The following is a 72,089-nucleotide window of genomic DNA, read 5'->3' as shown; positions in this document are numbered from 1 at the left end:
CGAAGTTTCCTAAAGAGCTTCTTGGGCGTTTGTGGATTAACAGATAGCACCTCGAAAAACTCAAAGGGCTGTTTCGCGGGAACTTTGAAGGTTTCCATGAAGCAAGCATCATTGTCGGTTGCACCCAAACCTTCAGCTTGAAAGATTTGCTCATAGAGCCGCTTTTCTCTTGCAAAGAGAATTCGAATGCATATTTTTGCCACTTGTATCCACCTTTGGATCTTTGGTTCTAGTACATCCCATTCTAGTCCTTGAACATCACCAATATTAAACTTGTCGATCCAAATCCGGCAGAAAGTAGCAGCAAGGGCAGGTTTACGAACACTCACAAAGACTTGTATACATTCACGTAGATATCCAGCAGTGATCATCCTTTCAGCAGTACTACGGAGATTGTAGATCACTTCCAAAGGGATCAGATCAATCTCATGGATACTATTTATCGATCGATAACTAGTTCTACATGAAAATTCATCTTCATATTCATATTCTAGGTAGCCTTCATCAGTGGATTCGCGAGCAGTTAAGAAACCAGCACTACTTTCAGTAACACAACTCCAGCGAGTAGAAGAATTCGGAGTGATAAGTGTGTCGGTTTCAGCTCGATTGGTGTGAGAGATCAGTATGTCATGAATTCATCTTCGAGCTGAGCAGTTCTAAAATCAGTAGCACTACTTTCAGTTACAGAACTCGAGCGATTTGAAGAATTTGGATCGAGGCTTGTAAGTGCGTCAAAGTCTATTTCAACACTTGGATTGGTGTGAGTAGTGATCATCATGAGTATGTTACGAAATTCATCTTTGAGCTGATCCATGACAATCTTAAGATTATTTAGCTTCGAATTCTATGGTGCTGTTGTTCTTCTCCACCAATTCCATTGATTCTACTTAGAGCTGGAAGGCTAAAAATCTAAGAAAAAAATGTAGAAATCTATTTTGTCTGAATCTGAGTTCTTGAATTCTTATGAAGATATATTATTATTATTATATGAAATTATGATGTTGCAAGGAAGCTGTGGTCTTTTGTTTGAATCTTAATTCTTGAAGTCCTTGAAGACCTCTTTGTGAGCGTTTTTATCATAAGAAAACTAGAAAAAAAAAGAGACGTTGACAATAGAACAAGGGGATAAATCCATAGTTTTTAAACTCGGTATCTTGTCTCGTCTCGTTCAGCTCCGATACCGAGTCATCTAGGATGAGTTTACCGATTCATTTGAGACATCTCGTGAGACAAATCAAAATTGAACATGAGTCGTAAATCTCGGTCAAAAAATGACTTTGTGAGTTGGTCTCATTTAGCTCTGATACCAAGTTAACTCGGGCGATATGTCTCGGTCTCGGACGAGTTTAAAAACTATGGATAAATCTGAGGGTAAATTACACTTTGACCCCTCTTTGTTTGGCATAATTACATGCACCCCCTAAGATTTTGACAATTGCACTTACCTCTCCTTTCACACCCAGACACGGTTTTTTTTTTTTTTTGAGAAATTTACCAAAATGTAAAATTTTAAATTAAAGTTTTCAGAATGCTATTTTACTATATCACACATCTCATTTTATTTTATTTAAGAAAAAAAGTTAATTAGGAAATTATAAAAATGTCTCTGTCTAAGCATTCACAAGGAAACCCATTTTTTCACAAGGATATTGTTATTTATAAAAAATAATAACAATTTGAAAATGGTAAAGTGGTCTTTAAAAGAGTAGAAAAATCTTTTTTTAATTGTTTGGTTGATGACAAGTAGATGGAAGGGAGGTTAGTGAACCCATTAGATAATTATAAGGAAGGTAAGTGCCATTGTCGAAAGGTTAAGGGTTGACATAGAATTATGCCAAACCATAGACATAGAATTATGCCAAACCATAAGGGGTGAAAAGTGTAGTTTGCCCAAAATTTAATCCTGCATTTAGTAAGAGTTATAATTAAAATTCTGGAAGAAAAAAAAAAAAAAAAAAAACTTAAGAAGCTAGCGGTTTTTACGTTTAGCTTCCCCATTTTGTTAAGGGGGTATAAACACAAAATGATTGATAAATGATATCGTGAGACTACAATAAGTAGTATAATGACCAAGAAAAAATTCTTTTGGATTATTAGAATGTAAAATGCATAAAGAAGCATCAAATGGTTCGAATTTCCATATGAAACTATTGAAATGTATTAAACAACTCAGAACAATCATTCATTAAAAATAACCAAGTCATCTTTAAATAGTCGTCTTCAAAAATAATAAAATTTTTAAAACCTAAATAAGAAGTATTGTGGACTGGACTCTTTACACTTTACATTAAGTAAACAAGACACTAAATGGTGTTCACTAAACTGACACGCTCTCAATGAAATGTGAAGTCTTTATTTAAAGTAAGAAATAGACTTTGTAAAACACGAGGAGATGGATGACCAAGCAAACAGTACCACTGAAAGACGCTAGAAGATGAAAGAAGAGCTGTTAGGACTAAAGCACTATCGAGAAGATAGAGACCATCTACTTCACGTTTGCAACCAACATCTTCTTCATCTTTTGATCTTGAAACACATAGTGAGAAGGGGAAAATGTTACTGAACAATCCAATTTCTTTGTAAGTTGACTCATAGAAAGGAGACTAAATGAAAATTTAAGAACATAAAATACTAAGGATAAACAAAGACTAGGGTTGGCTTGTGAAATTCCTAACCCAATAACTTTTGAAAATGACCCATCAGTTCATTTAACGTTTTGACAAGAAGATAGAAAAAGAGATGATAGAAGATTACCTGTTGTTGTCTATTTTACGCACGCTAGTATACATATCGAAACAAGTAATAAAGTGATGAGAAAGTATCGTTCCCACAAAGACTAAATATCAATTTATTGCTAATTACTAATCTATCTCACTCTAATTTTATCCAAACAAAAGTAAAAAAATAAGATTTAAAAATAAATAAAGAAAAAGACACAGATAATAAATTTGAAGTTTAAAATTAATAAGTGATGAAATCTAGGTTTATAATTTCCTCCAAACAATCCACTTGATTAAATTCTCCTTCCTTCTATGATAAATTAATCTACAATGATTTTCACCCAAGAGCACTAAATTCTCTACAAGCCTCTGTCGATGGTCATGTAAAAATACCCTTCTAGATTAACTCCCTATATGTCTATGAGAATTAAATCAAGAAGAATTCACTAAGAATAAGCTCTCATAAGGGATGCACACGCAACATGAGTATATATTTATCTCAAATTAGCATATGTTATTCTATCTAAGTCATGAACACAAAACAACTCTGTCGATATTATTAAGGTTCATCGATTCAATTCAATCAATAGCCAGTTAATTAAATCGCATTAAACATAGGATAGAATAAACAATCACATGTAGAAATAATCAAAGAAAAAAGATAGAAAATCAATCAAACATCATGAATGGGTTCTATTATTACCCTAGAATGGGAATTAGTTCATCATTGCAAATAAAACGCAATCACAAAAGTATTCAACCATTCTTAGAGATTACAAAATTAATAGAAGAGATAAATTTTAAGAAGATTAAACTCAAAAGTCAATCTCCAATTCTTGTCCTTCTTCTCCACTTTGTGCCTCCCAGAAAACCCAAAACTTCTGTCCCCCCAAAAAGGCACAATCTTTCCTATTTATAGGTATAGAATCATTAGGGTTTAAGAGTTCCAAAATTCGCCTCTAATTCAGCCCTAAAAATCAACGAGTAATGCTGAAAACGTAAGCGGGCCATGGCCTCAAAACATGTTATGTCGCGGCTTGTATTTTTTTATTTATGTTGTGCAATTCTTGAATTCACGTTGCGGCCTCGTTTTCTATCAAGTTGCGGCTTGAAGACTTTTTAACTTGTATGCTTAGCTTCCTTCTTCCGAGAGTGAACTAATTTGGAACTAGAATTTCTCCTAAATGATAGTAAATATCCTAAGGTTTCATAATGCTCCTGAGTTGCAAAATAAGTATAAAAATCAAATAAAAACACAGAATCACCCAAAAGTATAAAATAAACTAAACTTAAATAAAAACAACTAAAAGACTCTAAAATTAACAAAATATTATACCTAGAAGTAGTTAATTTACAGGTATAAAACTTACTCATCACCTATCATATGATCTGATGCATTAGAATCAATGATCTAAGAGCTCGTAGATGATAACAAATAAGTAGATACCTTACTTGTTTGAGCTAAAGTAGCAGTACCTGATGAGTTGGAAACTAGTTTGTCATACCCTTCTTAAGAAAGGACCATGGATTCCTTCTCAATACTCTGATCATATGAAATAGTAGGTTACACAACATCCTGAGTTGAAGATAATGATGCTTGAGGGACAACTGATCTCCTATGAAGATCCCAACAAAAGTCAATAGTGTATCCATCCTTACAATAATGGGTACACTTTCAGGTTTCATGACTTCCAAGGACTCCCCCTGAATCTCTACTAACACCTCTACTTCCATGACCAATGCCACACCCTCCAACACTACCTCAATGATCACAACCACTACAATCTCCAAGAATAGCTAAAATAGAGTAATCAATTGTAGGTTTTCCACTATCTGATATAGTGGCTCTTTTTAGCCTGGAGAAAACATCTGTCAAGGAAGGATGATCAGGGCTTCCTAAAATCAGTGACTCCACTGCATTATACTCTGATCGGAGGGATGAAAGAAGATGAATAACATTTATATCCTCTCTTTACTTCTACATTTGAAGCATATCACTGAAAATGAGTTGATATCGATTCAGTTCGTCATGCATACGCATTAATGAAGCGAAGGTCTGATCTAGAATTTATCATCTTGTTGTTAGGAGAAATACTACTGAGTAATCTCATAAATTTTGGTTATATTATTGGATTTCGAATTATGGTTATATTATTAGATCCCGAATACAAGTACCTCACTCATTCCCAAATCTCATTCGTAGTATCCAAAACTATAAAGTTAACATTGATCTGCGACTCCATACTGTTCCATAATAAAGTAGTAATTTGAGCATCTTCTTGTTCCCATACCTTAATGGTTTTTTCATCAAGAGAATCAGACTTCCCTTTGGTTAGAGGAGATTTTATACCTTTTCCCTCAAAAATATCTCAACATCCTTCGACCAATGTACATAGTTACTTCCATTTAAGCGAATAGATGTCATTTGAGATCCATCCAAATAAATAGATATACCTAAGATAGTCTTCTACTCCATGATGAAACAATTGATTGCCCAAGAATCAATAAAATTGCTCTATAATTTTCGGCGCTTCCCCCACAATGTTCTATCTTCAAAAAATCTCCTTGACACGAATTCCTTATAATCAAGATCTGCGAAAAACTTCCAAAAAAAAAAAAAAAAAATAGAGCATAATTTATTCTAGTAAAGTCACAGGGTTCTAAAACTCCTCTAGATAAAATCTTTAGGCTCCAAAATTCTTTCCAAATAAAATTGTAGATCTATAATACCTCTTAAGATGAAGTCGTGGGGTACCTTGGAGGCTAGAAACACAATTTGAAACCTAATCATCACACCGTATCACAATCAACCTCTAATAACTAATAAAAATCCCTTGATTTATGATCTCATTTGGGATATTTTCCGACTACAAAGACAAAATTCTCCAAACAGAGGATTTTAGCCATCACGAGGATAATGGGGCACAAATCAAATTAGAATAATCTAGTTTATATCAATAGAGAAAAGAAAAAGAAAAAAGAAATGTGGAAGAAGATGAGAGAACCAAAATCTAATCACTAGAAAAGCTCTAATAACATGTAGAAGATCGGATTATGGTTTAGAGAAGAAAATAATGGAAAAAGTGGGAGGAGTCGAACTTGACTCTCTCACTATGAACCGTGTTATGTATATAAACTATAAAATAAATGAAATTATACATGTGCCCTTATGACACATATATAAAATACCGATATATCTAACAAAGTCTTTGAAGTCCTTTGTGTGAGAGATGACTTGGCTCGCATGTAAATTTTTCCTCTATCAGCTTGTTGGACTTTTTCAGCTAAGTGCTCCCAAACATTGCAACAAACAAACTAGGAAATTCACCTCCTTAAAATTATTAATCAAAATGACGATTTCATTGCTTTGAAATGAACAAGCAATATGATTCATCACTTAAAAAAAGTCAAGCAAGAGATGTGTTGCTTCGTAATGAAGTAAGCAATAAGAAAATTGTTTCTTTGTAACAAAAAATATTGTGTTTTCACTATGAATTTTTTTCCTAGAAAAAAATAGCGACATGGATATTGGTGATTGATGAGTAAAACTAGATATCTGTGCTTACAAAATCAATAAATAACTTAACTTTTCAGAATCCTAATAAAGATCTTCGAGTTTCACTGCCATTCATTGTATCTTCCCCATTTGTTCACTGGAGTGCTATTGTTATAGTCGTTGAAAATCTAAGGTTAAGGCAAGAGATGGATCATCATGTAAGAGGGGACATTTAATTGAAAAATAGTGTTTCGGTAGTTTACAATTTTTATTTTTTTTGTTGTAAAATCAGAGGCATTCAGTTGAAAAAGGTTAAGGCTTTTAGTTTACATTATATATGGTTAATTACAGATGAAGCTTTTGAAATTCGATATGTGCTTAGAAAAATATGTTAAATTTATACTTAATGATGAAAACAATACATTTCAAATTGAATAATTTAAAAGATAATCCATATTACTAAGCTTACGAGAAGCAGCAACAGGAAAAGATATCCTTGTTTGCTGTATTTCCTAGCTTTCCATCATTGGACTGTGAATCATTTAAGATGATTAGATCAAGAATATAGCATCTATATCTTTAATTGCTATGTTTTTGGAATGGTATTTCATGTGGTTTACGATTTGGTAAATTGTAGATTTTAGGCTCTACGATTTGGTGTCATCCATGCAACACTGACCAGAAAGCTATCCCTCAAAGAGGGTGATAATGCGGTAAAAAGATTGTTCCCCACTATGACCAAGTATTCGATGTTGTAGAAGCAGCAAATGTTGAAGGGAATGAACATGTTGATGTTTGATGTTCACTTGCTTTTTCACCTCAATATCTGTTGTTCCTTCTTTGCTCAAGTTGATGTTATAACCCAATTATGTTTTGGACTTGTCGTAGCTGAAACTTTTTTACATGCTTATCAAGAGGTCTTATTGTAATTTATGTATGCTTACTTTTGCCATATATGGAGGCATTTGTAAGTTAAAAAATAGTAGTGCTTTCGAAGGAAAGGAAGGGGATTTCCATAGTACTATCCTTAATATAAAATCTCCGTTGTTCCATTTTATTCCACTTTCAAGGATTGCAGTGGAATTTTCATTGAAGATCTTGAATCAAGATTATTACAGTTTCAAATGTTGCAAAATCACATTTTGTTTAAAGGTGCCAGCTTCCAAAGTTGGCAAGGTTTGTGAGAGTTGATACCACATGCACTCTCTAATTACCGACCACTAACTCTCTTGTCTATCAAATAAAAACTAATCATTCTTATTGTTTGACGTTGCAGGACAGGCATCTTGCTTGCAACTCATGTTGCATGATTCCTCCGAAAAAGCTTCCAAAGGAATCCGAGTGAAGTCTTTTGGTGTCAGACAATTGCATTATATACAGCAAAATCAACAAAAAAAAATAAAAAAATTTCATGGCATGCAAAAAAGAAGAACATGATTCAATTGTTGTACAAGTCAATGAAGTTTCTTTTCACCACACATGAAGGACCATGATCTAAAATAATTAATATTGATGTTACGCAAAAAGTAATAAGTAGAATATGAAAGCTTGTAATTCAGAGGTCATAGCAAACCGAATGAAACACATACACTAAATATGGTTTGATTTTCAATGAATGTAAAATAATTTTTGTTCTGATGAACCAAAACTAAATTAGCCAGGAGACCCGTCACTGCTTTGGGAAATGGTGTCCCTTGAAATTTATTTCATTCCAAGTATGGGTTCCGACAAATGAACACAACACTAAAAAGTAGTTTTAGAACTAAATATTCATACACTTGTACATGGAATAACTATAATTCACATAATGATGTGGAGTCTACATGGCTAACCAAGTGGTCCTCAAGCTCATAGAGAAATATCGAACTGGATCTTACACCTCTACCCATGTTTGAGATGTTCAAAACTAGTAGTCCTGATTTAAGAACTGAATCAAACTGTCGAGTTTTATGCAAATCCCAGTAAGGTATGTGCTAGATGTAATGTCCTTTGATGATGAACAAGTAGTGTCAGGACCTAGAAACCACTCTAAAGTTCAGATCAGTTGAAACCTTGCAGACTGATCTATTATTTATACAATTTGAGATTTCAAATCCAATTCTTTAATGGGATGAGCTAGAAAAATTAGAAATAAAATAATTTTGATTGAGGTCTCTTTATATCAAAGAATAAATAGATGAAACCATTTTACAGAACATAAATTCTTGTGCTTAACCAAACCTATACAAGTACTAACAGATTGATCAGAGATGATATTCAAACAAACCAAATTTAAAATTAGATTATCAGTGAGATTGTTAATGTGCCAAAATTCAGATAAGACACTGTTAGAGAAGGGGAAACTTGTCATAAGAACCATGTTTCCAATCTTTCTCAATGTCTCAAGTCATCTAGATTTTACATCCGTGTTCAATACTGAAATCAACGAGTAATCTTACTACTTTTATAAGAAAACCTACAAAATTTAGCGAGAAAATTGAGCATAGAAATATGAAGAAATGCTATTTTAGAACAAATCATGTATGAACAAATCAAAACAATTTGCTTAAAAATGAGATTATGTGGGCACAATACCCTGGCTACTTTGAGATCTCTACCTGATCATCCCAATGACTTGATCGTCACAAACCCACCATAGAAAGTTGTTAGGGATAGATTTTAATTAGGTCTTTGTTAAAGAAGAATTCTGAGGATACCAAGCCATTTATGACGAGTACAACCTTTTGTAAGGAAGATGAGAGATAAAGTAAGTCGAAACAATACCAAGCCATTTATGAAGCTTAGGATGATCATGGATTGTGTTCACAACTGAATGGAAAAAGGATCAAGAATCTAGTAATTGTGCACGGAATGCAATTTATGATTGATGTTTTTTTTCAATTATTGATTGTAATATTTTATATTGATTAAATCGTGCCCCTTCAAAGAAATCCAAGACAGCGATCTGAAGATCGTGGACCGAATACTTTGGTTTCTTGGTAACCATGGGCCACCTTGACCGGAGTAGAAAAGATTGATAAGCAGGAATCAGCTTCCCCATTATAGATATCTGAAGTTCTTTTCGAAGCTGAGGATCGGGTACTAACCATGTAGCCTGAACTCGATTAACTTTTTTAAACATTGAATTAAAGATCTTAAATCTCTTCCTTATCGTCATCATCCTCCCTCTCATCATGAAACCCCCTCCCCCATGTAGTCCTTCATCCCTTAAGCAGTATAGAATCCTGACCCATGTCGATGTCATGTAGTCAATCATCCCTTGCCTGAATTTCAATGTTAGCTTCGTCAAGCATTCATGTCCGATGATTTCATGGAGCTTGGGATGTCCTTTGATCTTCTGAATAATGAAGTGTACATTGTTCATGAGGAAAATGTGAGACAGAGAAGCATCTTTGTAGTACTTAGACCTTTCCTCCAACTTGAATTGCAGGATCACAATGATCCAAATTAGATGAAGGGAAAATGGTGATTGATCCTCTGATTCAGCGAAATCGATCTCTGGGGCTATCGGATTAACAGATATCCATGAACACATTGATGGGTTTGAAACAATCAACTCGTTCATGGTTTCCTTGTAATCAGATATCAAAAGGATGTAATTCAACACATACCTTGTCAAGGGTTGAATTATCTCTCCAAGTGGAGTCCTTGTACTATTCTGCACCGCACACTCGAATTCTACCAATATCCTTCTTGCAGCCTCAGCGAGCCTTGATAGTACCTCATCAGCCTGAAGTCGAATAGATTCCAATGAATTTGATCCGAATAGTACATCCACATCAGAGAGAAGGTTAGTGAGTGCGTAATGGAGATCTAGTATCATGAACAGCTCCATGGGCGATCTCCGTCTAGTACTTATAGCCCTGGGAAAATTGAAGAGCTGGATGGCAGGGCCTTTAACGGTTTCCATTAAGCAAGCATCTTTGGCGACAGTGCCAAGACCCTCACCTTCAAAGATTTGCTCACACAACCGCTTCTCTCTTGCAAATTGAATCCCAACACATACTTTTGCCCCTTGTATCCACCATTGAACATCGCCTAAGCCAAGCCTCTCAATCTCAAGGCGGCGGAAGGTACCAACGACAATAGGTTTACGAACACTCTCATAAACTTGTACACACTCACTTAGATATCCAGCACTAATCATCCTTTCAGCTATACTACGGAGATTATATATTGCTTCTGATGGATCATTTTCATCAATACTGTTAGATGATCGATAACTAATACTACTCCATTCTCCAAGTTCTTCGCCGTTAAACGAAATTTCATCTTCTAGGTAGCCCTCGTCAATTGATTGGTCACGAGTAGTTTTGAAATCAGCACTACTTTCAGTTATACAACTTGAGCGAGTTGAAGAATTTGGATTGATGGGAGTGAATACTATGTTATCGTGGAATTCAGTTCTGAAATTTGCAGTAGTTTTAGTTAAAGAACTCGAGGGAGTTGAAGAGTTGGAATGGATCACAAGCATGTCGGTTTCAATTTGATTGGTGTAAGCGATCAGAATGTTACGGAATTCATCTTGTAGCTGAGCCATGGCAATCTGTATCTCAAAACTGTTGATCTTCCTAGGATCAGTACAGGATTGCATTGATTGTTAGATCTCATCGACAACACGAAAGTATTGATCTGCTTTGTGTCGATCACCATCAAATACTGTACGTCCTAACTTGGACTAAAAACAATATATTATTATTATTATTATTATTCATTTGTCTCAATCTGATTTCTTTAATTCATTTGAAGACCTCTATGTGAGGAGCGGATCTTCTGTGACATATATTTTGGCCAGTAGTACATGTAGGTTGGAGTATATTTTAGAGATGCCCATGTGTTTTCAAACTGATGACATGCTCCATTAACCTAGGTCTTCTCTTAAATGAGCTAAACTCCAAAAGCCATGATTTTTTCAACCTCGAAATGTCAACAACACACGATAAGTTGAAGATGATGGATTTTCAGCCAGAATTTCTGATAAGAGGTTGAAGGTTACATAGACTTAGTTAAATTTCTTTTTACCAACATTTTATGTTGACAAGAAATCAACCAAACAAAATGAATGATTTTGCACTTTCGAAGCATTTACATGTTAAACATCTAAAATACAAATAATTTGCAAATGCAAATGATTTGCTGCATACCAAGCAGGATTGTGGAGTCTGATTTACTGCGTAATTGGACAAAATATTTTGGCATTAAATAATTACATTATCTAAAATATGCTGCCAAATCCATGAGTTTCGTTTTTCGTAGCATCCTGAAAGGAAGAATCTTATAAATATGTTTTATATGTCGACGAGGTTCATTCATCACAAATGGAGGACCATGATTTCAAATATTTCTTATTGAAGTTGTTCAAGAGAGCTCAATTTTATTTTATTTTTCTAAAATCTTATGTTCTAACTTATCTCATCTTTACTGATTTATGTAGTTTCTATCTGGTTAAATTATTGGTGAAATTTTTTGATCAACATGCATGTAAAATCCCGAGTTTTCAATTCGTATCTCGAGAAAAAATAAACAGTAGAATTTTAAGAAAATCTTAAAAATGGGACTTAGGGGTAAAACATTAGAATGTTTTTTATCAATTTTAATGGAATCTGACATCATCATTAGATTCAAAATGATTGAAAAACATACTTTAGCATGTAAGTACGCTCAAATGCAAGTCCAAATATAAAAGTTACAAAATCCTCGATTATCGAGTCGGACCAAGTTAAAATAGTGACCTTTTGCTAGAGCAAGAATTATTAAGATTCGAATACACCATTGGGTTCGTAACGAAAACTTATTGAACATGGACTATTTATTTGTCATTTTTAGAGGTCAGGAAGTCGAATTATCATAAAAAACGAAAATGACGTCAATTTTAGGGGTCACCTCAGGTCAAAAATATAAATTTTTGTTAGAGGTAGAATTTATAGAAATTGACTGCACCATTAGATCCGAAACGAAAAATTAAACGAAATAGAGTATTCCTTCGTTATTTTTGGAGTCCGGATGGTCAAATTATCATCAAACGAAACAATAGTCGAAATACCAATTTCGTCCCAAAATTTATATAATTAAAATTTTTAATTTGTTTTTATTCATTGTCTTCTCCAACCCATCTACAACAGCCAACGAAATTTAAATTTATTATTATTTTTTTTTTAACTTCAACTTCAAATTCATGATAAACGGTTCGTCGTCGATAACCGACGCAGAAAGGAGAAACGTCTGCAACCGTGTTCTCTACAAAACCCACCCAACCTCTTTCCATTTCACCCCGTATCCTTAAAAATCAGCCGTATTTATATACAAGGATTTCGAAATTTTGACCTCGAATTTCGTCTATTTCGGGATCAAATCGTCCTCCGTCGCAGAAGGGAGAAAGGACGACGGTGTCGAGATCTTCTAAACCACCGGGCCAGATCCAAAAATCAACCGTCTCGAAGTTCAGTCAGTCTCAATTTTTATGCCGTTCGCCTCGATTTCCACGCACGTGCTTCGATCATCTCGCACAGAGATTGTAAGGCACTCTCAATTTCTATTAGTAATCGTAGATTGTGAAAATTTCATTTAGGATTTTATTAAAAATTTGTAGTGAATTTTCAAAAATATAGAATTCAACTAGTTATTTCAAATTCACGCCAAAACTTGCATATTTGATATGTCTAATTGTACTTTATAACAAATTATACATGGGTAAGATACTTCAACGGATTATTTCCATCAATTGGGTCCTGTGCACTGCTCGGACCCTGTTTTGATATAAATTTTGTATTTTTTTTCAATATTATTGATAAAAATGAATTTTATAGTTGGAAAGTATGATTTAATATTCAATGAACTCATATTGAGTTGATAAATATCAGAAAATGGATATTTTATTTGAGAGAAAATTGTAAAAATCGAAAAAAGGGAAAAAGGATATGAAACGATAAAATGTCAGAGTCACACCCGAGGGGTGATGTCTGCATTTTACATTGTTGTGTTGTGTATAGGTTGGTGAACGGATATTTAGGGATAATGTTATTGGTTGCATGTTTATTTATTTTCTATTAGTACTTTGCGCTGTTTACTTTTCCGTTCAGTTATTTATTTTAAGCCGGGTGGCCACAGTTGCATGGTAGGAAATTTGATATCCATTATTAACCTTGTATTGTTAATTTCTCTTTTGTTTTCAAATGAAAATAATATATATATATATATATATATATATATATATATATATATATATATATATATATATATATATATATATATATATATATATATGTAGCTATTTTGTGAGCTGTTAAAGAGTCTATGAATGTCTGAAGGGATAGTGCGTCATATCATCCAAAGTAGTGTACTATCTTAGGATGTACGGTAGGGACCACCAAACTCCTACGTGGTGTGGGACGCGTATGAGAATGGAATCACAACTGGAATCTGAATTATTCCTCTCTATTTTTACCAGTGAACTTGTAATTTAAAGGTAGTCGTATACGAATGATTTGTATATTTGTGAATCACATGCACGCCTGATAGGCATAGACGAAGATGATTAGTCAGTGATAACTAACAATCTATAGTAGTCAAATGTTTTGACACATCGAAAATAGACTCATTGCTTAAGGTCACGTCAAACGGCCTGCTTGAGCTGGATAAATGGTCAATCAAGCGTGGTAAGTGCAGCGACCGGTAACAAAATCAGGAACTAAAAGCCAGAGAAGAATTGTAACATAATGTCCCGACTATGAGCGATCCAGTCGTGAATCCAACTCTCTAATTCCAAAACTCCACCATAGTGTATTATGTATCTGTTCCCTTACTTTGATATATAAAATGAAATGCATGTTTAATGTTTCTATTTGGTCAATTAGATTTGTATATAAAGAAAATACTATAGTGAGTACTGTTGATTGATGTAATGTCAGTTTTAAAATGTTTAGTTGCTCATCCCTGATTATATGTACCAGTTAATCGTAGTTTCTTTTGTAAAATTTTGTATATTTTAAAATGATTCAATATGTTTATTCGTTCATGTTAGGAGGGGTTATTAGCAGAAATTATTTGTTTCCTTACTGGGTAACCATTGTTACTCACCCGTTCCTTCCTATTTTTTTAGCTTCAGAGCCTGCAGTTGGTGAGGCGGGCATAGAACCAGCGAGTGAGGATCATCTGGTGGGTCAGATAGACTACCAGAGTCCATTACCTGATGAGTACTGGGATTATTACCCTTAGTGGTGTCGATTCGTCCAAGAGTAATATAGATTTTGATTTTAAGCGTTAGGAATTTTGTTAGAGTAAAGAATTTCTATATAATCGTGTATATAAACTTCTTCTTCCGCACTCTGATTTTCGTACGTTATTAGATGTATATAGGCTTCCGTTAGTATTATATCTTATCTGTATGGATGCAGGATTGTATGTCGCTTATCAGGTGCAGGTTGAACGCCTTAGATTGCTAATATAAACAAAAGAGACTATACCTGAATTTCGAGGTGCCACTTAGTACCTTGAGATCTGACATAGGGATTTGTGTTAACGTTTGGCGGGGCGCCACAATGTAATTGAGCAAAATACGTTAAACATGTACATTTCAATTAAATAATTTAAAAATATGATCCACAGTACTAGCCAAACAAATTTGAGTTTCAACAGATCTAAGCTTATGTGAAGCAACGACAGGAAAAGACACCCATCTTTGCTATTATTTCTAAGCTCACCATCGTTGAACTATGAATCATTTAAGATGATCTGATCAAGAATGGGGCATTTAAATTCACCAATGCACAATCAAGCTTGCTCATAATTCTTCTCAACCCCAATGATTTGTTGCTCTTTGAAAAAAATTGTTGATTTGTTTTCATATCTTGGAGTCCAAGATCATTAATAAATTCGTTAAAATCTCCTATAGCTCGGACTGGCACTGGACGATCTTCAACTTTCTTTCTTCTTGAAATCTCACAATATTGAAGTCACCCATCCCATTGTTATTTATGTCTTCTATTCTTGTATGTGGAGGGTTGTCGTGGATTTAACCCGGATCTTTTGAGATCCGTTAACGACCGGCATGTCGTGGTTTGGTTTTGGATCTGACCCGTTTAACCTCTTTGTAACCCTAAGTATATAAAGGGTAAGAGATGAAATCCTAGAGGGGGAGAGAGATATACGAAAGAGACAGAGAAATTGTAACTGTGTTCTTCTTTGGTTAATATAGTGAAATCGTCGTTTTCGTCCGTGGATGTAGGTCGATTCTTTGACCGAACCACGTATATTTTGTGTCGTGTGAGATTTTTGTGTTCTTGCTTGATTTATACTTCGGATCATAGGGTTTAGTCTAACACCCATTATATCCACCATCATCATCATCATCATCAAATGTTATAGTTATAAAAATAGGCTTGATCAAAAAAATCTCAAATTGTTTGGAACTGTTGAAAGAGAGACTAAAGAATATGCAGGTTGGAGTTAAATGATGTTAGTGGCAAATTTTGTACTGCAAATCATTTAGTGGAATTTCTTAAGAAGATAGGTGGTCTAATGCAAAGTTTTTGCAATGCAAATTATTTGCATTTAATGAGTCCTCTTTTAGATGAGAATTGCATTGTTAGGCCCTAAGGCACGCCAATGAGTACTAATTGAGCCATTATTGTGGGTCTGTGATGAATAGTCTTAAAGTCATGGGCAAAGTGATTTCTCCAATGGGTATCGATGGCGCTCCCTTAAACCCAAACCTGTTGATTGCATGGAGTCTAGGCTTTCCTCCAAGACTCCCGTCTTCATCACAGTCACTTCCTAAGTCCACTGCACTTCTTGTTACTTTTTCGCCATCAACGATGAATTTTAGACTTTGACTGATCTCGATTTGAGTTCTTCGAATTCAATTTACCTCTTAATTTTCTATTCTTCCTTTTATATTGATTTTTTGGGCCATGACTCCTTATGACCATTATCCCTTGATTTTAGCATATTATCATGCCACACCAAAGGCAGTCACTTGCATCCTCCCTAACAATGTCAATCAATTGTCTTGGGAGGGAACTGGAATTTAACTCAATTTTGCAACACCATTAAGCATACTCACGAGAAAATCAGCTATTAATTTCTCTAAATGCAAAAACATAAGAGATTTCAGAAAATTGAGCTTCAATATCTCTAATCTCCTTCCGAGACGACGCACATACCAAGGGCCTTGGACTTTCCCTGTCAAGCAATTGATGGCAAGGAGCGAGTCAGAGGTCACCCTTAAATTTTCGCATCTAAATTTGATCGCAAGCTTTAGGGAATTCACTATTTTATTTGTTTCAAAATGGGGAATTTGATATTTATTTTTTTGAAATGACAAATTCTCTTTGAGTATGTATGGCTGCACATGGAAAATGAGTAGGAAATCCATTTTTCCCACCTTTCCTCATCCAAGAATCCAGAAAAGCAAGGATTTCATTTTCCGACGGTTGGGAAAACGAAATTCACCCCCAAATCATCATAAAATAAAAATCATAATCTTCTTTTTCGTTTTCTTCCTTACCACCGTCGATCATCACCGTCACTACCACCTCAGTCGCCAGATGAACAAATTAGCTGTGCAGCAACACCGTAAAATTGGCTATTATTAGCTAACGTAGGCGTAACTGAAGGAAACTACTTTCTTTAAGCCCCAAATAGATGAAATGTTGGAGAATCTATAGCTGTATAAGAATCAAATAAGGAGTCCACTGATAATCTCGAGGGAATCACGGGATCTCTCATGTACGAATGCTGAAATTTGAATTTCAAAATTTAAAATTCAATTTTTTTTTTTTCAAATTTCGGCAATTTGTAACATTCCAATTTAATACTATATGGTTATATTATAAATGAAGTGTATATAATTTTAACATGTACTTAGGGAAATATGTTAAATTTATGCTCAATGACAAAAAGTGTACATTCCAATCGAATAATTTAAAGATGATCCGTAGTACTAGCCAAACCAATTTAAGTTTGGATAGATCTAATCTTATGAGAAGCAATGACAGAATAAGATATCCTCATTTGCTACAATTTTTTAGCTATCCATTGTTGAACTGTGAATCGTTTAAGATGATCAGATTAAGAATAGAGCATCTAAACCTTTAATTGCACTATTTTTGGAATGTTTTCTCTTTTGGTTTATTTGATTATGAGCGTAGCTTGAGAGTTGAGACAAAGAACAGAACTGGAAAAGATCAAACAAGTCGTCCCCGATCTTGTAGTGTCTTATCTAACTCAATCTTACAAATGCCCACTGTTTGAAGTGTTCAAACTATGTAGTCCAAATTTAAGAAAAGAATCAATCCATCTGGTTTTTCGCAAATCCCAGTGAGATGTGTGAGACTCCCCAAAAATTCAGATCAGCAGAAATCTTGAAGAATGATCTGTTAATAAAAAGAGTCTTGCTGGGGTGACATTGGGATTTACTGCGATTTCACATTTCTGACGTGGGGGTGCGAACACAACCGTAGATTCTTTTTACTAGTATCACAAGGAAACACATTTACGGTTATGTGCGCACCTCCACATCAGAAATGTGAAATCACAGTAAATCCAATGTCACCCCAGCATTAGTGTAGTAAAAAAATATGAGCTTCTTAAAACATTCTTTATTGGGTTAAACTCGAATTGTCACAAATCAAAGAATTATGATTTCGAGCACTACATTTTCGTCGAAGAAATCTACAATAAAATTAGTAAGCTAACCATTTTACAGAACATGATTTGAGTTTTCTTAGCCAAATCTTTAAGAGTTCTAAATAAACAGACTGATTTGTTACTTTATCAGAAAATATGATATATAAAGGAACTCTAGTTTAGAAAAATCCTGTATGAACAAATGAAACCTAAAAAAAAACTGAAATGGAATAACAAATCAAAACACTTTGGTTTTAGAATGCAAGTATGTGGGCATAACTATTGTCTTAAATCTACATAAAATTATATGGGATCAAATACTATTGGATCCTTGAACAAGAAGTCAAGAATATCAAGAGAAGTTGTAGAATTTCACCTAGGTTCTATATGCTAGCACTCAACTTAAACTCAATTTCTTTACTGGGATCTCTACCTTGAGTGCAGGGAAAGTGGGCGCCCTTTGAAGAAATCCAAGACAGCAATCTCAAGATCCTCGACTGAATACTTGATGTACATCTCTGGGTGATACCCACTCTCTATACGATCCCTAAACCGGCCTTCAAAAGATCGATAAACTGGAATCAGCTTTTCTAATATAGATATCCAAAGTTCCTCTCGAAGCTGAGGATCTGGTACTGACCATGTTGACTGAACCTCATGAACTTTTGTAAACATTGAATTAAAGGTGTTAAACCTCTCTCTCAACACTCTAATAGAGACCCAGACACCTTGTAGCCCTTCATTTCTTAAGCAATATAAAATCCTGGCCCATGTCAAATTTTCATAGATCATCGCCTCTTGCTTGAATTTCAATGTTACATTCCTCATGAGGTAGTCATCTCCAATCATCTTAAAGAGCACAGGAGATCCTTCTACCCTTTGAACAATGTAGTGTAAATTGTTCATGAGGAAGATGTGAGACAGAGAATCATCTTTGCAGTAATTAGACTTTCTCTCCAAGTTGACTTGTAGGATCATAATGATCCAAAGTAGATGGAGGGAAAATGGAGATTGATTCTCTCGATCAGGGAAATCGATTTCTGGGGCCATTGGATCACCAGAGATTTGTGATCCCATTAATGGGTTCAACACAATCAAGTCCATGATCGTCTGCTTGTAATCAGATAATAAGTAAATGTAATTCATCACATACCTTGTTAAGGGGTGAATTCTCCCTCCATATACTCGAGTAATACTGCGATCACTCTGCAACGTATTAACGAATTCTGACAGTATCCCTCTTGCCGCATTGGCAAGCCTCAATAATATCTCAGCAGCTTGAACTCGAACAGATTCCGAAAAATTCGATCCAATTACTACATCCACATCGGTGAGAAAGTTAGTTAATGCATCATGGAGATCTAGTATCAGGAAGAGGTCCTTGGGTGATGGAGATCTAATACTTATGGCCTCAGGGAAATTGAAGAGCTCGATCATGGGGCCTTTAACGATTTCCATGAAGCAAGCATCATTGGTGACAGCTCCAAGACCTTCCCCTTCAAAGATTTGATCACAGAGTCGCTTCTCTCTTGCAAAGAGAATCCGAACACATACTTTTGCCCCTTGTATCCACCATTGGATATTTTGTTTAATTGCATCCCTACCTAGTCTCCAAACATTGCCCATACTAAGATTCTTGATCTCAAGACAGCCAAAGTTAGCAGCGAGGATATGTTTACGAACACTCACGAGACTTGTATACACTCATGTAGATGTCCAGCAGTGATCATCCTTTCAGCAATACAACGGAGATCGTAGATCGCTTCCCAAGGGATTAAATCAATCTCACGAATACTATTTGTCGATCGATAACTAGTACTACTCCCTTCTCCAAGTTCTTCTCTGCTAAAAGAAACTTCATCGATGGTGGATTCATGAGCAGTTTTGAAATCAGCACTACTTGCAGTTACAGAACTCCAGCAAGTCGAAGAATTTGGATCATTATGGGAGTGGGTTTCAATTGAATTGGAGTGACTTGACGCTATGTTTCGAGAGTCATCTTCGAGCCAAGTAGTTATGAGATTTTCACTACTTTCATTTGGATTTGTGTAAGTGATGAGTATATGACGGAATTCATCTTGTAGCCGAGCCATGGCAATCTGTACCACACAACTGTCAATCTTCCTAGGATGATCAGTGCTGCATATAATAAAGGACTCCATTGATCGTTGGATCTCATCGATAGCACATAAATATCGATCTGCTTCATGTCGATCGCCATTGAATATCATATGTTCTCTTCCCTCAACTGATGTCACAGAGTCCCATTTTAAAATTAGCTTCTCTGCTGCTTCTAATTCTATTGCGGTGTTCTTCTCCGATGATTCCATGATGAGAAAAACAGCTTCTCAGAGCACTAAAGTGAAAAGTTCATTGAAATGGTAGAATTTTTTTATGTGGTGGTGGAAAGAGAGTGATTACTACTTGTTAGAATTTGAACTACAAACAATAATTATTATTATTATTACTGCTATTTAATTTTTTATAAGAAATTATGATCTAGCAAGGAAGCTGTGGTCATTTGTCTGAATCTGTTTTCTTCAAGTCTTTGGAAGACATCTTTGTCACAGGAGCGGATCTTATGAAGCATTTTTTTTTGTTCACTAGTAACTGTAGGCTTTACCACATTTCAGAGATACCCATGTATTTTCAAACTGACGACATGCTCCCTTGACCTGAGTCTTCTCTGAAAGACTAATTTAAATGAGTTAAATTCCCCTCATCTTCAACATTTGCCAAAAGTCATGATTTTTTCAACCTAAAGATGTCAACAATATATGATAAGTTGAAGATGATGGAATTTCTGATAAGAGGTTGACGGGGGAAACATTTAAAATACAAATGAAGTCTGATTTACTGCAGAATCGAATTCTTGAGTTTCGATTTTCATGCATGGCATTCTGATAAGGAAAAAATCTGATTTATTTGTTTTATATGTCGACGACGAGGTTTGCTCATCAGAAATGGAGGGCCATCTCCTTATATTGTTTCAAATGGTGCACAATTTTGGAGATCAGAGGAAACCCCCACTTTTTTATTGCTCCACAATTATTGAAGGCATCCGAACCTTGATAGTGGTAATGTGGGAGATTAAGGGAATGTGACTGAACATTTTTATCTCTTGTAGAAATCCTTCAATTTTATCCATACAGCTAGCCTCAGGTGTTGGTGACAAGATCATGCTGTATGACTTGATTATTTATTCAATTTTTAAAGCCATTAACAGATAATAAAGATAAATTGATATAATAAAAGCAGCTATAAACACCTTTTCAATAACAAAAGATACAACTCTAAGCCAAATTCTTAATGGAGGAACAATATTTGTTCAACCGACTCCAAATCTTCGGGATTAAGGCTTTGATGACAATGGTGATGAATGATAATGATTGTGGGGTGAGGGGATAAATCGGTCTCTCCCATTATATGGAACATGCCATCTTGAGATACAAGATGAGAGGACAGGAGTTTGAGTCTGTCTCCAAAGTAGGGTACTGAAGTTCGAGTTTGTCATCCGGTCTCAACACCTTGAGAGTGAAACTGAAGTCTGATTAGCAATCATTCTTGGCAGCTATAAATCTGTGCTACCAATCATGCAATCATTACGAAAACATGGGAAAATGTAACAAGAAGATTATTTCCCCACAAGAACCAAGTATTCAATGATGTAGATGAAACACATATTGAAGGAGATGAGGGTGGAAATGCCCAGTCAGCCATTAAAGAGTTCAGGAGCTCACCTTTCCTAGACAAATTTTGCAGGCAGAACCTCCAAGGAAATTTTTACTCTCCAAAATTCAATTCATTCAATGGTATGAACCGAACACATATTTCACTATGGTAGCACGACAATGTGTTAATGTGCCAGCGTTTCTTCATTAACACAAAAGAATTAGCCAATTATTGGTTCAAGTGCTCGTGATATAATGAAGTTTTACTGTAATGGAAAAAGCTTTTGTTGCACAACTCATCTACAATTGGAAGAACAGAGCAGAAATCAATGTACCATTTCATCTATGTGAAGAGTAGGGAGAGATCATCATGAAACTTTACCACTCGATTCAAAGTGGTGGAACTTAAAGGGGAGAGCTCATATGAAAAGGAACGAGCACTTGGTAAAGTCTAGGCAAAAAAAGCTAGAGGAATATTTTTTAGTTTAGAACTTCAATGATTGGATGGCACGGGGGTGGATTTTGTTGACGCAGGCAGGCGATGATTTAAAATGACAAAGGGGTCGGAAGTATACCGATGTCCTTTCAGATAAAGGGGTTCCATTTGGGGTTTCGCCTGTATAAAGGGGTTGGTGATCGCTTTTCAATATTATGCCTTGAAGAGGACTCGAACCTCCACGCTCTTTAGCACGAGATTTTGAGTCTCGTGTGTCTACCATTTCACCACCAAGGCATCTTGAAAGTGAATTGTATTCCATGAATATGATATCTATCTAGTGCGATGTATGGAAATATATAACAGCACTATAGAGCTCATCTTACTACTATTATATTAGGGGTCACCAACCTCTTTATATAGTCCAAATCCCATATGCAACCCCTTCATCCGAAAGGACATTGGTATCCTTCCCTGCATCCATTCGATCTCGTGGGTTCATTTCTCCTTCCCTTTTTTGATCCAGCGATTTTAAAGAGTTGCTGAACATAGGATTACCGAGAGAGAGAAAGAGAGGGTGATCTTTACCTCCTTGTTTTCTGTATTTTTAAGATAATCCAAGCTCAGTTCTGATAGATGGTTTTGTGTGTTCCATTACCAAAACCGAATTCGATGCAACTTGGATTTTGATGTAGACTCAACAATGAATACATGTACTTTCCGATTGAATAATTAGCTAGGGGTAGACCAACTAATTTGAGTTTCGATGAATTAAAGCTTATGTTAAGAAATGGCAGGCAAGAGACACTTTTCTACCGCTAAATCTGATCTCTCCATTGCAGGACTCTGGTTGAAGACAGTTAGAGAAACTGAATCACACTGGGCTTTGTGATTCTCGGTTATACTCTTGTCACACAGTTTCGAGATTTTTGTAAAATCTCATACTTATCTGTAAATCATGTATTCTTTGGATGAATGAAGGAAACTTAGTATGAGACTTCAACTAGAACTCCTCTTCACGGTAATTCATTTAAGAATATCTGTCTTCCATTGCTATGTTCTTGGAAATGGTATCCGTTTGGTTTCTTCCACTCCAAGTGTGGGTTTAGACAGAAGGAAGAAAACAGATAAAAATAAGATTTTAGAACTAATATTCGTAGACTTGAACATAGAATAACTATAATGCACATAAGGGTGTGGAGTCTACTTGGCTAACCAAGTCGACCTCAAGCTCATAGAGACATATTGAACTCGATCTTACACCTCTACCCATAGTTTGAGATGTTCAAAACTAGTAGTCTTGATTTGAGAGTAGAATCAAACTGTTGAGTTTCTGCAAATCCCAGTGAGATTTGTGATCGAGGTTATGTTTTTTGATGATCGAACAAGTAGTCTCAGGACCTAGAAACCACTCAAAAGTTCATATTAGCTCAAACTTTACAGAATGATCTGTTTAGTGCTTCCAAATCACATTCTTTAATTGGATAAATCAGCAAAGTTAGAAATAAAATAATTCTGATTTCAAGGACTCTAAACATAGAACAAAATCTGCAATAAAATTAGTGGACTAAACCATTTTATAGAGCACAGATTGAAGTTGCTTGGCCAAATCTCTACAAGTACTAAGAACATTTATCAGAGATGATATTCACATAAATTAAAATTTTCAGTGAGATGCATCCAAGTGCCGAAATTCAGGTAAATCAATGTCATAGGGGAATCCTAACATAAATTCTCAAGATTTCTAAATCTGCATCTGTGTGCATAAGTCTCAGATCTGCTAGTAGTCTTGCTATTTTTTTTGTTCTTTTTTTTTTTTTTCAAAAATCTGCTAAATTAGTGAAGAAAGTTGCTCATAGATATATGAAGAAACAGTAGTTTAGAACAAATCCAATAGAATCCTGATAACCGGACTCACTTTTTTTGTACTCACTTTGGACTCTCCTTTCACATCACGGTACAAAACCATAAATATCTGTCCTTGTGTATCCCGAAGCAAAGGATCTACAGTTATGTGAGGGGAGAGTTCAAGTGAGTACAAAAAAGTGAGTCAAATTATCACGACTCAATCCAATCTGAACAAATGAAACAAAGTTTGAAATGAATTAACAAATAAAAACATTTTGCTTACAGAATGGGAATACTTGATCATCGCCAACAGATTAGTATCTGGGATCAAATTCGATTGGTTCCATGAAGAATTCACTAATTCCGAGAAAATCCCAGTTTGCATTAGAATATGAAATTCAGCTAAATACTCCCTCAAAAACTTTAATTTTAGGTAGGTTCTAAATTCTAACACTCAACCCTAACTCAATTTCTTCACAGGGCCATTTCCTTGTGTGGTGGGATATTGTGTGCCCTTCAAAGAAATCCAAGATGGAGATCTCAAGATCCTACATTAGGATAAGGCGTAATATCTGAAGTATGCCATTAGAGGAAACTAAGACATTGATTTCTAAATTGGGACTATTTTTATTATTTCAAAATTTCATGAGGAAGCCACTCTTGTTGAGAGTAGGAATTCATCAAAAGTAGATATGGAACGATTTTATGACTCAAAGTAAGAGCTGAAGCGGCACTCAGTTTACAAGATTTTGGCTACTCCTCTTCAATTTCGAAGATTTTTATTAACATGATCTGCAAACAACTCCACAAAGAAATAATTTGTCTGCTAGAATGTCCAAAAAGATCACCTTTCATTCTCTTGGGAGTGTTTGGTAACTTAGGTTGAGAGATGATTGAAGAAAAAAAAACCGAAAGTACACCAACCCATAACATATTTTCAACATTAGCTTTTTTATTTAAATTTAAAATTAACTTTTTCGTCGAAGTACATCCCAACTAGAGAATGGTACCTGTTGTGGTTTATTTGATTATGAGTGTGTGTTGAGAGTTGAGACAAGGAATAGTACTGGAAAAGATCAAACAAAAGTAGTTTTACAACTATACATCTATGTACTTAACATGGAATAACTGTACTTCCTACAGGAATGTAGTGTCCACATGGCTAACCAAGTTGTCCTTGATCTTGTAGCGACTTATCAAACGCAATCTTACAACTACCCATTATTTGGAATGTTCAAACTAGTTGTCCTAATTTACGAACGGAATCAATCTGACGACTACTCTACAAATCCCTGTGAGTTATGTTAGAGTTGCTGTCTCAAGACCAAGTATTAGAGACCACTCAAAAAGTTAAGATCAGCTGAAATCTATGGTACAAAGTCTCACCTTCCGAAGTCATTCTTTATAGGTTTAAACCTGAATAATCACAAATCAAAGAATTTTGAGTGCTCCCTATGCCAAAGAAATCTGTGAAAAATTTGTTAGCTAAACCATTTTACAAAGCATATCGGAGTTGCTCAACAAACCTATATGAGTTCTAAGTAGACAGACTGATCAGAGACAATATTCACATAAATCATATCTAAAGTTGGAGGGGTAAACTTAGAAATTTACTTTAACAACATATACATATGGTATATATTTCATAAGCTAAACAATCCTCATTATGGTTTCAATACTTAGATCTAAGAGTAGCCTTGCTATTTTTACTAGAAAATCTGCTAAATTTAGTGGAGGAAATTACTCATAATCCTGTGTGGACAGAAGAAACAGAATCTGAAATGAATAACAAATCAGAACACTTTGGCTTTAGAATGGAAGTATGGGGGCACAATGACCAAATTACTTGATCGTCTTAAATCAAATAAAATTATGCAGGTTCAAATTCAATTCGGTCCTTGACGAAGTCAAGGATTTCGAGAAAAGTTATAGAATTTCACCTAGCAAGCACTCAACCTGGACTCAATTTCTTCACTGGGATCACTTCCATTTGTGCAAGTAAATTGGGCGACCTTTGAAGAAATCCAAGACAGCAATATCAAAATCCTTGATTGAATACTTGATGTACATCTCTGGGTGGTACCCAGTCTCTATATGGTCACTAAACCGGCCTAGAAAAGATCGATAAGCCGGAATCAGATTTTCTAATATAGATATCCGAAGTTCCTCTCGAAGCTGAGGATCAGGTACTGACCATGTCGACTGAACCCAATGAACTCTTTTAAACATTGAATTGAAGGTCTTAAACCTCTATCTTAACACAGTTATAGAGACCATGCCGCTCTCTCCCACTTGCAGCCCTTCATTTCTTAAGCAATCTAAAATCCTGGCCCATGTCAGTCTTTCATATATCATTGCCTCTTGTCTGAATTTCAACGTTAGATTCCTAATGATGCAGTCATCTCCGATCATCTTAAAGAGCTTGGGAGATCCTTAAACCTTCTGAACAATGTAGTGTAAATTGTTTATGAGGAAGATATGAAACAGGGAATCATCTTTGTAGTACTTAGACTTGCCCTCCAATTTGAATTGTAGGATCACAATGATCCAAAGTAGATAGAGGGTTAATGGCAATTGATTCTCTCGTTTAGGGAAATTGATTTCTGGAGCTGTCGTATCACCTGATATTTGTGATCCCATTAATGGGTTCAACACAATCAACTCCATGCTCATCTGCTTGGAATCAGTTAATAAACTGATGTAATCCATCAAATACTTTGTCAAGGGGTGAATTTTCCCTCCAAGTATTGGAATACTCGTACCATCACTCTGCACATTATTAATGAATTCTGACAGTGACCCTCTTGCAGCCTTGGCAAGCTTCAATAGTATCTTAACAGCTTGAACTCAAACATATTCCAACAAATTCCATCCAATTACTACATCCACATCGGTGACTAAGTTACTTAATGCGTCTTGGAGATCTAGTATCGAGAAGAGGTCCTTGGGTGAAGGAGATCTAATAGTTATGTCCTCGGAGAAATTGAAGAGCTTGATCATGGGGCCTTTAATGGTTTCCATGAAGCAAGCATCATTGGTGACAGCTCCAAGACCTTCCCCTTCAAAGATTTGATCACAGAGCCACTTCTCTCTTGCAAAGAGAATCCGAACACATACTTTTTCCCCTCGTATCCACCATCGGATATTCTGTTTAATTGCCTCCCTACTTACTCTCCAAACATCACCTATGCTAAGCCTCTCAATCCAAACGGATGATCCAAAATAAATCAATCAAAGTCCACCACTCACGCACTTCGCTCGCTGCAGAAAAGAAAACAAAAATGCAGCTTTAGGAATGACAATAGGTTTACGAACACTCACATACACTTGTATACACTCACTTAGATATCCAGCACTGATCATCCTTTCAGCAATACTATGGAGATCATAGATTGCTTCTGAAAGATCATTCCCACCAATACTGTTTGTTGATCGATAACTAATACTACTCCATTCTCCAAGTTCTTCTGTGCTAAATGAAACTTCATCTTCTAGATAGCCTTCTTTGGTGGATTCACGAACAGTTTTGAAATCAGCACTACTTTCAGTTACAGAACTCGGATCGATGTGGGAGTGGGTTTCAACTGAATTGGTATGAGTGAATTCTATGTTGCGGAATTCATCTTCAAACAAAGTATTTCTGGATTCAGTAGTACTTTCAGTTACAGAACTCGAGGGAATTGAAGAATTGGGACAGATAAGCACTTCGGTTTCAATTTGATTGGTGTGAACAATCAGTATGTTACAGAATTCATCTTGGAGCCCAGCCATTACGATCTGTATCTCAGAACTGTTGATCTTCCTAGGATCAGTACTGGATACAGTAACAAACTCCATCGATTATTGGATCTCATTGACAGCACTTAAGCATCGATCTCCTTCTTGTTGAGCTCTATCAAATATTGTACGTTCTCTTGCTTCTACCGATGCCACGGAGTCCCCTTTTAAGATGTGCTTCTCTGCTGCTTCGAATTCTATTGCTGCATTCTTCTCCGACGATTCCATCTTGGGATCGAAAAGCTAAAAATTTAATGAAAAGGTAGAATTTGTTGATTTTGTTTTTGTGAGAGTGATTACTACTGGTTAGAACTTGGCTACAAACAACAATTATTATTATTATTATTTAATATTTTTTATGAGAAATTATGATCTAACAAGGAAGCTGTGGTGATTTCTTTGAATCTTATTTCTTGAAGTGTTTTGAAGATCTCTTTGTGAGGGGCGGATCTTTTGTGGCATTTTTTGTTTTTGTTTTTTGGTCAGTAGTACCTGTAGGCTGTAGCACATAGTAGAGATGCCCATTTGTTTTCAAACTGATCACATGCTCCCTTGACCTAGGTCTTCTCTGAGAGAATAATTTAAATGAGTTATATAACCTCATCTTTAACATTTTCCGTAAGCCATGATTTATTAAACTTCAAGATGCCAACAATATAAGATAAGTTGAAGATGATCGGATCTTCAGCCAGAATTTCTGATAAGAAGTTGAAGGTAACATTGACTAAGTTAAATTGTGTTTTTAACATCACCTAGAAACACCATTTATTCTAACTACAAGTCTCTCTTCTTATTAGATACTGAGAACTCGTTTTCTTCCATGGTTTACAGTTTACAATAGGCCTTATTTACCTTATAATGGTCGACGTAAATTGGCACTGATGTGTTTTTTTTTTTCTAATGTCATTGATTTAGTAATTTTCCAAAGAAAACAGCTTGTAATAACTAATATTTTCATGATTCCTCAGAAACAGAGAAGTACCCATGTCGAGCATGTTGAAATCTGACCTTCCATAGGACTTGCTGTGAAGTCTTTTTGTGGCAGAAAATTACATTATATGCAGAAAAATCATGTATGAACAAATTACACTAACTAATTATTTAGTTAGGAATATTGCTCATAGATATATGAAGACACTAGTGTAGAACAAATCATGAATAACAAATAAAAAAAATATGAAATGGAATAAAAATCAAAATGCTTTGCTTACAAGGGAAGTATTTAGGAGCAATGAACCTTGGTATGTGCATCATCCATCAAGGAGATTAGAGCTATTGAAGCTCAATTTTCTGAAAACTCATGTTTTGTATTTAGAGAAACTAATAGGGCGACCAATTTTCCACAAATCGAGCTAAATTCAAGTTCTTTCCCAGTGTTGTGTATGTGAACACCCTTGTGAAGCTCATTGGTCAAACACCTATTTGGTGTGTGTGATGTGCAGGCGTTGCACGTGCCCTGGGACTAGTCCTTGGACAAGACTATAGTCTTTGGTAAGTCTTCTAAACCTCTAGGGTATTGTATATTCTTTCTTCTTTAATAACATCTTCTTATATTTATTAAAAAAAATAACTTTTATTTCCATTCTCCATTTCTTGAATCAAGATTATTAAAGTTTCGAATGTTTCATGATCGTCTAATTGTTTGAAGGTGCTAGCCTTGTAATTTGGAAAGGTTTGTAAGAGTTGGTACCACTACTCGCAACTCATGTTGTGTGATTCCTCCAAAAAAGTGCAAGTACCCCTGTAAAACATAGAGAAATATCTTCTAATTTCATTTTTCATTTCAGGCCAAAAAGAGGAATGTGATTTGTTGTACAAATCGACAAAATTTCCCATATTCGGATATGAAGGACCATGATCTCAAATACTTCAGAATACGAAAGCTTGCGATTCATAGATAGACAAAGGGTTCAGTGAGAGATTTGAGGTGGTAGCAAACCAAATGATACAGAAGATTGTGGATATATGAACCTTCCCATTGAATAATTTAGTTGAATGATCAACTAATTTGAGTTTCGATGAACCAAATCTTACATGAACCCACAGACCGAGTCGCACTCTGTTTCATGATTCTCAGATATACTCTTGTAACATCTCATCCTTATAAATAAACATCATGTAATCTATATATATATATATAGATTCTTTGAATGAACGAAGGAAACCAAGTATGAGAGTTCAACTAAAACTCATTTAAGAACATCTATGTCTTTCATTGCTGTGTTTTGGGAAATGGTATCCCCATTGGTTTATTTCATTCCAAGTGTGGATTGAATCTGTTAGTGGTTCCAAATCACATTCTTTAATAGGATATATCAGAAAAGTTAGAAATCAAATAATTTTGATTTTGAGGCCTCTCTATACATCGAAGAAATCTTCAATAAAATTAGTAGACTAAACCATTTTATATGACACAAATCGAAGTTGCTTTGCCTAGTCTCTACAAGTACTAAGAACATTGCTTAGAGATAGCATTCGCATGAACCAAATTTAAAATTAGAATTGTCAGTGAGATGCATTCATGTGCCAAAATTCAGGTAAATCAATATCAGAGAGGGAATGCTAACATCTAAATTTGGATCTCTGTGCATATTCTCGGATCTGCAAGTAGTCTAGCTATTTTTTTTTTATATAAAAAAACATCTGTTAAATTTAGTGAAGAAAATTGCTCATATATAAATGAAGAAACACTATTTAGAACAAATCATGTATGAACAAAAGAAACAAAATCTGAAATGAAATAAAAAAATCACAACAATTTGCTTACAAAATGGGAAAGCTTGATCATCATCAACATAAAATTATCTGGGATCGAATTCAATTGGATCCATGAAGAAGTCAAGAATTAAGAGAAAATCCCCGTTCGATGGAATATGAAATTTTGCAAAATAGCCCCTCAAAAACTTTAATTTTACGTAGGTTCTAAATTTTAACTTTTAACATTTAACCCAAACTCAATTTCTTAACTGGGACCACTTCCTTGTGTGGTGGGGAACTGTGCGCCCCTCAAATAAATCAAAGATAGCGATCTCTAAATCCTCGACTGAATATTTGATGTACATTTCTGGATGTTTCCCACTCTCTATATACCCCCTATATCGGCCTAGAAAAGAATGATAAGCAGGAATCAGACTCTTCGATATAGATATCTGAAGTTCCTCTCGAAGCTGAGGATTGGGTACTGACCATGTTGCCTGAACCCGATGAACTTCTTCAAACATAGAATTAAAGTTCGTAAACCTACTCTTTAACACCAACGTCGAGAATCTCCCTCTCACATGTAGCCCTTCATCTCTTAAGCTCCTTAGAATCGTGAACCATGTCGATCTTTTATAGCCCATCATCTCTTCCCTGAATTTCCCTTTTAGAATCCTTAAGTAATCATATCCAATCATCTTGCATAGTTTGGGAGATCCTTTAAGCTTCTGAAAAATGTAGTGTACATTGTTCATGAGGAAGATGTGAGACAAAGAAGCATCTCTGTAGTAATTAAACTTTTCATCCAACTGGATTTCTAAGAACCCAATGATCGGAAGTCTACGGAGAACTCGATTATCCAGTTCAGGGAAGTTGATCATATCTGTGGCTGTTGTCGAATCACCAGAGATTTGTAATCCTATTGAAGGGTTCGACCCAAGCAACACTTTCCTGGTCTGCTTGTAATCAGATATGAAAATGATGTAATTCATCACACACTTTGTCAAGGTGTGAATTCTCCCTCCAGGTACTGGAGTCCTCGAATCATCGTTTAGCACCACACTTGCAAATTCAAAAAATGTCTCTCTTGCAGTATCAAAGAGACTTGATAGTATCTCAGCAACTTGAACTCGAACAGGTTCCAACGAATTCCATCCAAATAGTATATCTAGATCAGAGAGAAGCTCAGATAGTGCATCAAAGAGATGTAGTCTCTTGAAGAGCATCACGGGCGTGTGTCGATTAATACGTATCACCTCAGAAAAATCAAAGGGCTGATACACAGCACCTTTGAAGGTTTCAATGAAGAAAGCATCGCCTTGAAAGATTTGCTCATAGAGCCGCTTCTCACTTGCTAAGAGATTTTGAATGCATACTTTTGCCACTTGTATCCAACTTTGGATCCTTAGTTCTAATACATTCCTTTCTAGTCCTCGAACATCACCTATGTTAAGCTTCTCAATCCAAATGTGACGGAAAATAGCAGCAATGACTGGTTTACGAACACTAGCATAGATTTCAACACATTCACGATGATATCCAGCAGTGATCATCCTTTCAGCAATACTACGGAGATTGTACATCACTTCCAAACGGATCGAATTAATCTGAAGTATACTATTGATTGATCGATAACTAGTACTACGCGAAAGTTCATCTTCATCATATTCATATTGTATATCGGTGGACTCACGAGCAGTTTTGAAATCAGCACTACTTTCAGTTACACAACTCCAGCGAGTTGAAGAATTCGGAGTGACAAGTATGTTGTTGTGGAATTCATCTTCGAGCCAAGCTCTTCTGAAATCGGTCGGACTACTTTCAACTACAGAACTCGAGCGATTTGAAGAATTTGGATCGATAATTATAGGCACATCAAAGTTGGTTTCAATAATTGGATTGGTGTGAGTAGTGATGATGAGTATGTTACGGAATTTCTCTTTGAGCCGATCCATGACGATCATATTATTAGTGATACTGTGGAGTCCCAACCTAAATGTAACATTTATAGAGATGCATGAAGAAATTATTGTTGTGTTGAAGGTTGTGGAGAGAGAGAGACTGTAAGAAGTATTTGTTAGCATAACAACAACACAGGTTGTCATTATTATTTTTATAAGAAATTATGATCCTGCAAGGAAGCTGTTGTCTTTTGTCTGAATCTGAATCCTTTGTCTTTTAAGAACTCTTTGTGAGGAGAGCGGATATTCTGAAGCAATTTTTTATAATAAGAAAGGGAAGTTTACATTAGAATAAGGAGATAATTTGGCAAGTTTATGTTGATGAATTCCATCAAATTCTTAAAAAAACAAAAAAACAAAAAAACAAAACAAAAACAAGACCAAAAAACAAATACAAAAAACCTCAGCCCTCAAGGGTCCATGGGCATGTTAGAGCACCCAACTAATACTTGGGGCATGTGCAATTCTTTTTCTCGACACACACCAAGTAATTTTTGGGATAAATCTCTGTGAATGGCTCCTTAGGGGGGGATTTGAACTCAAGATCTCTGCCTCCTCAGGCGTGAAAATGGCCATCTCACTAACCCTTGGGGGTTCAATTTTTTTTTTTTTTTTTAATTTAAAAAAAAGATTTTAAATTAAAATTTTGGGCTTTTATGGGTTTAGTAGAAGTTATTGCTAAATTTTCACCACGTATCTCAATGTTAGTGTTGGGCTGTTTAATGAACAGCTTAGCACCTAAATCCGTTAACAGCAAATCCCTTGATGCTCAAAGAACTCGGATCGAGAGATCTTGGTGAAGCCTGTGGGTGGTGATACCACATATGTGGGTTCAATTCCCAGTCCTACCATCGCCAAATTACTGACCTCATTAAAAAGATATCTATCTCAAAATTTTAAGAACTTAAAAAATTCAAGGAAATTTGAAAAATAAAAATTCTCGGTGGATTTTAGTTTTAAATTTGAGAGTTCAGTGATCATCCATTTTCAAAACCTTAGATTAAGCTGAAAAAGCTTTTTATTTTTGATTTTTTTCTTAACTGTCGAGTGTTATGGTATTATTTTGGCCAACATGTCAGTCCATGTGTGCCCCATGACTCTTAGTAAGACATTTACCTAATAACAACTCCTCAGCCCTCAAGGATCCATACCATTTACCTAGTATAGGATTCTCTAGCTAATGCCCATAATTTTTGGGTGATAACTTAAGGATCAGCTAAATAATTTATTTTTTCGACAAATGCCCCCTGAATTTACCAAAACAAAACAAAAAAAAAATGTATTTATCTGAAGGAGCCCTTTAACTAAACAACCCCTCTTAATTTCATTGTTTTCTCAAAAACAGCAAAAACATTATTATTTTGTTGCAAAGAAGCAATATTTCCATAGTTTTCTTCATTACAAAGCGACGAATCTTGCTTGGTACGCTCATGGAAAACTGAGTTGTGGGCAATCTGAATAGCATTCTTGTTGTCATAATGTATTGGAATGGGACTAGAAATGGAAACACCCATATCTTCAATAAGCCACCTAAGCCACACAAAAATCGGTTGTGGTGGAAGCTATATCACGGTATTCCACTTCACCAGAGGATTGAAACAAAATACGTTGCTTCTTGCTTGTCTAAGAAATAAGATAATCTCCCATAAATATACAGAATCCAATAGTGGAAACCCGATCTGTAGGATCACCTGTCCCATCAGCATCAGAGAATGCTCTAAGCTCCAAGTTAGAGGAAGAAGGAAGCAACATATTCTAATGTAGAGTACCTCGAAGATAACAAATAATACAAGTTATAGCAAACCAATGAAGAGTGGTAAGGGAGGAGACAAACTAACTAACTATATAAACTGCATACGAGAGATCTGGTCAGGTGATAGTAAAATAAATCAAACTACCAACTATAGTCAAATATAAAGTAGGATCAAGCCTGGGTGTCCCATCAGAATGGGTATATCAAAAGTTGAGCTCTAGAAGGGTCTCTGCAATCCTAGTGTTAGTAAGGACAGCACGATGAATAACATCTGCGACATACTTTGACTGAGAAAGAAGATAACTCTGAGGAGAATATGTTACCCACTACGTGAAAATCCCCAATTTTAACGAAAAAAATTGTTGGGCCTGGCCCGTCAAATTTTTAACACACAAATTCCGCGGCCAATGGACCACGAATTTTGTGTCCACAAAACACAGTCTACAGTTGCCAAACACTTCGTCTCTCTCACTCACTCACTCTCTATTTCTCTCTTTGTCTGATCTCTCTCGAATGTCTCGATCTTTCTCTCTATCCCTCTCCCTCTCCCTCCCTGTCTTCCTCGATCTTGTCTCTTGATCGATCTCATCTCTTCCTTTATTTGATCGCTCAATCTTTCTCTGTCTGATCGCACAATATCTGATCTCTCGAAGTGATCTCTCAACTTTGGAAATGATGGAGTGAAGAAGTTTTATGTTGTGTTTTAAGGTGAGTCTCTCTCTCTCTCTCTCTCTCTCTCTCTCTCTCTCTCTCTATCTTCTCTCTTAGATTGATAGATCCTTAACCCTCATGTTGTTGACGATGCGATCTAGGATTTCTGATCCCACAAAATACATTAATTTTGATTTTCTATTTCCCAAAGGTATTACCTTCAAGTCGAAATGTAATTTTGTTATTCGATTTTTTTTCCCACCGATTAAGATTTCATGTCATTTTAATTTGATTTACAAAAGCGAGATACATGAACATCAACACCATTTCTTCTCTTCTCGATCTGTTTCAGAGTTTTTTGAAATCTGCGAGATTTTGATCGTCTGTTGGTGTTCTTAATCTCTAAAAGAGATTGATTCATTTACTTCGTTATCATGTTTTAAGGTTTATTAGACATTATAAGCTTTGGAGATCAGGTAAGTTGTTTCATAAATTTTAGAACTTGAGATTTTGTTTTGATGCTTGATCTAAATAATTTGGTGATCTATCAATGAATCTGAATTGGATATTGTAGGGTTGTTTGATTCCTTATTTAATTTTTATATATATATATGCTCTCAAATTTGTTGATTTTCTAGAAATTAATTGCATTTCTCTAGCTAATATTTTAGATAAAAATAGATCATTTTTGTGATGTTTTACGTATTTTAATTTTTATTATATGTTTTTTTTATTCTTAGTGGGTGTCACATATAACACTTTGTTTGTTGACTCTTTTTTTTTTCATGTTGATGCGCTCCCTTATTGATTTTCTAGGTTAGTAATTTTTTCTCCCATAGAAGAAACAATAGCATTAGACTTGATGGTCATTGTTTTGATTTATAGTTTTCACCTTTGCATATTGATATCATTAGGATTTGACATACCTCTAGCAACATAATTTACATAAGAGCATCCATAGTTTTTATCATCCAACTCATCATCAAGATTTGTGGAGTGGCTACACTTGTAAATTCCTATTTAAAATTAAATAAAATAATATATGTGAATATTACATAGGGAGAGCTTGAAGGTTTTGTGCCCATTGGTCAATCACTTTTCAAATGGTAAAGACATTTTTACTTATATAGATGTTCGACTAAGAAGTCATCATATGTGTTGGAAGCTTATCTTGACAAGTAGAACTATTTTGAGACTTCAATCGAAAATTTGATGTTTTTGGACTCAAAATTGATTAGAAATTTTAGCTCAATGACAGTGACAAGATGTAGGAGGTAGTTTGATCATTGTTAGATAGATTGTTGGGATTTGTTACTTATTCATTACCTTATGGTCATAAGGTTTTATTTTCTTATAAATAGAAGTAATGAAAGTACTAAAGAGTAGCTCCATCCATGTGGTTCTGAACTCTTCTAGATTATTAACAAGTAAATCAACTCTTAACGACTAATAAGAAGGGGATTGGATGATGGATTGAAATAAGACTACTAATATATACATAGTCTTGTGATACTACTCTCATGACCAGTCGAGTTTATGCAAGTATATTGGTCCATTCTGAGTAAATGTTTTTGATCTCAAGTATTATGTTCTTCATCCATTAGATAGAAGTGTTATGGGATGCTTTGGCCTTGAAGTTATCTTCATTTTTTTTTTTTGAAAACACAGAAGCTCTCATGGGTTCATGTGTTTTGGTTATACTGATGAAGGGTGAAAATGTTTACTTGCTGGTCAAAACCAACTGACATGTTATGAGAACGAGAACTCCTCTTCTCAGAGTTGGATTTATTCATCAAATGCATGCATGGTAACGACTTTTAACTTGTGAAATTAACTTGTTTAATTTAGTGGGTATAACTTAGGTTGAAACTATATATATGTAGAACTCCATGTCTGTGATTCTGAAAAATTGCACCCCATTTACGTTATCTATGATCATCATGTTTTCTTCTTATCCCAAACATACCTACTTACCTTGAGTGCTCCTTTAATATTACAACTCTCTTAGCATCTCGTAAACCTGGGAATACAATCATTTTTTTACAATATTTTTCTTTGACAAGTATCCATAAGATCACTAGGCAACCAATGAATGGCATAAACAAGCACCATGTGGCATTCACATGGTCCCTGATTGCCTTAATGGAGAGTACCATGTCATACTGATCTGTAAGTCCTATATCTATTTGTCATCTAGAGTCTACACCATTAATAATTATTTATCCAGACACTTGAAAGGCTCTGTTATATTCTAAGTAGTATCTGTGTCACCACCCTTTTTTACCTGCTCTCACCTTATGCTTCTGCTCTCTGTTTATGCTCTCTTTGAAAGAAAGAAGAGTTTGTACATCAAGCTAGGATGTTAGGGTGATTGGCCAAACATAAAGCCTCCTGGTTATGACCCATCAGGAAAGCAATTGGAATGAGATGAAGAGGAATTTTCTTAGTGACAGTAAGCCCAGTTGATTCAGTCATGTTTGGTTTCCCTTTTGCACCATGAGTTGACTCCCAATTGAAACAGTATAAGAGGTTGGCAACAACAAACTCAATGAGGGCAAACCCAAATGACATTCCTGGACAACCCTTTCTCCCGGATCCAAATGGGATAAATTCGAATTCTTGCCCTATAAAATCAATAGTGTTGTTGTTAAATCTCTCAGGGATAAACTCCTCTAGATTGTCCCATAGCTTGGGGTCCCTTTGAATCGCCCATGCATTGATGAGGACTATGGTTTTAGAGGGTATATTGTAACCTTTCACATTAGTATTGGTAGTGAACTCTCTTGGAACAAGCATGGGGCCAGGGGGATGTAGTCTCAAAGTTTCTTTAATAACATATTTTAAGTAGTCCATTTTACTGATGTCATCCTCTTCAACCTTTGATTTCTTTCCAACCACTCTTATAACCTCTTCCTGTACTTTCTTCATCACATTTGGATTCTTGACAAGCTCTGCCATAGCCCATTCTATAGTTGTGGATGACGTATCAGTTCTACCAACAAACATGTCCTGTGTATGAGAAATGAGAGAGCTAGCTTTAGTCATGATCACTACTCACATAACATGTATATATAATGAGAAAGAGATAGAGATGTGACCAATATTATTGCTTTGATGTTTTCGCTGGTGAGTTTGATGCCGAGCGTGTTATCCTTTTGAACATGTAACAAAATGTCGACAAAGTCCTTTTTATTTTCTGGATTATTTTTTCTTTGAATTAGATGTTCTTCAATTACTTGATCAAAGAATCTACTTGTTTTGAAACCCACTTCAGTCTCCTAACCAAACCAATGAGAGTGTCCATCCATCCCAATAATGGAAACAAGTCTCCAATACTAAAAGCTACTATAAGCTTCATCATCTCCCTTGACAATTCTCCAAATCTGTTTTTACCATCTTCACCTTTATGTTTCATACCAAGAGCACACCTCGAGACTATGTTGTTGGAGAGAGTGATCACTATCTGACTTAGATTAATTGTTGCTCCATGTAGAGGCAAACATGAACGACATATCTTCTCGATCATATCAGCAATCTCTTCTTCCCTTACAAATTGTTTTAGTTCTGTTATTGAAAGTTTTTGGAGCTATTGTTTTTTTTCCTCAATCATAGTCCTCCATTATATTAGCATAACTAGTAGTGGGTTAATTTGAAGGTAACTTACTGATTCTTTTACTATTGAACTTGGTAATGAAAATATCTATTACCATTTTCTTGGTCAACAATTACTTTTAGAAATGAAAAGAAAAACTTGAGTCTATGCAAGGAAAACTTGAATTTATGTTTCAAAGAGTTGATTTGTTTGAAAACATGTAAAAATGGTTCTGTAGTTTCTATTAGAACTGTGTAGATAAGAATATGATTTGTTCCATACATTTCAACATACATAATACTCCAGAAGATATTTCCACTTTTATCATCTACTAAATTTTTGAGTCACATACCAATATCCCCCCCTTTAGTTTTGCCTTTCCTAGTCTTACTTCTCATCCATCTCACCATCTTCATTTCACTGGTACATGTGTTCTATGAAAGGTAAAATTGATGACTACTGGAAACAAAAAATTTAGTAGATAGTTTGGTAACATGGATTAGAGTGTCCTTAACATTCTCTTGTTATTATTGGTGTAACATGCTTTGCTTGACAAGGATAAATCTTTTGAGCCATTCAGACAACAAGTTGAAGATTTCATGTGCAGCATTCTACCAAATTCTCCCTCTTCAACTGCCCAATACACAGCAGGTAAGAATCACCCCATCATGCACTCAAGTTATAATTTAACAAGTTTTTAGTTTAAATTTTGAAATCTGCTCTAGAGCATGATCCTTAGATGGCTGACTACGCAAAGAGTACAATTAAATCTATGTTGTGTGGACTTTTATACAAACAAATGCATTGGATGTGTCAGATTTTGACACAAACCTCCCCCCCCCCCCCCCCACACACATAAAGTGATCGATCGGCTGGTTATGATCATCTTTTAGATTCTTTCTTGTAGTAATACCTTCAGAATAAAGTGAACTTAGTCTTTTTCAGCACACCGTTCATAGCCAGTTGAGATGGGATACAGTTTGTTCTTGAGGTCACTAATTGGAAATGATTAGATAATATAGTTCACATGGATATTCAATGTTGACATCTTCATGTAAATTGAAATTAAATAATTTTTCTTTTTTCAGTGCTTACGTATGTGGAGAAGATGTAAGCTTTGATGAGGTTTTCTGGTGCACAGCAGGATTGACCGATCGATTTGGTAAAAACAAGGTTGTTAATACACCTCTTTGCAAACAGGTTTTGTATGACCTCATTAGCTTTAGTTGTTGAAAGAAGTGCACTTTTACAGTAATTCTAGTCATGCTTTGAAGTTCTGTATTGTCTCAAAGTGTCTTGTTCGAGATAGTCTTGGTTTTTCTCCTAATGGAGACATTGCCTCAAGACCACACTTTGAACCTTGACTATGAGAAGAGGATTAGATAAAATATATAGCTTGAAAGGTGACTTGTAATGGTATCTTTAGCAATAACCTGAAGGCACCCCAAGTGTTACCAAAAACTTGGGACGTATCCATTTATTTGGATAAATTCAATATTTATGTGGGAATATGAACTTGGCTATTTCTCATGCTATATTAACTTTTCTTTCTTTTTATTTTTTATAATTTTGTGGTAATGTGTTTTTCTTTAGGTTGATGCATTTGATAAATTTCAAACTGACTTCTCTCTGTATGTAGGGTATTGTTGGATTTGGTATACAGTATTGTGGCAATGGTGTGTTTGCACATGTTGTTTATATGTTATATTAGATTTTTCTATAAAACTTCCATACTACATTTTTATTTCTTTCTTGTACTGGTTTTAAGTTGAGTTTTATTTAACATGATAGAGGAATTGAGTTATTGCTGAAATTTAGTTTGTAAATTATATTTTTCCGACTTTTGATCAGGCATGCTCACTGAAACTGAATTCTCTCATGCCCACACATTTTTGCATCTTGTTGATATAATTTCTACTCTGTAGATTATCAATGAAGCCGCGAAGTTTAGATATCGGAGTGGGAATCAATTCAATTGTGGAGGTACTACTTATTTATGCTCTGTAACACCATAGTTGATTTTTTGCAACTCATGTCGTTACTGCTTGTATCTTCTTAGGTTTAACGATACGGACTCCTTATGGAGTTGTGGGCATTATCACTCACAATCACCCGAGGCTTTCTTCAGTCATGTTAAAGTGAAAGCCTTGGAGGTTGCTGAGACTGCAAAACGTATTGAAGAGGAGAATGATCGCAAAATGAAGAAAGAGGCTACAAAGATTGAACAAACAAAACTCGAGCAAGAAAAAAATTAAACAGTTGGAGTTGTAGCGAAAAAAGAAAGAAGAGGAAAGAAGGAAAAAAAGAAGTGGATGTGGCAGCAAGGAAAAGGCAACAGGAAGAAGACGGATGTTTGTGAAGATTTTGAGACTTTCAAAGAGTCTCGTGAAATTGTAAAGGTGCGAGTCTAGAACAGTGGCAATGTAGGGAAAATCCAAACCTTGAGGAAAATAAGAGGACGATAGAGTGGAGAGAGCTAGAAGAGATCGAAGGTATCACAACCATTTACTTTTGATTGTGGTTTATTTCTAAGCAATTATGTGACTCAATTTCATTTGTAAACGCCCAATTGCTTCAATTAGAACTTATTTAGTAATGGAATTTCAATATATAATATGAATTTTGAGTTTAGTTTAATTTAGAGCTTGTTTTATGATTTTTGTTTTGTTTCATATAATTTTTTGATTTTTTTTTAATTACTATTCCATTTATTATGATTGGTGAATTAGAGGACCATCCTATTGTTTATTAAACCTCCATATTCAACAGTCATACTTTATGAATTTTTTTTTATTTTTTTTAAAGTTCATTCTCCAATAATTTGATAGTTCAGAGTCGTCAAAAAAAAAATTCTACAAGAAAATATTTGACAGGCGTATTTGACGGACTGTGACCGTCAAATATGGGCTTTTTTCACATAGTGACCTCAATCCCAAGGAAATAATGTAATGGGCCTAAATCTTTTATCTCAAACTTCTAACATAATTGAGACTTCAGATGATCAATTTCAACAACATCATCCCCTGTGATGATCATATCAACCACATAAAGTAATAAAAGTATTCGACTAGCTGGACTAGTTTGAATAAAGAGAACAAAATCATAATCACTAGAATGAAAAATCAAGGGTACTAACAATTGTGGATAACTTATCAAACCAAGCCCGGAGAGCCTATTTGAGACCATATTCTAGCCTTTCGTAATCTGCATGCCATGAAAATATGTATTTATATATATATATGTATTGCAATTATCTGACATTAAAAGGCTTCATCTAGATTCTTTTAGAAGTTGAGTCTCTAACGTGCTCAACAAGGGTACTTCACTTTTTCAAAGGAATCATGCAACATGAGCTGCAAGTAAGATGCATGTCCTGCAATGTCAAACAATAGGATGATCTTTTTCACTTGATAGGCAAATGAGTTTGTGGTTAGTAATGGGAGGGTGCATGTGGGATTTGAACCCAAGTTGTAGTCTCAACGGAAGTAATTTAGTTACTTGTTTCCTTTGTTTTTCCTTTTTGGTAATGCATGACTTACTCTAAATGGTGAGACGAAACATTGTGGTGGGAGGAGACTATTTTGTTCTGTTTTCTGTTTGATGGTCATCTGGCAGCCTGTTTTGTCTCCACGATAAATTGAAAATCAATCAATCCAAAAACAAAACCAAAATAGATGAATGATAAATGCACTTCTTCCATACATGGACATCTGTTTGTCTGGAGGTTCATATATTCAATTTGAATCCATAGTTCCTACTGGTTTTTTGTCCAAATGTTTATACTCATTTTTTTTTCCTAAAATTATTATTCTTTTACTTATTATTTGACTCAAATGAATCAAATCCTATCAAATTTCAAATGGATTTGATAAATAACTATAGTTTTTTATTAATTGATGTTGTTGCGATCACCAAATTTCCTTTTATATAGATCATAAATTTATTTTAAAAAATCTACTTGTAATTTGTAGCTTTGGTAGAGCTCATAAAATCTTAGACAAGATGACTAGGTTTTTGAACATAGTCAATTAAGGAGTGATCGATTCGAATCAAAGTGGAAAACTGGGTTGGTGGCCTCCAAGGCTGTGCAATTCAAGATTTATAACAATGATTCTAATACTAAAGGAACATGAAATAATCTCTAAGGGTAACAATGGGTCAAGCTAAAAAATTGCTCTTTTTGTAAACTCTGCTAAGGAGAATCTCAGTTGAAAACCACAACTAGAATCCCTACATATGAGAGAGGGATGGGGGTTTCAAAGTGAATAAGCAAAACATATTATTTGTTATTCGTCGTATTAGGGAGCAAAATCACTCTAGATAGGTGATCAAAGGCGACTTGATGAGGAATAATATAATTATATTTATTTACTTTATTATTGGATTACATTACAATGAATCCTAATAGTTTTATATAGAAAATAAAGAACAATCCTAATAGAAATAAACTCTATTTAAGGACAAATAATCTGATCTAATTAGATTTAATCATAATCTTCATCAGAATAATATATTATCACATTGCACCTTACTATATAGTGCATCACAAATGAGTGGATTGACTTTGTTGGGCCTTCAAACAAGCTCGATTTAGGGTATGTTGTAGGCTCTATCATTGGTTATTGCCTCATTTGGGTCTTAAATGGTCTTAATATGGGTGTCGTCATAGACTCCATTATTGGTTTTTATTCAAGACTTGTTTTCTCAATATAACCACCCTGGGTCTAGAATTGATTTTTCAAGTCACTTTCTCATCATTCTCCTGAGTTTGATGTTGGAGTTCTATGTGTGCCCATGCCATTCATTATGTCCTTGTTCTTCATTGCGGGTACAGAATATTTGAGTTGCCCTCGAATGTTTCTCACAATGGTTTTTGTGTGGTGAGAATCCGGTGAACGGTGCTAATGGACTCTACCTTATGGGTCTGAAGTCAGTCCTGTTGCCCCCTTCCTTGTGCCGACGTGGTACATATCAAAATCACTTCAATGCTCAAGTTAGATAAGCAGAAGAATAATCCAATTAACTTATTAAACCCCCAATCCGCCAAAAGATCCATTCTTCTATGCTAATCATGTTATTTATGGATCCTTACTGCGAATTAGGATTTTCCCTCTCCCAGGGAATCCCCTGATTCCTTGGATCTAGAAACAAAATGGGGATCTTCAGGATTGGATATACTCTACTAGGGAGATCTCCTCTGAGACCTTTGGGCTTGACATGTGCATATCAGGATTACGGATATTATTTGACTAGGTCTACCCTACTTGGCAGACTAGATCTTATTCAGTGTTGTGCTGCCCTTCTAACCAGACTAAGGAGATATTAGTTTTGACCTGCCCTACTACTGGGTAGTGCCCACACGTTGATCTGCACATGGTACCACTCAACCGGCTTGTACACGTGTACGACTTAGATAATTGCATGATTTTTTTTTCTACAATTACCCCCTCTCAAGGAGACGTGAAGTCTCGTCGTCTTCTCGAGATACTTAATCTCTTTCTTATTGGTTGTCTTGATTTTCCATAATTATTTTTACTCTTAATAAATCGGCGCATTTTATGCAATGTCGTTTCAAATCATTTTTAACAGCTTCATCTGTGTCCGTCCACATGCCCCACTATCATCAGTACTCCTCCCAAATTGCGATGTTTAGGTTAGATTTAGGCTATCCTCCCAGGCGTACGTACTCATTTACTTTATCTTATAAATAGGAAACTTAGTACTCATTCTCCCTCTTACTATATTATTACTCTCTGTGATCTCGTCTCTCTACATTCTGTGAAAACTATTTCTCTCTTTCTTTATGCTTCACTACCATTCTTACCTCTTTTAGACAGAGATAATTTTCTTCATTTTTCTTCTCTTTTCTACAAACTTGATTTCTCAATGACTGTTAATATGACCCAACTACAAATGAGACTTTACATCCCTACCTCTGTGTCTATTCGGATCTGCAAGGACCCTTGCGAATGCGGTCAAGGAGAGATCATGGTTTTCACCGTCCAAACTAAGGCTAGCTTTTCCTTCCTCGGGGAGGTATTGAATAAGATAAATCGGGCCATAGGCCAAATATCTGGCTACTTCTACCGTTTGGTGGAGATAGTAGAGAAGATAGGCATAACCCCCAATGACTTCTTCTCCATGTATAATCTGAAAACTATCCCCCAGTGTCCTTGGTACTACTCGCTGTCCTCTAAGAGCGTAACAATTACACTGGCTCCTTCTCTCCCCAGTACTAACAAAGAATGGTACAATTGTCTCTTAGAACTAAGAGTTCGCCCCTAACACTCCTCATGAGGGATTTAGAGTCCCTCAAACCTTCTAGGGTAAGATTGATTTCTAGATACCTGACTGTATCTTATTCTTCGATTATGTCTATAATTGACTTTGACTTTACTTTCTTTTCTCTTCACAAATTTTTTTGCCCGTTTTGCTGCTGAGATAAGGAAAGAGTAGCGCAAAGCATCCAAAAATATGAGGCTAGTTGTAGTAAACCTCCAAACTAGAACTACTAAGGGGGTGGTAGAAGGAGATCAAATATATTTTTTGCCTTGGCCACCTACATGACAGGCTTCTTCTGGTCAGGCTTCTTTTGATCAGGCCGAGCTGATCTCAAAAGATCTCCCTTCTCCCTTGGTTTCTGTTTTCGATCTTCATTCCCCTCTAATTTCCTTAGGGTCCTCTGACGCCATGAATATTGACCTCTCGGAGTTCCATTTCTCTTTCTCCCCTGCCGCCAGGGCTGCTCCACCCTCTAACTAAGATAAAAAGAAAAAGAAGAAGAATCTGGCCCCTCATGGCTCCACCCTCACTAAAGAAGTAGGCCTATTGGCTTTAGTGCGTGGAGAGCAGGCTGCCTTTGCTTCTACCTTTGCTTTTATTTCTGTTGTTGCTGTTAATGTTGATATTGTTGTTGCTCCTACTGAGCTTCTTGTAGATATTCAGACTCAAGCTTTGTAAAGCTTGGACACCATCAGGGAGCACAACATTATCCCTGATTTTCAATAGCACAAGAGGTGCAAGCTGATTAGAAAAAGTTTGAGAAGTCCTTCCCCTTTAGAGGAATCTAAGCAAGAAGGTCATAGTCATCACAGAACTCCTCTAGAGGAAGCTACATTCTCCTGAAGGGGTCACGGGGCCTTCCTCCAAAATGAAAACTAGAATAATGATTTTCAGCCCCACTTCCATGTTTACAATAAGAGTTATGAGGTGAAGAACCATGTTGTTGCTATCTCTCTGCTCTCCTAATCCATTTCTCCCAAGGACTGAGATGTTGTAGATTGGGTCAATATTGACCTTGGCTTCGATTGGTTTGTCCATGATTTTTATCAGGTAATTTTTTAATCTTCTCACTTTGCTCTTTATTTTTTGTGCTTTACTCACTTAACTTTTTTATTCTTTTCACAGGCCAACGTCTATGGAACCTTGGCTTTCCTGAAATAGCGTCAGGCTAAGGACCAGGTGGCTGCTCTGACTAGAAAGCATGAAGAAAAAATTATTTTGCTCCAAGCTGAGCTGGCCTCCTCTAACCAATTTTTCGAAGAGGCTAGAGAGGAAATAGAGGCTAAGTTGACCCAATTTTCCAAGGCTACCTTAGTCTTGAAGGTCAACAATAAGAAGTTGGCAGATCTCCAAGGTATCCTCCAATTGGAATTGGCCAGCTATAAGAAGAGAGTACACAGAAGAGACGTAGACTTGGCGGATCTCTAAGAAAAGGTAAAACAACAAGAGCTTGAGCTAGGCTCCTTTAAGACTGGTATTGAGACAGCTAGGGCAACTTAGGCTAAGGAAGATGAGGCTGAGACCAAGAGACTACTGGGGCAACTACAGGCCCAATACTCTCCGTTGGCAGAAGAAGTTTCTACTAAAGCCTATCACGAAGGTTTTGAGGTTGCTCGGTGATGAGTGGGTTTTATACCTGCGAATTAATTATTTTTAAATATAATATTTTGTTAATTTTAGAGTCTTTTTAGTTGTTTTTATTTAAGTTTAGTTGATTTTATATTTTTGGGTGATTCTATGCTTTTATTTGGTTTTTATGCTTATTATGCAGTTCAAAAGCATTATGGAACATTGGGATAATTGTCAACATTTAGAAGAAATTTGGACTCCAAGTTCATCTACTTTCAAAAGAAGGAAACTATGCAATCAAGCTAAAAAGTCTTCAAACCGCAGCTTGATAGCAATCGAAGGCCACGGCGCAAATTCAAGAGTTGCATAACATAGAGATATAATACGGGCCATATCATAACGTATTTTGAGGCCACATCTCGGTTACGTATTTTGAGGTCGAATTAGAGACGGATTTGAAGACACTTAAACCCTAATGACTCTATACCTATAAATAGAAAATATTTCAACTCTTAGAGGGAGATAGAAGTTCTGGATTTTTCTTTGAGGCAGAAGATTGAGAAGGAGAACAGGAATTGGAGATCGGCTCTTGAGTTTTATCTTCCTTAACTTTAACTCTTCTCTTAACGTTGTAATCTAAGAATGGCTGAATACTTTTGTGACTGTATTTTATTTTCAATGACAAACTAATTTCTATTCTAAGGTTACAATATAACCCATTCATGATATTTGATTAGTTTTCTTTCTTTCTTTTATGATTACAGATGTGATTGTTTATTCTATCCTATGTTTAATGTGATTTAATTAACTGGCAATTAATTGAATTGAATCGGTGAACCTTAATAATATCAACAGAGTTGTTTTATGTTCATGACCTAGATAGACTATCATACGTTAATTTGAGATAGACATATATACTCACGTTGCATGTGCATCCTTTATGAGAGCTTATTCTTAATGAATTCTTCTTGATTTAATTTTCATAGACATATAGGAAGTTAGTTTAGAAGGGTATTTTTACATGACCATCGACAGAGACTTGTAGAGAATTTGGTACTCTTGGGTGACAATCATAGTAAATTAATTTATCATAGAGGGAATAAGAATTTAATCAAGTGGATTATTTAGGAAAAATTATAAACCTAGGTTTAATCACTCATTGAATTTAATATTCAAATTTATTATCTGCGTTATTTTTCTTGTTTATTTTTAAATCTTATTTTTACTTTTGTTTGGATAAAATTAGAGTGAGATAAATTGGTATTTAGTTTCCGTAGGAACGATACTTTCTCATCACTTTTTTACTTGTTCCGATATGTATACTTACGTGCGTAAATTTAGACAACACTCGACTTCATACGAAGAGAAGGAGGATGAAGAAGACAAAGAGGATGAAGGTCCTACTAGTCCTTCTATTAAGGAGATCTTCAGCTAGTTTGGAGATTATGGGCAAGCCCCACCTTTCCAATTAGATGAGAAAAGGAACCCTGTTGCTATCTTGGACCAAGTCTCTAGTGAACTTATGGATGCTGAGCATACCATAGATTTGGACCAAGCCAGAATGACCAGTTCACCTGCTTAGGCCAGTGATCTGCCTCCTGACCTACCTCCTGTCCCTGTTAACGACATCAATTAAAACGAGATAGTCGACCCTCTAAATCCTGATGCTGAGGTTTCATTTTCTGCTAACCAGTCCTCTGTCAATGAATAAAAATCTCTCTTTGGTTTCAACTTGTACTTACTTTTGCTGTTATATATATATTTACTACCCCATCTTTGGAATTTCTCTTTTATTTTTTTTGTCATTAATGAGAAATTTTCATTTTAACATCAACTGTTGTTCTATCTTTAACGTAAACTTTACTTGCGCTTCTATGTTGTACACTATACTATTGTTCTTGAACTTTAACATTAACTTTAATTTTTCGCAATGTTTGCACTGCACATTTAACTGTTGAACTGTTTTTTAACTTAGCATAGATTTCCACGTTATGCTTTACTTAAAGAATTCAATAGATCTATTTATTTGCATTGCTTGCACTACTTAAGTAAACTGTTAATCTACCTTCAATGTGAACTTATCTTTTTCGCATTGTTTGCATTGTACATTCAGCTATTGAGCTGTCTATATTTACTACCTCTTCCCCTCAGGTTCTACCTTATGTAAATTTTATTTTAGTGGAACCTCTTTGTAAATAACCACATAAAATTTTGGGGAGGTACTTTTGAGTTACTATCCTTAAAGAAGGCTCTAACTCAGTGTCACGCAACATACAACTTAATAGATTTTAAGGCATAATACTCAGGACAGAACATGATTGTCCAGTTCTTTGCTCCACTAGTTAAAGCAAAGGAGAGCTGCGAGGATTGGACTCTTGGAAGAGCCCAACTCAGTACTATATTATTCGTGTCAAATTAGAGTCCTGACCAACTTCTTACTCTGCCATTTAAAGCAGAGAAGACCCACGTAAGTCCGGATCTAAGCGGGATCCATCTTTAGTACTATTGTACTCGTGATAAAGTAGGGCCCCAACCAGCTTCTTATTCTGCCAATTAAGGTAGAGAAGACCCACGAAGGTCTAGATCTAGGTGGGATCTATCTTTAATACTCTTGAACTCGTGAAAGAGTATGACCTCGACCAGTTTCTTACCCTACCAATTAAGGTAGAGTAAACATACGTAAGCCCCGAACCCAAACGGGATCCACTTTTAGTACTATGTTATTCGTGTTAGAGTTGGGTCCCAACCAACTTCTTACCCTGCCAGTTAAGGTAGATAAGATCCATGTAAGCCCAGACCCAGGTGAGGTCCATCTTCAATGCTAAATTATTCTTGTTAGAGTAGGTCCCGACCAACTTCTTACTTTGTCAATTAAGGCAGAGAAGACCCACGTAGGCCCTGATCCAGGTGGGATCCATCTTCAGTACTAAATTATTCTTATTAGAGTAAGGTCCCAACCAGCATCTTACCCTGTCAATTAAGGCAAAGAAAACCCACGTAGGCCTGAATCCAAGTAAGATCCAACTTTAGTGTTAAATCTGTGCGTAGGCTACTAACGACCAGAAAAGATTTATTTATTGATAATATCTTTTTAGGTTACATGTATTCCATGGTCTAAGCTACTTTTGACAGGTCATTGTAACCAAGTAATATACTCATTTTTGGCCTACTCTTGCTACTCTATATGGCCCTTCCTAGTTAGGATCCAATTTTTCACTATTCTACTCTTTTAATTCTTGAATACTCTTTGGAGCACTAAGTCTCCTTCTTTGAAATGCTTGTGGTGGACTTTCTTATTAAAATAGCTTTACAACTTCTAATAATAACTCTCTAGCCTTATCAACGCTGCTTTACGTTTCTCTTCAAGCAAATCCAATTCTACGATTATCTACTGGTTGCTCTGGTCAGTCTACACTACTCTGGACCTTACTGTAGAAAAGTTATTCTCTGTTGGTATCACCATCTCCATTCCATAAGCCATAGCGAATGGAGACATCCCTATGGAGGTTCTGACAGTTATCATGTAGGCCCACAATACGCCATGCAAAACCGCTATCCATCTTCCCTTTCTTTTCTCCCAATCTATTTTTTAGCGTGTTTATTAGTACTTTGATTGTGGTTTCAGCCTGTCCATTGTCTAGCGGATATTGTAACGTGGAAAATAACTACGTTATCCCATGTTCTCTACAAAATTCTTTGATCTGCTTTCTCGTAAATTGTTTCCCATTATCTAAGACTATAGTATGTGGCAGATCAAATTGGCAGATTATGTTTTCGCATAGGAACTTCTAAATATCCTACTAGCGTATTTTGGCTAGAGGGAGTGCTTCCGCCCACTTGGTGAAATAATATATCTCCACAAGTAAGAAAGTTACGTTACCTGGTACCCTAGACAGTGGGCTTACTAGATCAATTTTCCACTGTGCAAACGACCAAGGGCTGATTAGGAAATTGAGCAGCACTGTTGGTTGTTGGATTATTCTCACATGTGTTTAGCAACTGTTGCAATGCTTAATGTGTAGAGCTGCGTCTTTTTGCAAATATGGCCAAAAATACCCTTAGGAGAGTATTTTGTGGGTCAAAGACCTTGCCCCTGAATGACTCCCTTAATCTCCTTCGTAGATCTCGCTCAGCATGTTCTTTGCCTCTTCTGGTGTTAGGCAACGTATGAGTGGTCCTCCTACTGACTTCCTGTACAACTTCCCATCTAGGATAATGTATTTCTTTGCCATGTTCTTTACGCGTCTTGCCTCTTTAGGATTGTTAGGCAGCACTCCTAACTGCAGGAAGGCAAAAATCGGGTACATCCACCCTTGAACTCTTACTGCAACTATCACATTGACCAACTTCGACTCATCTATCGCAGGTCTTAACTAGTAGCCTAATGGCAGTTCTCTCCTATCTTGTCCTACCAACATTGATGCTATGAAGGCTAGGGCGTTTGCATGTTTGTTGTCTGTCATTGATCTATGCTTTATTCTAATTTTCCCAGCTCGAAGTATAGCAGACTTGATCTTCTCCAAATAGAGCTGCATATTGGGATCTCATGTTTCAAATATCCAATTGACATGGTTAACCACTAGCTATGAGTCATTATAAACTGTAGCTTCAATTATCCCCAGTCCTGCTAGTGAATTGAGGCTAAGTAGTATTGCCTCATATTCTATTTCATTGTTTGATGCTCTAAATCCCAGTCTGACTATCTTTTTAATCTTGGAACCGTCAGGAGTGATCAGCACCACTCCTATTCCTGATCCTTCCAAGTTTGAAGATCCATCCTAGATAATTGTTTGCTTCTTGTCCTTCTTTAGCATGTTTAAGCTCTTCTACCAACAGATCTGCTATTTTCTCTATTGGAAAATCTGCTAAAAATTCTGTTATTGCTTAGCCTTTTAACGAAACTCTGGGCTTATATTCAAATCTAAACTTTGATAACTATATAGCCTACTTCGCCATTCTACCCGATTCCTCCATCTAAGGGTACTTTGTGATGACCTGTACTCAGTGCGCTTGGAAATATGGTCTCAGACGCAAAGTCGTATATACCAAAGTTAATCTCATCATCTTCTCGATTCTGGAATAACGTGTTTCTACAACAATGAAGGTTTTGCTCAGGAAATAAATAGGTTGCTCTACTGTTGTACCAACCTTAACCAGGATTGAACTGAGCACGTACTCAGAAATTGCTAAGTACAACCCAAGTTCCTCTCCAACTTCTGGTTTGGATAGTATAAACAGTCTGGCCAGATACTTCTTCAGCTCTATGAAGGCTCATTCACACTCTTCTGTCCATTTGAACTTGGTGTTCTTTCATAATAGCTGGTACAGAAGCTTGCATTTATCTAAAGACCTGAAAATGAACCTATTAAGGGCTATTATCCATCCTACTAACTTTTAAACTTGCTTATGTATTTTTAGAGAGGGCATCTCTAGTAATACTCTGATCTGATCCGGGTTGACTTCTATATAAGAACTTTCCCGAAGTTAATACAAAAGTAGACTTCTCTGGGTTGAGGTTCATCCCAACCTTCCTCACTCATGAAAAGACCTCTTATAGATCAACAATATGATCTTCCTTCTTTTTACTCTTCAGTAGTAGGTTATCAATATAGACTTCTGCAGTATTTCTCAACAAATCTTTGAAAAGCTCTGTTACCAGCCTCTAATAAGTTGTTCTTGCATTTTTCAACCTGAAAGGCATAATTTTGTAACAATAAAGTCCTTACTCGATGATAAAGGTTGTCTTCTCTTGGTCTATTGAGTTAAATTGTAGTTGATTGTAGCCTGAATAACCATCCATGAAGTTGCATCTACCAACTGACTTATCATTGGCATAAGAAAGCTATTCTTAGTGTAGGCCTTGTTTAGATTTGTAAAGTCAACACAGACTCTAACTTTTCCATTCTTCTTTGGCACTACCACAATATTTGCTATCCAATTAGGAAACTGCACTTCCTTGATAAATCCTACTCTGATCTGCTTGTTCACCTCTTAGTTTACTATTTTCTGAACCATGGTGCTAATCTTGTAAGCTTCTGTTTTACTAGCTTGATAACTGACTCCACATTCAAGTAATGGCAGATCACTTCTGGGCTAATCCCTGGTATCTCTTCTATGGACCAGGCTAAAACATCCTAATTCTTCATCATGCAATCTGTTAGCTCTTTCAATTCTTCCGATGCCAATTCTACTCCTACTTCGATCTGCCTACCTTCCCTTACGTCCACCATCTGGATGTTTTCTAAGCATGGGGGGTCTCTAGACTCGATTTCCCCCTATTATAACTATTATTGCTGGACATTATCTTGAGAAAGCTCATCCTTGTCCAGCGTACACACCTAGACTGCCACTTGATCCCCTCGTATATCCCGCATCCCTTGCGGCGTTGGGAACCTCAAGACCTGATAATATGTTGAGGTGACAACCCTCATCTCATATGTCCACTACCTGCCCAGGATGGTATTATATGGGGAACTTGCTTCGACGACCATAAACCTCGTTATCAAGGTCGTTGGTCCTACCTGCACAGGTAAGAATATTTCTCCCCATAGTTAGTTTGTTCTCCCATCAAATCCAATCAAAGGGACTTCTATTAAAATGAACACGTTTCTGCTATGACCCATCTTCAGAAAGGTCGAAGCGTAACAAAATATCGATAGAACTTCCACTGTCGATCAACACCCTCTTGAGAGTAAAGGTGCCCACCTGGAGGGTTATCACCAATGCATCATAATGGGGCTTCACTACCTCATCTAAATCCTTGTCCATGAAAGTCACAATCTACTCTTCGTAAGGTTTTATCTACTCTGTAAGCCCACTTCTTGTTGTGTAAACGTGAGCCAGGTACTCTGCTCGCCACCTCTTGATCCTCTTGTCAGTCCTGTTTTGGCCTAACCTTTTACTCTCCTACTTTATGACAGCATGTATTACTACTACCCTTCCATCTTACCCTTCAACAGGTGGTTGATCAGGTCTTTGATTCCTATCTCTAGGTGAATTCTCCCTCTGTCTTCTAGGCAGGTCCCTTAGTCTATCTTACTTTGCTAATCTTTGTAAAAAAAATTTTAAGGCCTGGCACCTGTTGGTGGTATGTGCCCGTATCTTGTGATACTCGCAGTATCTCTCATCTCGATTTATCTTATCTTAAGGAAGTGACACTGACCACTAAAAGTATGGCTCATTCGTGATTCTATTCGACTAAGTCATCAATCTTCTTCTGCATCTCTTCTTACTACTTACTCATTGTTTCTAACATTGCCAAGATAAGAGCATCAGCAACTGGTGCCGCAGATGGGGTGCATTGACTTTGATAGTTCTAGTGGATCTCACCATTGTTTCGACTAAAATCAATATGTTATTGGTGTTCTCACGAACGATACTAATTTTTTGTGGTTAGAATCCAGTGAACAATGTTGATGGACTCTATCTCATGGGTCCGAAGTCAGTCTCGTCACCTTCCTTCTTGTGCCAGTGTGGTACCTACCAAAATCACTCCGAGGAATAATCTAATCAACTGGTTAGACCTCCAATCCACCAAAAGATTCATTCTTCTATGCTAATCGTGCTATTTATGGATCTTTACTACGAATCAAGGTTTTAATACTTTCACAAGGGGTGATCCTAGAGAATCTCCTAATTCCTTGGATCTAGAAATTGAATGGGAATCTTCAAGATTGGATATATTATACTGGGGAGATCTCTGAGTTTGACGTGTGCATATCAAGATTACAGGTATTCTTTGATCAGATCTGCCCTGCTTGGCAGACCAGATCTTATTCAATGTTATGCTGCCCTTCTACTGGGTAGCATCCGCATGCTAATCTGCGCATGGTACCACTTAACCGGCCTGGACACATGTCCAACTTACATAATTACACAGTTATTTTCCTCTATAATTTTAAATCTCACTCAATTTGTCGCAGTGTCGTCCCCCAATGAGATCGGCTAACAAGGCATTTCAAGTTTGAGGTATTGAACGAGACAACTCGAATATATCGAATTACTCAATCTCATTCATAGACAATACAAGACGTCAAAATAAGTTTTAAAATCATGTTTTCAACTGATGATATACCTCCCTTGACCTCGGTCTTTATTAATATATTTTTAAAAATGACCCAAATGCCTTTGTCTCCACTAAGTAATCAAAATCCTTTAATTTTTCTCTTCAAAATCAATCATCTTCAATTTGATAGGTTGGGTTGGCGTGTCAGTGTGCCCAACTGAGACCCCTAATGAGATTGATAGAAAATAATTTTGTAAAAATTAATACAACTTTTCAAGATACCTGTAAGGACTGATCCCTAAGAATATGTTCCCAGCTCCACCCATATGCTTCATGCTTTCTACAATGTATCCAACTGTAAGACGAGAAGGAAATGTCTGGTGATAAAAGAGCCATGTGGACCAGTGTGAAATGAAGCTAAGTTTGTTGACTATAACACGTTCCTTCTACGTTTTCAAACTTTGAACGTTGAATGAAGCTTCCTTCGAAGTTGCTTTTTGTTTTTTCCATGTCTAATGAATGCAAGATGTCGTTTTCGATCAATTAGACGTGTGATAGGACCTAACCTGAAAGTGGCGCTTTTTAAAGTTAGTGGAAATTTTTTTTTTTTTCTAAGGAAAATGCTTTACTGCCTGTGTTGGACACGAGGTCAACATAGAGTTGACTTGATAGCTTATACAGAACCGTTGATTTTCTAGCCTGTATCTCGACGAAATAAATCTGTGGTTGTCTGTACACTGCCAGATCAACTTAGTTTTGGACTAGTGTGCAACGCAGGCCATGTAACACGACTCTTTGTAATTGGCTCTGCAAGTCTTCGAGATGCTCTCCCCATCATTACCTAGTCAACAAAGACAGCCAGTAAAAAAGAGTAAAAAAGCATACACGGTTATGTGCGCACCTACACGTGCGAAATGTGAGAATCGCAGTAAATAACAATGTCACCCAACTTGACTAACTAATCTATTAATATTTCACATTAACTAATTTATTTTACTGGGCGGAATTAGAATTAAAAAAATATAATGGTTCCAATATTAAACACCATAGGAATCAAATCAGAACCAACCCATTGACACCATGAACATACTAGTTTGTGAAATATTTTTAAAATATGGTCATATGATAATTTGCTAAGAGATACATATTGTTCTAGTAAATACTCCTTTAATATTTGTATATAACTTCATCAAAGGCACCTGAATGGATTAGTCGAACGATTTGAGTATCCTACAAGTCATTTTCAAGGGTCGGTCAACCAACCATTTGTTTAGGATTGAAAACCTCCTCCAATACCTCATCAAGTGCCATGTAAGCCATAATCCAACAAATTAATATCTAAAATATCTCTTTTTTTTTTAAATTTAGTTCAATTGCGACTTCTGAGCATGTGTTGAGGTGTGTGAGAGGAGGGTTTCAATCATCCACACTCTTACTCTTTTTTATTACAAGATTCAGTGAGAGCGAGTCGAGTCAACTTAATAATTAGAGATTTAGCTTAGATACATCAAATATATACTAAATAAGCCAACAAAAAAAAAAAAAAAAAACTTAAAATGCTTGCGTTCACAATCTTTTAAAATTAAGAACAATGCAATGAAATCACCTTATATATTAGAAGAGGGGGCAGGTTCAAAAGCCAAAGTGTTTTGTCTTATATAGGCTAAATGTTTTGGAGTGGGCTGATTTTTAGTGAAAATGATCTTTATGGTGGGATCATCATCCTCACCAAAAATCATCCCAATCTGAAAATTCTAACCCGATCAAAAGTGATTTACAAAACATGGACGATTTCTGATTCTTCAACTTATAAAAATGGGGTAAGAAGTTTCGGAATGGGCTGATTTTTGATGAGGATGATCTCATCACTATAGAATTCATCCTCACAAAAAATTAGCCCATTCCAAAACTTCTAACCCATATAAGACAAAACACTTTGGTTATAACTTTGGCTCTTAAAGTCTACTCTTAGAATAGTTCACATTCCAAACTATTTATAATCACTAAAAAAGAGATTTTGATAAATAGATTATTTTTTAAGCAATTAAAAGATTAATAAATACTATGATATCATTATCTCGTTTGTTCAATCTTCGTCGTCTTTGTTGACAATCCTCTAATGTTAAAGTCAATATTCAATAGTTTTGGGCCTTTTTATATCTTTCTTAGTTCTTAGTTCTCCCTTTATCATCCTTCAACCAAGAAATTAATGGACACTTAAATCAATGAGTTAATTTACATATTTATTTTTCATTCTAGAGTTATAATAACGAAATTGATTCAGAGATCATGGGTCCATGATATGTGACTCTTCATATTTATAATTAGTGGTGTAGACACCCCAATTTTCATGGACCGATTGAGCTCGAAAGCTCTCGAAGTCTAGCAAGAAAAACCTAACCCAAAGATCTTCAAGTTCTTCAAGTGGGCCTACTTTAGTGGAGCCCAACTCTCCCCAAATCAATTGCAAAGTAAAATCAAACCAGGTCATGAGTAACTTGCGACCTAAAGGAAATTTCTTAAAGAAACTCCAACCATAGGCATCAAATTTGGGCTTCAAAATGGCATCTTCTTCATTTTGAAGCCCCCAAATCATATTTGAACCCCAACAAGCTTAGGCTTCAAATCACTATTCACTTCTATATAAAAATAAAAAATAGAAATGAGAGTTATTATTGGCACCCCAAGTTTTACTTATCACAGTCCAATTAAAATAAAAAGCATAATTTTTTGCCTGAGAATAAATAAAATTTGGGGTTCCAATAGAAACTCTATCTTTATTTTTTTTGTTTAGAGTAATATTTTTTAGATTTAGGATTTATATGAGCCCAATCTTAATTTTAAACTACTGTTGAAGTTGTTTGAATGTGTTATAATGCTTTGTCATATTTACATACGAGGGAAAAAAATCAAATATAGTTTAGTATAAATTTCCATTAAGCTTGATTGATTATTCAGTTTAACTTGATTTTTTTAAACAATGAAGGAAAAGAATTTAAAATTAGTAAAGGGGCACAAATGGCATTTAAAATATATTACATGAAAGAATAAAGGTAAAAATGACATAATAAAAAATAGAGATAATTGGTACTTAGATATATATGGTGAACAGGGATGGAGCTCGGGACTTCAAAAATCTATGCGGCTCCATATATAGAGTCGTGAATAGTGATTTAGGGTTTGTTCTTTAGAGAAACCAACTCCAGTTGTAGAAGTTATCTTCTAGAAGAAGCAAAAGCCTAAAGCCTAAAAAGCTACATCCAACAGAAGTTTGTTTGTTACAAAAGAAAATAAGCTAGAAATTGATGTTCGTTCGTTTGACAATTTTTTATTGCTGGATTCTAGTAAAATGACTAGAATGCTCCTAATGTTGATAATGCACCAAAAATGACCAAATACCTTAACAAATATATAATTACATACATATATATATATAAATTTATATTAAAAAATTATAAAAATAATTATTTTTAATTTAAATAAATTTATAAATTTTATAATTCTATCAAAATATTAGCTGTATCTTTTCTTTAAACTAGACATATGAAAAATTTCTAATAAAGAAAATACCTACATAATACACAATCCAACATCCACTTAAAGATGAAAATTGTTTTGGTAATAAAGTAGTGATGATCAATTATTTTTTATTTTGACAGTAAAGATGAAGGGTATTTTAGTAATCCCTATTATTTTTTAAGGTTAAGTTTGGTTAAGTTTAGTAATTCTCTTTTAAGGTTAAGTTTAGTTGGAAATTTGTTTAAAGATGAAGGGTATTTTGATAATTTTCTTTTATTTGTTAAGGTTAAGTTTGGTTGAAAATTTGATTAAAGATGAAGGGTATTTAGTAATTCTAATTTATTTTTTAAGGTTAAGTTTGATTGAAAATTTGATTAAAAATGAAAGGTATTTTGGTAATCTCCTTTTGTTTTTCAAGGTTAAGTTTAGTTGGAAATTTGACTAAAGATGAAGGGTATTTTGAAAATTACACTTGAGTCATTTTACATTTTTGACTTCGTGCAAAAGTCATTTGAAGAAGTCCCTCTTGAACGACTTCCATTAAGAGTTATTTTGAGCTTCATTTGAAATCCGTGGGAGCCAAAAAGGCCCAAACGAACATCATTCCTCAGGTTTTTTTGTCTTAAAAGCAAAAAAGAAAAAAAACATAAAAAGCTGGCTCTTGAAGCTCAAACAAACAGACCCTTAGAATCCAAGGCTTTAAAATGAAGTCTAGTTGGAGCTTGCTTCGAGAGGCTTCACCTCTGAAAATAAGAGTTTTGAAACTCGATCAGAGTTGCTTTTAGAGTCGTGGGTCATCCATGGCCCTATGTATTTTTCATTAGAACCTTGGGTAAGTCATCATTATAACTAAAATTTATTTTTCAACACTCCCACCCAAGGCACATTCAATTGAGTTTGTTAGAACACATGTGTGCCTAAGATTTACTTAGGAGAAAAATCAATGCTTTATAACCCAAACCGGACCGGCTAATCGGACCAAGTTGAACCTGACCCGAAAGCGTTAATGGTCTAATTCAAAGATAAAAACTCATTTTTCAAAAAGCCAATTGACCCATCCAATTCAATTGCTTTCACTGGTGACTCGGATGACCCAAGCAATTCTATTAAAGTGTATTTTTTATGACATAACCCTCCACCATTTTGTTAATATACAAGACCCTTATTTTTTAAATTGATGACATGTCTATTTGAACCAAGGTCTTCTCTTAAAGACCTATGGAAAATCATTTAAAACATTGTCATCTCCATCATTTCAACCCTAAAAAATAAAACCTTATATTTTTTTTTTCAAAAATCAGACATTTTTAAACTCTTTAAGCTCACAATAATCCCTTTAGAAGCTATTGAAACTCTTCTTCAATCCATTGTTTTGAACCCTATCTTAATCCATTTTAGAAAAACCTTAATTTTTCCAAGAGTTTTATCTAACCTATAACAAAAAAAAAATCTAAATTTTTGTTACGACCCTCACCATCATCTAGTGTGATGTTAGCATCTAAAAAGTCAATTAGTGGTTATTAAGTCCAATAACAGTCCTAGAATTTCTCTCATTCCAGATTTAATTGTTATTCAATTCCTACATTTTAAATTTTATTAGTCTATTCCTATTCCTACTTTCTAGGAGATTGGTTAGTAAAGTTGTTAGCTTCAGCTATAAATTGTAACCTTGATGGATATGAAGGGAAGGAGAAACTTCTGATAGTTTCCTTAGTTAAATAGCTAGTTCTAACTAAAATAAAAGCATTCTTATCATTTTGGTATCAGAGCACTTTCCTACACCTATGGCAGCACCACCTAATTTTAAGAATGTCCATCAGGAAATTGACGACATTCGGAGTGCTGCATTGGCTAATGTCTCAAGGCCAATCCGCGATCAATATATGAGAAGATATGTCAACATTCTAGAATCAATACAAATGCAACATTGAAATTGAATCTTCTGAAAGAGATTTAGAGGTGACAAAGTAAAAGAATGGGAAAACTTTCACTACTTTCATTAGTCGTTGGAGGACTAAGGCTACATAAATATGGGACAATCCCTCAAAAAAGATAAAAGTTGCCATTATTTTGAAGAACTTCACTTAAGGTTATGCCCAACATCTAGTAGCTCAGTATCTCTTCACATTTGAGTCCCTACTACAAGCTGGTAGTCAACTTGAAGATACATTTACTTCTAAGATTTTGGTCAACTCTTTAGATGACAAAGGCAAAAGGCCATTTACGAATCTCAAACCTAGTACCAATCAATTCCACATAACCAACACATCTGCCACCCTTGTCATTCCCATCCAACTTATTTCCCAACATCCACATCCAAGTTAACCTGCCCTCGATTGGCCGAAATCTAATCGATAATTCACTAGCCTTAGGATGACCCTTAGTATAGCATTCAAAAATTACTGAAGAAGAAATTCATCATTCCTTTCCAACCTTGACCTTTACCAAAACCCCTTCCACATTCTCATAACCCTAACTTATTTTATGAATTTCACCAAAATCCCAGTCATAACATTGATCATTACATTGTCCTTCGTCACACCATTCAAGACCTCATCAATATAAAGAAGGTCATTGTCTTCGCTCCTACAAATCCAAATTTTACTATAAACCCTTTGCCAACTTTCCAACCACCCTAATCACTAAACATGGTATCTGCTACCTATTTACCCTACGACCCAGTCCTCGTTATCCGTCTAATTTCTTCTAAACCATCTAGTTACCCTTTTGTTGGAATTTTATTTATCGATAGAGCTTTCACAATTGATATCAAGATATTTGACTTATTCTTAAAATATTATTGCATATCCCTACCTTATTATGATAGTTCCACTTTACTAATTACTTATTAGTCCAAATAAACCCAAAAGAGCCTATTTTCTTAGGAAACAAGGATGCCTATATGCTAACTAATGAAGGTGAACATTTTTATTTATTCTATAATGAAGTTAGACATGTGACTCGAAGATGAAGACTCTTTAAGCCACCCAAACTCAGTGTTAATAATCTCACTAACTTTTCAGGGAAGAGAAATCAGATCCCACCAAAGAGATGATGTTGTAATTAAGCAATTGAAGAAATTAAACGTTAATATTTATGTATGGAGTTTACTTTGGCCTCTACAACTCATAGGAAGGCAGTTTTCAAAGTACTAAATCAAGTTCAAGTCTCTTTTGACACCTCTCTAAATTAATTGGCAAGCGTAATAGGGACAACATATGCTTGTAACATCTTATCCTTTTTCGACTCAGGTCTCCCTAAAGAAGGGGCAAGACATACAAAGCCTCTACACGTCATAGTTGACTGCAATAAGAAAAGAGTTCCTCTAGTAATAATTGACAATGGAAGTGTACTCAATTTTGGTCCTTTGAAGAGAGCTACCAACCTTGGGTTTAAATCGAAAGACTTACAACTAGCCACTCAAGGTGTAAAAACCTAGAATAATACTAAAAGGGACATATTGGGGTGTCTGTATCTCCAAATATCTATGAAAATAGCTGACTTTCCTATAGAATTCCATATCTTGGATATACAATCTTCATTCAACTTACTATTGGAGAGGCCATGGTTGCATCAAATCAAAGTTGTTTCATCTACACTGCACTAGAAGGTTAAGTTGATCAATGATGGCTTGGTAATCACTCTTCATAGAGATACCGAAATTATGGGAGTCATGAATGGACCAAAAACTAAAACTAGGCCTCTACATGAATTCAGAAAAGTCTACTCAATTTAATGGGATAAACTTGAAACGGAATATTCCCTATGGAAAATACTTTCAATTATTTTGTGACAAATATGTTCAGAAACATGCATTTCCTCTTTAGAATGGGTATGGGTCGTAGACAATATGAAATTAAGGCCGCACTAGTCATTAAGGAGGTTGTCGACATCTTTATGATCGGATCTGAACCCACCAAAAAGACTAGACTCAGTATTAAAAAAACAAAGTGAGACATAATAGAGACAAAAAGATGGATATGTCCTTGATAATTGTGAAAATTGTGATGTTATTTGCCCCTAATTTGTGATGATTAATTAATGTTAATTTGATTAATATGACCTAATTAGTTGAATTTTCTTTCTCGTAGGTTTTGAAGGTTCAAAATGAAAGAAAAAGACTAAAGATGGATTTTCAGATAATAAAACATGCAAAATGGTAGAGGTGCAATTATGAGACAAGTTAAAAGAAGGGTTAAAGAAATAAAGAAAAATTTCCAAAAAATGAAAATCTCTACACATTCTCGTACATAAATGAATAAAATTTTCTCTTATTTTATCTTGTTCTAAAAGATCTCATACATCTCTCCATGTCTTTCTTATTTCTATTTCTTTATTTTTCCTACACATGTTAAATTCTCTCTCTTGCCATATCTCACACCTATTTTAATTGATTTCTATTTTTCTTTATTCTCCTGATGAGAATATAAAAATATCATATTTTTCTCCTTTAATGTCTAGTCATTTATACATATTTGGTACCTAAATGTACTCATTATTCTTTTGTTTTGATTTAGGATGCAAATGAAAATGTTAATTGCAAAATAAAGTTAATTAGGCAATTTTGGACAGTTTTGATATCGCTTCGTAATCTAGGTATAACTCTCTCATCTGAGCTTTGCTATAGATGATTCAAGATGCTATGAGAAAAAAATCTACAACTTTCATGTTTTGAGTTTTGAGAAATACGGACTGTATCAAGGTCAAAATCTGGCTTGAAGTTGATATACCTGCATTGTTGACATTCTGAAATGTCCCTTAGCATGCAATTCTGATACACGGATCTAACGCAATTTATTTTCGAAAATATCTAGATCTAGTGCACGAAAATTTCAGTTGAAAATATCACTTTTCTAATTATATTAGGACTTTATTTTATTTTTAATATTTTTTTTCTTAATTAGTCAGATTTGGATATTGTTATTTTAGGATAAGATTTAGAATATTTTTAGAAGATTTTGTAGGCTTCTAAGAAGGAAAAATAACGTGTAGAAAAGAGAAAAAATCAAGAGACTTGAAAAAAGACATCTCTCGCTCTCTCTCTCTCTCTCTCTTCTCTAACTTCTCTTTTCAGTTTTCATCATGACTTTGTGTAACTAAACTTTTATAATTGATCGAAGGAAACGAAAGCCTAGGAATTAATAAAAACTATGAGATCCAATTGATTTTCATTGTTCAATTTATGCTTTGAGTATTGAATGTTCTTCTATGCCTATTTTCATGATTGTCTCATTCAATTACTAGAAAGCCTACTAGCTTATTATTCATTGCAATCTACTGCTAGGTTAGATATCAAATTCATAATTATTTGATCCCTCTAATTTGTGAAGCAACTAAAATTTAATGATTTGCTACGTCAGAAATTATTAAATCTTAAGAAGAACGTTCGACTAGATTAAATATAACCACTTGTACTTGTATTTAGTTTCATCGATCTCTCTAATTCTTAAGACTACTACTAGATTAAACCTTTAGCGCCTGTCTTAGGTTGTTTAGTAGTTAGGGTTAATTAGATCGTCTGTTTTTTATTTAACTGCGACTAATGAGAGATAAGAAAATAATTTCAACAGTGAATATTTAAACTGTAGATTGATATATACTTGCCTCGATGATCAGTTGCAAAATTCCTATGGTGGATGTTGACTTAAACCAATGTTTGTTCTTTTGATTGATTTCAATTCTTCAATTTGAATTGTTCCTTAGTTGTTTTTCTTAAATTATTTTCGTTATACTCAAACCCCCTCCTTGTTCACGTAGCATAAAAACTAAATTAGATACTCTCCGTGGGAACGATCCTTACTCGCACCACTACATATATTTTTTAGAAGCATAGGTTTATGTTTTAGTTGCTTGCGACAGCACACCATCTCTTAACATTATTTATTTCTCTACACTTCTAATTATCTTCTTCTTCTTCTCTAATCTTCTACTCTAATATCTCTCTAATTTATTTTTCTATGTTTTTTATTCAATAATTTTGATAGACTCATTTATAGAGATTGTTGGCTAAAATCCTAACTAAGACTAAGGGTGAAACTCGAAGATTGTAATTTTATTTCAATCAATACTGGTGGATGTTGATATTTTTTTGGATTGATTTAAGCTAAATTAATTATTTTTATTTAATTCTATAACTATTAAAAAAATTGAGTTTTTTTTTACGATCATCACATTGACTGCTTGAAAATTTTTCTTGATTCATTATGGATGATTGTTATACTGATTGCTTATGGAATTCCTATGATATGTGAATGTACAACACGTGACAACCTTATATTATGAAAATATTTTAGAAAATAATTTTTTATTTAATTGTTATATCACCTAGTTAAGGAAAATCTTTATTCAAACCTAACTAAGAAAAAAAAATTGAATAAATAAAATTGTGATTTTTGAGTAGATCTCAAATGCCTTAATGTTTTTAATTTTTATTTTAAATCTTTTAATTTTTGCTTCACACGAAAGTATGAAAAATCATCTTTTTAATGGTTTAGGTCAAATCTTCTTCCACCTCATCCATGTTTTATTTCAATTTTTACATAATCCCCATGGATCGATCTCGGACTCTTGAGATTTTACTATTTCGTTACAACCTTGCACTTGAGATATTTAACATACATTATTTCAGTCGTAGCAGTCTTATTGATGCAATCCAGATGAAATCCTACTTCAAGATATTGAACAGATACTTTGTGAAGGTGGGAGAAGATTTTTCTTACTGTGATTTTTCATAACCGCCCATCTATCACATAATAAATACTCACTTACTAGAATTTGAGATCTTCTTCGAGATGGATTGGCCCAAGGATGAAAAAGACAAGCAATCTGATGAAAAAGAAATACAAGAATGGCAAGCCGTTATGGATTCCCTTGATCTTGCTCAAACGTTGAAGAAGATTGCCCTATTTATGTTCTGTCAGTTGAATCTGGTATCCCGAGTCCTCATCCAATAATTAAGCCCGTGGTCGGGCCTCTTTCTAATTTTCACATTCCGAGTCCTTTGCTCTCTATTGAGTCTTGTACTTTTGCTTTTGCCAACTTAGGTTAGTATGTCAAGTCAAGTTAGTAAGTTGAGTCTACAATGTTTTATGTTACTCAATCTGAAGTTAATGAAATGAAAAAAATTCCTTTGTACTCTGAGTACAATAACGACTTAACTAATGATCTAGCTTTGGATGGAGATACTTCAGACAAAAAAACTTCCATTGAGTTAAAAAATATAATTGAACGAGAAGATAAAATTCGAGCTCAACCTCTAATGGAGGAAAAAAGGAAGTCAACCTCAGAACAAAAGATAGCCCTCAAAAAGTTTGGATTAGAACTACTCTATCCCCAAAAGAACACGAAAAGATAGTGGACTTCCTCAGAAAATTTAAAGATGAGTTTGTGTGATCCTATGAGGATATACCAGGTGTAAATAAGGGCATCATCCAGCATCAAATTCTACTATACATAGATACTCGTCTAATTAAGTAGAAAATCTGATAGATGACGTAAGAATTGACTTTCCAGATCAAGGAAGAGGCTAACTAAATAGATTAACATAAGGCTTCTCGAAGTAGAGAATATCCTAAATGGATTGCTAACGTAGTCTCCGTTTTCAAGAAAGATGGGAAAGTCAAGATGTGTATGGATTTTAGAGATTTGAATAAAGCAAATCCAAAAGAAAATTTTTCTCTTCTATATATCGACATTTTGGTTGATAACATGGTTGGACATGCTCTATTATCGCTTATGGATGAATTTTCTTGATACAATTAGATGAAGATAGATACTTAGGATGTGCATAAAACTTCATTTACCACTCAATGGGGGACTTTCTGTTATAAGGTGATGCCTTTTTGGATTGAAGAACACTGGAGCTACTAATCAAAGGGCGGTTACAATCTTACTACACGATCTAATTCATAAAGAATTTGAACTGTACATGGACGATATGATTGTCAAATCTAGAGAGTGGACCAACCACAAAGTTGCCTTAGAAAAATTCCTCAAAAGAATTTAGAAGTACTAGTTGTAACTTAATCTGCAAAACATATTATCTATTAGTCATCGTATTAAGGAGCAAAATCACTCTAGATAGGCGATCAGGGGTGACTTGATAAGGAATAATATAATTATATTTATTCACTTTATTGTTGGATTACATTCCAATGACTCCTAATAGTTTTATATAGAAAATAAGTAGCAATCTTAAATAGAAATAAACTCTTTCCAAGGAAAAATAATCGAATCTAATTAGATTCAATTATAATCTTCATTAGAATGGTAATATCACATTGCGCCTTATTATAGTGCATCACAAATAATTGGATTGACTTTCTTAAAATGAGCTCGATTTAGGGCCTGTCGTGAGCTCTACATTGGATAGTCGTTGCCTCTTTTGGGTCTTAAATGGCCTTAACATGGATGTCGTCAAAGGCTCCATTATTAGTTTCATTCAAGAGTTGATTTCTCAATCTGACCAACTCGGGTCCAGACTCTAGAGCTGATTTCTCAAGCCACTCTCTCATCATTCTCATGAGTTTGATGTTATTGAGTTTAGTTCCACATCAAATAGTCATTGCCTTGTCTCTCTCCTTATAAGCTCTTGAATCTCTCTACTCATTGTCAATTGGTTTTGAGTTGAACTCCCAAATTTATCATGATATCAGAACATACATTCCTCTCCTTCATGTCACCAAATTCATGTCTCTACATGCTTTAACTTAGTCCGGCCTCCACTTGCTGAGACATGTTGAGTTTAGTTCTATATTATACAGTCATTGTCTTGTCTCTCTTCTCTAAACTTCTCTACTCATTGCCAATTGATTTTGAGTTGGATCCCCAAATTTATCAGATGTTAGAATTTTGTCCTTTTTCTTCATGCCAGTTTCAATTAGTTCTCTACTCAAAGGTAACCCTTCATTCATATCCCTCCACCAATTCTTGTCTTAGTTTGTCATTTTCCTAGTGAATGGCTTGAGTCATTTCATCTCATTCAATTCTAATCAGATTTGTTGGGATTAGAGAGGAAAGAAAAAAAAAAAAAAACACTTTCCATAGATTCGTGGTATATTATTTGACCTCCCAATGAATAAAATTTTGAGTGTCTCAAAATCTGGTGGGCTGGGTTGGTGGATCAGTGGGCACAATTGAGACCCCCAATCAGATTAGTTGGGATAAGAGTGGAAAGAAAACAATCTTCTAGAAATTAGTACGGCTTTGATAGATACTGGATGGGACTGATCCCCAACCATGTGTTTCCCTCTCCAAACTCAGGTTCATAGTATGAAATGAAACGAAAGTTGTTGACCATAATCACGTTCCTTCTAGATACTTTTTCAAATGTTGAACACTCAATGAAGCTTCCTTTGGAGTTATTTTTCTTTTTTCTATATCTAATGAATGCAAGATGTCGTGTGATAGGACCTAACTTGCTGTTAGTGGCGTTTTTTCTAAAGTCAATAAAGTTAGATTAGTGGAAGAATTTTTATTTTTTATTTTGTTTTAGGGAAATGTTTTACAGCCAGCATTGGACACTGAGTCAACACAGAGTTGACTTGACAATTCATATTAAACTGTTGATTTTCTAATTTGTATCTCGACGAAATAAACATGTGGTTATCACTATACTGTCAGATCAACTCATTATTGGATCCAGTGTCCAACGCCGGCCGTGCAACACGTCTCTCCAAATCTTCTAGATGGTCTCTCCCACCTTCCTTAGTCAGCAAAGGCCGCCAGTAATGAGAGAAGAGACACTTCTTCCTGTGGCAAATTTATTGCTATCATGTACTTCTAAAAATAAAAATCGCTGGCAGTTACAATAAGGAAGTCTTCACTTGTCAAACACTGGAATGACGTGGTACATAGATGAATCATAGATTGTTTCCTCAAGATACACAATTGCAAATCCTCATATAAAATATACGTATGTGTATCGTGAGGAAACAAATCTATGGTTACATGTCCATGCCACGTCAGCCAAGTATTGACCTAGTGAAGACTTTCTAGAATATCATTCTCTACCATTAAATCCACTAAATGCTTACAAAATAATGATGAATGCAGACACTTTTGATATCTGATTGAGTACACGACTAACGTGACAAGGGTACATAACTGTACATATTTTCCTTGTGTATCCTAATGAAAAAGATCTACGATTATGTGCCCTTGTCATGTCAATCATGTACCAAAACTATGTGATGACTGTAAATTGTTTCCTCGAAAAAGAACAGTGCAATGAAGTCACCTTATATAAGAGCGAGAGTTATAGTCAAAATGTTGTCTTATATGAGCTAAATGTTTTAGAATGAACTGATTTTTAATGAATATTGTTTCCATGATGAGGAGATCATCCTCACCAAAAGTCATCACAATCAAAAGTGATTTAGATTCAAGTACTTTATTTTATTTTCATGGCTTAAGAGTAGGAAAGTAATCCCTTTTGTGAAGTTATCTTCTCCTTTATAACTCCATCTTAATAAGTTCATTTGGGAACCTCCCATGTATACATTTTGAACACATAACACATTTCTTTGTTTTCAAAGGGTTAAAACTACAAATGAAAGGTGGAGGTCTTCCCAAATTTATACTTAACTCTCTAAGCCAATGATATAATCTCAAAGTGGACAAAATTTCATGCATAAAACTTATTGCTCTATTAAGGTTGTATTCAACTCGTAGATATGGTTTAAAGACTAAATCAACAAAAAACTACACTCAAGTGAGTACAAAAGTATAAGAGAGTACTTATGGGCTAAAAATAGTGAAATCCAAATTGATTTGCACCCAAGTCCCGAGCCCAAAAAAAAATCCAACAAGTATGACTTTTCATTTTTAGTTTGATCATTGCCTCAATTTTACTATTTTACAAACCGAACTATAAATAATTTTCTACTTTGTTTGTGACCATATTTTGATAACTACCACTTGATATGTGGGACAAGGTACCTAACACTTTCCTTGTCCCTTAACTGAACCTCCCTACCTAGTTCTTAGGTAGATTTAACCCCTTATCTATTAATTGTGAGTCACTACAAGCCAAAATACAAATTTCTTAAAATTATATTTATGGTGCCCATTCACACTTTAAACATTGAATGGTGACAACTCTTAAAGCCATGTAGATGAGTGTCAAATCCAATTTTGAACCTCACATATTTACAAATTATTTTGTTTCCACAACTATTCTGATCGAGTGCTCTTATCCTCACAAATGTGTGTATTTCCATTTATTTTGGGTTGCTTCTTCCAATACAACTTGTGATATAGTCATTATGGCTTAATAGTCTACAAATTGTTCCCCTACAAGTCATTTTTGTTTACAAACTGTACCACCTACCTCTTTCGCCTACTTCTTACATTTATTATATTGGTGTTTGATTATTGTGTCCTTTCTTTTGATGAATATATTCAAATTTTATGAACCCACAAGATCATAAATGCCTTCGATATACATAAAATGGTGAATAAATCATTATTATTACACCAATATAAAATATGATTTGGTAAATATTTTGCAATGTATACTATCACCTTGATTTCAAGACCTTATATGTATGAGTTGGTAAACTTCTCATTAAGAAACATTATAAGGCGGCATGTGCAAACGTAGATGTATCAAAAGTATTTATTTGTATTTTTTTAATTTAAAATATATATTAAAGAATTTTGTATATTAAATTGTAAAAGAACATATGGGCATCAGGCAAGAGAAAGAAGTTATCTCTATCACTGATGTCATTCACGTTATATGTCAAATGTTTGTTGGGCTGTAAGCAAACACATTAGGAGACGTCAGGGGTATGTGCCAAAAAACTTAGTCATATTATCAACACCCTAAATTTAAATATAAAATAGGGGTATTTATCACCACTCAAATTTTTGTGTTGCTCATCATAATAGTAAAGATACATATTTTATTTTCCTAAAATTATAACTGCTTAACATGATAGAATTTCTAAATGGACATAGAAAATTTTCTATTGAATCAAACATATGTGAGACTTGAGTGTGATGAATTGAGTATCGAGGCACCTCAAACTTCTTTCAAGACTAATCATGTTGACTTGACCGAATTTAGAATTTCAAAACATAGCACTCCCCATATCATTTTCCACATAAATTTGGATAGGGTAATTACAAAAGCACCCCATGACTTAATAAGGGCAACCCACATCATAGTCAATTTGTTTTTGTCTTAAATGAATTAAAAATTTCGAAATAATTTGATCTTGGTGAGGATGATCTTTATGGTCTGAAGATTACTCTTACCAAAAATCAGTCTATTTCAAAATTTTAAAATCCGTCAAAACTGGTTTACAAAAAATATGAAAAGTTTATGATTCTTGAATTTATTTGGATGGGATTAAAATTTTTAGAATGAGCTGATTTTTGGTGAGGATGCCAGTTCATTTTGGAACTTTTAACCTATATAAGACAAACAAATTCGCCAATAGTGGGGGGTTGGTTTTATTAATTTGTGGGGGTGCTTTTAGAATTGCCCAAAACGATATAAAAACCCGAGGCGAGCGCCATTCTTTCTGTGTCATTTCCCACGACCTTATCTCCTCTTCCTCCTCTTATTAATATTCTTCTTCTTCTCTCTTTAATGTCGAAAATACCCTCACTCTCCTCACAAATTCTCCTTTCTATCCTTCTCTTCATCCTCCTATTCTCTCTACCCATCAAAACTACCTCCCAAACCCAAAACGAAGAACAGCAGATCCTTCTAAAGCTAAAACAACAATGGAACAATCCAACGGCTCTCAAATCCTGGGACCCATCAATTAATGGGTCCCACTGCACCAACTGGACGGGAATCACCTGCATCAACGGTTCTGTCACCAGCATCTCACTTTCAGAAAAGAATATCAGCGAGAAAATCTCACCGTCCATTTGCGACCTCGAAAACCTCATCGAGATTGATCTTTCCTACAATCTCATCCCAGGTGAATTCCCACTCTCTCTCTACAAATGCTCCAAACTTCAATACTTGAATCTCTCTCAGAATTACTTTGTCGGACCAATTCCGTCCGACATCTATCGAATTTCTAATCTTCGGTTCCTCAATCTCGGTGCCAACAACTTCTCTAGTATTCCGCCCGAGATAGGCCGTTTTCCCGAACTGCAAACTCTCTCTCTAATTCAAAATGAGTTTAAAGGAACTTTCCCGCCAGAAATCGGTAATCTTTCGAATCTCGAAGTTCTTGAATTGGCTTATAATGACTTTGTTCCCTCCTCGATTCCTTCCGATTTCGGTCGGTTGAAGAAATTGACGTTTTTGTGGATGAGTGACGCAAATTTGATTGGAGAAATTCCGAATGAAATCGCTAATTTGGCGAATCTGAAACAGTTGGATCTTAGCACTAATAATTTGAGCGGGAAAATTCCTGATGATTTGTTTCTGTTGAAGAATTTATCCTATTTGTATCTTTACGCAAATAGATTGTCTGGAGAGATTCCTAAATCGATTCAAACTTTGAATTTGATCCGAATCGATTTGTCCAAGAATTCTCTTAATGGAACTATACCAGATGATTTCGGAAAGTTGAAGAATTTGTTGAGCTTTGATATGCATACGAATAGATTAACTGGAGCAATTCCTGAAGGTATCGGTCGAATTCCATCTCTAACAGAAATGCGGCTTTTTCGAAATAATTTGAGTGGTGTTTTGCCTCCAGAATTAGGCCTTCATTCCAAGCTCGAAGCTATCGAATTTTCGGAAAATCAATTAAGCGGAAATTTGCCTGCAAATCTTTGTGCAAGTGGAGTCTTGTTTGGTTTGGTAGTTTACTCGAATAATCTCAGCGGAGAATTGCCGACGTCACTTGGGAATTGCAATAGTCTTACAACGATTCAGCTTTACGATAACAGATTTTCGGGCGAGATTCCTACTGGAATCTGGACTTTAACGAATCTTGCATCGATAATGATCAGTAACAATTTGTTTTCTGGAGAACTTCCTGATAAATTTGCTTGGAATTTAACTCGGCTGGAGATCAGTAATAACAGGTTTTTGGGGAAAATTCCTTCCCATATCTCTTCGTCGTCACCACAATTGGCAGTCTTCGAAGGGAGTAACAATCTCTTTTCTGGTGAGATTCCTTTAGATTTAACAAATCTTTCAGAACTTCAGACTTTATCCCTTGAAAGGAATCAGATTTCAGGCCAAATTCCATCAAAGATAATCTCATGGAAGTCTCTTAATATTCTAAATCTCAGTATGAATCAGATATCAGGCGAAATTCCACCGCTCTTAGGCCAACTCCCTCGCCTTCAAGTGCTCGATCTTTCGAAGAATGATCTCTCTGGTCAAATTCCATCTGAATTTGGTCAACTGAGGCTCACCGTCCTCGATCTCTCTTCAAACAAATTAACAGGAAAAATCCCACCTGAGTTTGAAAACTCGGTTTATGATAGGAGTTTCTTGAACAATTCTGGCCTTTGTGCTGGGAATCCCCTCCTTAAACTCGGTGCCTGCATCTCTACACCTCGAGA

General features: G+C 35.3%; 4 protein-coding genes, 1 long non-coding RNA gene and 3 pseudogenes across 5 annotated transcripts in view; 2 read left to right on the top strand and 6 right to left on the bottom strand.

Moving 5' to 3' along the window:
* Window positions 1-5,145, bottom strand: part of LOC147410534 (exocyst complex component EXO70A1-like) — a 6,102-nt gene extending 957 nt beyond the window's left edge. The window contains exons 1-4 of the mRNA XM_086434711.1: window positions 5,071-5,145; window positions 4,380-4,517; window positions 2,416-2,603; window positions 1-537 (exon numbers count right to left, since the gene is read on the bottom strand). The exon at window positions 1-537 is cut by the window's left edge and continues 82 nt beyond it. Coding sequence (XP_086290837.1) covers window positions 1-537; window positions 2,416-2,603; window positions 4,380-4,517; window positions 5,071-5,145 — 938 coding nt within the window. The remainder of the gene's footprint in view (window positions 538-2,415; window positions 2,604-4,379; window positions 4,518-5,070) is intronic.
* Window positions 5,146-9,073: 3,928 nt separating this feature from the next.
* LOC147410533 (exocyst complex component EXO70A1-like) lies at window positions 9,074-10,810 on the bottom strand. The gene is made up of 2 exons (XM_086434606.1): window positions 10,617-10,810; window positions 9,074-10,460 (listed from the first exon to the last, which is right to left on the bottom strand). Exons 1-2 carry the CDS (start codon window positions 10,808-10,810, stop codon window positions 9,074-9,076), a joined length of 1,581 nt encoding a protein of 526 aa, XP_086290732.1.
* A 7,448-nt stretch (window positions 10,811-18,258) lies between these two features.
* LOC147410532 (exocyst complex component EXO70B1-like) lies at window positions 18,259-20,341 on the bottom strand (annotated as a pseudogene).
* Window positions 20,342-25,518: 5,177 nt separating this feature from the next.
* On the bottom strand, window positions 25,519-28,196 carry LOC147410531 (exocyst complex component EXO70B1-like; annotated as a pseudogene).
* Window positions 28,197-30,346: 2,150 nt separating this feature from the next.
* Window positions 30,347-32,289, bottom strand: LOC147410530 (exocyst complex component EXO70C2-like). The gene has a single exon (XM_086442579.1). It carries the CDS (start codon window positions 32,232-32,234, stop codon window positions 30,528-30,530), a length of 1,707 nt encoding a protein of 568 aa, XP_086298705.1. The 5' UTR covers window positions 32,235-32,289; the 3' UTR covers window positions 30,347-30,527.
* A 4,692-nt stretch (window positions 32,290-36,981) lies between these two features.
* On the bottom strand, window positions 36,982-38,272 carry LOC147410529 (cytochrome P450 71A1 pseudogene; annotated as a pseudogene).
* An 809-nt stretch (window positions 38,273-39,081) lies between these two features.
* On the top strand, window positions 39,082-40,823 carry LOC147410528 (uncharacterized). Its single transcript, XR_015176892.1, has 3 exons — window positions 39,082-39,400; window positions 40,153-40,210; window positions 40,287-40,823. It is a non-coding gene; the product is annotated as an uncharacterized LOC147410528 (long non-coding RNA).
* Window positions 40,824-70,129: 29,306 nt separating this feature from the next.
* The window catches only part of LOC147410527 (uncharacterized), a 3,573-nt gene continuing 1,613 nt past the window's right edge, over window positions 70,130-72,089 (top strand). The window contains exon 1 of the mRNA XM_086436528.1: window positions 70,130-72,089. This exon is cut by the window's right edge and continues 746 nt beyond it. Coding sequence (XP_086292654.1) covers window positions 70,201-72,089 — 1,889 coding nt within the window. The 5' untranslated portion in view covers window positions 70,130-70,200.

Source organism: Akebia trifoliata, chromosome 1, assembly GCF_017979445.1.
Source record: "Akebia trifoliata isolate Shusen 1 chromosome 1, ASM1797944v1, whole genome shotgun sequence".
NCBI classification, from domain to species: Eukaryota; Viridiplantae; Streptophyta; class Magnoliopsida; order Ranunculales; family Lardizabalaceae; genus Akebia; species Akebia trifoliata.
The sequence above is the reverse complement of the archived record's forward strand: the minus strand, read 5'-3'. Positions and strand labels throughout refer to the sequence as shown.

Coding starts and splice junctions, on each gene's coding strand:
- LOC147410533 (XM_086434606.1), bottom strand. CDS start 10,810: ATGCAATCCTGTACTGATCCTAGGAAGATCAACAGTTTTGAGATACAG. Junction 10,461..10,616: donor ACTGCAAATTTCAGAACTGA/ATTCCACGATAA, acceptor CGGCGAAGAACT/TGGAGAATGGAGTAGTATTA.
- LOC147410530 (XM_086442579.1), bottom strand. CDS start 32,234: ATGATCGTCATGGATCGGCTCAAAGAGAAATTCCGTAACATACTCATC.